Raw genomic sequence first — 72089 nt, 5'->3', positions numbered from 1 at the left:
CTTGGAACTTTATTATACTTGTGCACAGGCTCACTATGCGCATTATTGAATGCACCCTATAAAATACTTACAGCACTTGGTTCCGGAGTAAGGTTCGATTTGGCCTGCCCGACTGTCTGGTGTGTTATACGATATGCCTTGCTCTGAGCTGCGGGGAGTTGATATGGTGGCGTGTACGGTGCAGGCCTGGTGGGCGCTCCTGCGGTGGTCGTGTGACGTGGTGCTGTTTGCGCCCTCGGTGAAGGTGAGAGATGTTGTGCACCCACATGCACTGGGAGGCAGGCACTTAGACTGGTGTCTATTGGAATTGCAACTGACGACTCTGGGCTCCTGGTACCCTGAGAATTTATTTATCTCTTCCGAGGTGGCGCTTCGTGCACCATGTGACGCCATACAGTATCAGCTCACTTACCTCCAGATCAGAGAATCTCTGCGATCCAGGTACCCCACTTTCCCTGCGGCGCCTCCAGTGAGTCGTGTTTTGGAGTTATTGTATAGGTCCTCATCTCCCTGCGGTCTTATTACCAGCTTATATGTATGTATGCAGGCGACAGCACCCGCGGTATCCTCCAGGGTACAAGGCCAGTGGGAACTAGATGTGGGAGAGACCCTGTCAGATGACGTATGGAGGTACTGCTGTGAGCATATGCAGGAGCTCTCTCCCAATTACAGATTACGTCTACTGCATTTTACATTTCTGCACCGCTTGTATTACACGCCGTGCAGTCTCCAGAGGATGGGTATTCGATCTGATGATCACTGCAATAGGTGTGCGGCGCTGGGAGCGGATTTCCTGCACCTGGCATGGGGCTGTGGGGTGCTGGTGGGATTCTGGGCTGACGTGCTGAATGTGCTGGAGGATATGGTCATACTCAAATTACCAAGATCTCCTACGTTTGCTCTTTTGGGCTTAGTGGGGTTGCTCCTGGTGCTGGTGAAGCGCAGAGTGGCAATATGCTGGGGCAGAAAGCTGGTCCTTTGCTGCCAGGATTGGCTGCAGGATGCTGTGTACTGCCAGGAGTAATTAGCGGCTTATTAGGAGCTGATGCCGCCAAACTCTTGACCAAAGGATGTGTGGTCCCCTCTGCGGGCCTTCCTTGAACGTGGGCAGCAAAATGATGTGCAGATAACTAGTGCTTAGCGTTGCTCGCCTTGGTGGCCCCCCTCCCCTCGTCCTCTCCACCCCTTGCCGTCCCCCTTTATAGCCATTAGAAAATGCTTGGCTGGATCAGCTTGGCTGTGACAGATACGAGGACTTCTCTCTATTTTCCTACTTTTCTTTCTCTCTTTTCTGCCTCTTCTTTCTTTGTTTTCCGATGCTGATGGGGCATGTATACTCGGGCTAGTTGCCTCTCGTTCGCCCACACTCTGTTTGCATTGGCAAGGTATTGTTGGTATTACCTGTTATCGGGCATGATGTGTCTGCTCATCAGATTCTAATGTTGACATGATCTTATACCTTAGCTTTTGGTTTTTGGCCATCTTGCAGGCCACATTAGTGTTGTTTCTCGTTTTGTGTCATACTACTTTGAAAAAGCAATAAAAAAATATAACAATATAAACATTTTGGTTTTTTAAACGTTCAGGGGCAATATGCAAATTGGGGCATGTGGCAAAAACAGGGAAGAACGAGGGTGCCCATGGGTTTCTGGATTGAAAAGTTACCTGAAGCTTGGGAGCGATACACTCCCTTTGAGAAACAATTACTTGCATGTTACTGGGCTCAAGTGGACTCTGAGCAAATGACCCTAGGTCATAATGTGGTTTTCAGACCTGAGATTCCAATAATGCAGTAATACGTTGAAAATGGTACATACAGGACATGGCTCAGGCAGGACCACTTGGCGGAGACGCTCTACATGAACAGATGCCGCAAGCCCCGGGGCAGGATGAGGAAAGGGTGCAGGAGGTACCAGAGATAAAAGACTCACCCGTGAGATGGGATGAGCCATTTGAATCTTTGTCCCCTGAGGATAGGAAGCATGTAAGGTTCACAGATGGCTCAGCCAAATATGTGGGAGCAAAAAGACATTGGAAAGCAGTGTCATATAATCCAGTCACGAAAATGTTGTTAACCAATACAGGAGAGGGGGAAAGTAGTCAATATGCTGAGTTGTATGTTGTGTACCAGGTGTCGAAGCAGGAGCTACATGGTACTTGTCACATTTATACTGATTCCTGGCTTCCCACATGGCATGCACATCAATGACAAATACATTTAAAGGAGGTGTGGGCCAAAGAGTTGTGGCAAGAAATTTGGGAAATGCTAGAACAAAGTACGGTTACTGTGCATCATGTAGTTGATCACTATCCCACTGATTCACTAGAACGCTAGTTCAATTCCCTTGCAGATGACAAAGCCAAAATCTCAGAGGCAGAGGTGGCAACACACAATTCTGACGTGGTGGGAATGGCTAAATGGGTGCACCGCAAAATGTGGACACCTGGGAGAGAAATCCACTTACAGGTGGGCAGAGATAAGAGGGATGCACATTCCCCTAGATTCGGTAAAAACTGTGATTTTACGATGTCCTATTTGTCAGCACACACAATAGTCCTGCAAACTGTCAAAGGTCAATTGGAGAGAGGGAAGTTACCAGGACAGATATGGCAAATTGAGTAGATTGGGACATTACCGATTAGTCACGGGTGTCAATATGCTTGCACAGTTGTAGAAACCTATTCTGGCTACCTATTTGCTGTCCCCTGTAAACGTGCTACTCAGCACAATACCATCAAAACTTTGGACCTGTTCATGTTATAATATGAATTACCACTCCAGGTCCAGAGTGACAATGGGTCACACTTCAAAGGAAAATTTGTACAAGAGTACTGTGTACAACACAACATTGAGTGGCTTTATCACATTCCATTTTATCCACAAGCCTCAGGACTGATTGAGAGAAAGAACAGCTTGCTGAAAGCTCAATTACAAAAATTATCAGATGGAACCCTGAAAAACTGGAAAGAGCATTTAAATGAAGCCCTCCAGATTCTGAATAAAAGACCACTAACAAATGCTTAGAATGTTAACCCCCGGATTGCAGACACCCCCCCATGTGGCCACCAACACCATCATGTACTGGGAAATAAAATCTGAACACTTAGCTCCTTACAGAGCTACACCGGAAGGTCTGACCTACATGCTTTAAAAAAGTACACATTCAAACATAGAGACATGGCACTTTGTAAAACAGGTGTTGGAATACAGATTCCCCTGGAGCATTTCAGATTGATTGCTCCCAGATCTGGTTTAGCACTCAAGGGTATTCAAGTCTTGGGGGGAGTGATCGATGCGAACTACCAAGGAGAAATTAAAACCATTTTCCTGAATAGTGGAGACACTGACTTGATGATACAGTCTGGAGACAGAATTGCACAAATTGTCATTATCTAAGTGTATGGAGGAATAATAAAAAAGGGACTGCCCCAGCCCTTCCTACAGCGCATGGGGAGGGAGGTTTTGGTTCAACTGACAAAACTCCTGGTGCTAAGGTGTGGGTAGAATCCCCAAATCATCCTCCTGAACCAGCAGAAATTACTGCAAAAGGGAAAGATAACATCCTCCTCGTTATGAAACCTGGGAGGGAAACATGGGAACATGTCCCAGATGACAAATATTATTTGCAAGACTTATCATACTTGTCTCTTTTACAGATCATACCACAAGAAGCCTATGTTCTGACTTTGCTGTGTGGCCTCCTTTCTGGCGTATGCAGGTGGGGTCAGGAGGGACTCAAAACCCCCAACTCCAACTTGATTGATCAGCCACTTCGAGTGACACCTTTACTGCACTTAACTGAAAACATATGAACCCACTTGGCACAAGTTGTACTTAACAGGTCAGACTTCTGCATGTCATCCGTGCAGGACACAGTGGATGTTTTATCAACCTGTTTGATTGCAATACCGACACCTGCAAGTCTCTTGGATATTTTTAATGCCACCAAACAGGATGGAGATGTTCAACAGCATGACGTGATATCCCATTTTAGCCCTTATGAGTACTGTAGGTTTTGGCAAGGAACATCAGCTGAAAAATGAGATAATTTGACCCAAATAATCATGTACAATATCACCACAAGCAATGTCGATTATCAGATGTCTGGCAATCCTCGTAATGTTGGAAAATGCGTTCAGCTATGGCTACAGGGCACAATGGGGTTTTCTCAAAAGATCACATGGGAACATAGAACTTTGTGTTTTTTCCAAACAGATCAACATTGCAAACACGTAACCAACCACATGGCTTGTCATCACCTGGTGACTGCTGCCATTCACATCCAACATGTTAAACTACCAGTAGGTTGGCTCTTCTTGTGTTTAAATATCACCTTCCCACTAACATCACTGGTGGATCGTGTACTTTTACACGATTAGGACTCATGATGTTTCCATTTAACTGTACATACTCGTTATCCTAGGGACACAGTTCAATTAAATGAGGACTACAATTCGGACATTCAATTATTATCCAAATCAGAGCATATAAGCTTGAGTCTTTCTATTGTTTAGCTGTTTACAATACACGAATGATCAATAAGTTGGCATGCTTAATAGTTAAGAATATTAATCACACTCCTATTGCCTTATCTGAATTTTTACTAGATATAAGTGGTACTACAAAAGCTGCATGCAAAATAGGGCTGCTATAGATTACCTTCTATTAAAGCATGATCAAGAGTGCTCTGAATTTGAAGGCATGTGTTGCTTCAATTTGTCAGACCACTCTAAATCCATCCAATCCTATATTGACACTTTACATGTATGGGTGAAAGGAGTAAAACAAGATGTAGATAAAGAGTGGCTGGATTGGTAGTTCCAGTGGTTGCCTGATTTCGGACAATTGCGCAATGTTGTGGGTGGGATACTCAAGGTCATTTCTAGAGTTAAAATGTTGTGCTGCTGTGTACAAATCATACCCAATTTGCTTGCAATGTTTAGACCAAAAAGAGTTGATTTTAGACCTTTATGTTATGAAAGTCATTGGTCCAAGGGGGGAGTGTAATGATATCTGTATTTAACCACTGCTCCATCATGACCACTGACTCCACTTTGTGCTTAACTTAGCTTCAAACACTGTCACATTGGTGATGCAGATATTTTTCTGCGCACAACTTATGCAACATGGTTTTCGCTCATGTTTTCACTTTACATGCTCTTCCTCACCAAGGGCAGGTACATAACATGGGGGAGTGTACGAACCTTAAAAAGTGCTTTAATAAATGTATTACTCAGACTAAGAGCTCTGCATTGGTGGAATTCCTTTTATTCGTGTTTCCTCTCAGTGGAGTGTAAGTTCTCTGACCTCAGGAAGCTTGTGAAGGAGGCAGTCCTCTCAGTGAGAGGCAGAGGGTCTGGTAAGGCACTTGGAAGTGATCCTAAAGGCAGTGGCTCAGGCTCCCCCCAACCAAGGGAGGGGGAGGTTCAGAGTAGCCCAGACAGGTTTTCTTGTAGTGGGAGAGTGCAGGTTCTACATTGTCCTATGCCTAGCCCCAGAGCCTGGAGAGTACCCCGAGGGGGCCCCAGGGAGGGAACTGAGGCCCTCATGATAACATTGGCGGTAAATCCCACCTACCGCCACAGCGACAGCCTCCAAAGGACCATCGCCGTGGCTACCTACCGTCCACCATAATATGACCGTAGCCAGAATTCCGCCAGAAGGCTGGCGGAATTCCGGCTGCGGTCATGGTGACGGACAGCGGTAAGGTGGGGCTGCTGCCAGCAGCAGCACCACAGCAGTAGAACGCCGCAGACGGTATCATGACACATGATGCGGCCTGGCGGTGTTCCACAGGCGGACACTGCTGCTGGCAGCAGCGCTGCGTCCCGTCTCCTGCCGGAAGACCCCCTGCAAGCAGGTAAGTCGGGTTCTCCAACAGGGGAGGGTGTTGGGGGTGTGTGGGGGGTGTGTGACTGTTTATGGGTGCGTGCATGCGTGTTTGAGGCGTGTGTAATGCGTGTGTGCATGATTGGGTGTGAGTGTACGTGTATGTTGTGTCGTGTGAATGCATGTGTGCTTTTATGTACAGTATATTAGTGTGTGTTGCGGTGTGTGTGTATGAATGTATGCATGTTTGGGTGGATGTGGGTATGCGTGTGTGTATGTCTGCGTGTAGGTGTGTTTATGTCGGGGGTTGGGAGGGGAAGGGTGGGGGAAGACTCTGGGGAGGGGGAGGGGCAGGGGAGACCCCGATCAGTGACAGGGAAGGAATTCACTGGCACTGATAGTGCCTACCGCCATGGTTTTCGTGGCGGTAAGATTGCCTTGAAAACCATGGCGGTAGGCAGGGTCATAATCCCGAGGGTGGGATTGTGATGGCCGCCTGGCTGGAGACATGAGTCTCCAGTCAGGCGGCTGTTATCGTCCTGGCGGAAGGAGTGGTACATTGGTGGTTTGGTTTGAACCAAACGGCCAATGTCATGTTTTGGGGAAAGGTACCGCCAGCTTGTTGGCAGTACCTTTCGCAAAAATAACGCCATCCGCCAGGGTCGTAAAGAGGGCCTTAGTCTGTACCGGGAGACCATCCACTGAGGGGGACCCCCTACTGTCAGGAGAACGTGGGGGGGGGCAGGTGCAACAGAAACCAGGTCCAACCAGTCTGTTATCTAGCAGTACCACTCTGCAGTGGGGGGGTGCAGAAGCCCAGACTGAGGGGTTTTTAGGGATAGAGGGGACTCTCCCCTAACTCCTGTCCAGCCTACAGGTACAGACCCCAGGTTGGGGAACCAGGTCCAGGGAATCCCCCTTGACCTGGAGGTAGAGTCAGTTGTCACCGGCGTCCCTACCATTTTATTTTTTTTGAGTCATCATTTATAACAAAAGACAGGAGGAGCTGTAATGTGTGCCGACTCTGGTCAAATCCATAACACAAGAGTTGACACCAAAGGGACGGCCTCCATCATCTTGTGGAGAGGAGATATAAGGGGGACGGAGTAAGAACAGATCCACACCCCCACTCCTCTCTGTTGCGTCTTAATAATTAATGATTGGACTCTTACCATATTCAGATGCCAGGAGATTTAATTATAACATGTCTCCCTGGACTACAAACGGGAAAAGTTAGCTCTCTAGAAGGTCAGAAAAGGTTCCCACATTCCTTGACGCTTAACCAAGCCATCACTACAATCTAGATCAGAGATTCTCTTCACTGACAATAGCCAATCAGTATGAGTGGGGGGAAAGCTAGAAATCCACTTAATACATATTTCCCGCTGTGCTATCAACACCAAGTAAAAAAAAAGGTGCGCCAGAGGTTTCAAGTTGGTATTGGGTATTAACACAAGCTGAAGATGCCTCTCTTCCATTACCCGTAGAGGGGTGGATATCAGATTTCCCAGCACTTGACCTCTCTCATCTTTGGCAGGCATCTATGAATACACTTTGGTCTCTGCTCCCTTGAGGAGGAATCACTTGTTCACTTTATACAGGGCCTATTGGACTCCCAGAAGGCGAGCTAGAATAGGATTTCAAAGGAAGAGCAAGTCCCATAAGTGCGATCTAGGGAGTGCAGATGATATAGTTTTGGTGGCGGTGTTCAGGAATTCAAACCTTCTGGGAAAAAGTGGGCAAGATGATTTTATCCATCATAAATGGACAAGTAAAAATAAGCCTACCAATGATTGTATTTGGACTATATGAGGGTTTCGGGAGTCCCTACCATTTTGTCTTCTGGGAGTACCATTCCTGGTGGGAGTGTGCGGAACTCTAGAAGGAGGGGCAAGGGAAGGAAGGACCCTCCTGTGACCCCAATTCAGCCCAAGATCGCAGACTTTGGGCTTGGAGTCCAGTTACAGGGTAGCTCCCCTGAGCTGGTTTGAGAGCTGAGCAGGACGACTGACACCAGTGCCCTGACAGTTCTGTATTCTGGGGGTACCACTCCCAAAAGGAGGGTACGGAACCCTAGAAGGCAGGGCAGGGGAGGAAAGTCTTGCTCCTTGCCCCTGTCCAGTCTCTGAGTACAAATCCTAGACTGGAGAACCAGTGGCAGGGTAGAACTCCTGAACTGTTGGGGGAGTAGGATAGTAAAATAGGTATGTTTGACCACTGACTTTGTGTTGCACCACTTTGCATCTGAATTAGTTGTTCAGCATTCACCAGTTCCAGATTACATTTTGTATTCTGTTTAGCTGCTTATTGACTTTATCGTGGCGTTTGACATTGCAGTTGAGACCTTGTTAAATGCTGCTGCGTTTTTCCACATGGTAAACTGTACTTGTTTTTCGTATTCTTTCTCATTGAACAGTTAGTCAGTCAGCATGACAAGAATGTACATGTTTTTTCAGTGCAGGGAACGATTTGGCCTTGGGAGGATTGCCTTGAGATGTTGGCCAGTTCTCAAAGCTTTTCTTCCTACTCTGACCTACAGTAGCGAGCATGTTTGAATATTTCTCTTTCATGGGAGGGGTTTTCTCTAGAAAGCCATTTAGGTTCTTTAAGATATAAAAAGGTGGCCCTGCTCAGTAGCGGTGGAATTTAAAAGACCTTGGTCAGGATTAGATATCAAATGCCTCACATTTGTCCCGTGAGGGTGGATATCTCATTCTCGCAGTTGAATGGGGTCATTTTCTTGCTGGCATGAGAAAGTTGAAGAGCTTGGCAGGCCCTATGGTGGTGAATTTCTACTTTATTCTTTGCATTGCAATTATGCTATAATATAATCACATATATTTGCTGTGTACATTGCAGCTGAGAATCATTTTGGGTATATTTTCCTTTCATTGCTGTGACTATTTTTAAACGTGTGCTTTCGACCTACTAATCTCCTTTTAGGAACCTTGTGGTGAAATAATAATAAATGTCTTCTTTGGACTGAGAAGTGCATTCCAGAGATTTTTGTCAGCTTGGTCATTAGTGAAAGCAAATCATTTTGGCGTTGATCAGTCAGTCTAAAGAGAGGTTAGAGAGGTTCAGAGTGCACAATTTAAAAGTGTAAATATGTTTTTGTTCAGCAAATTAAAGGAAGCACCGCAAACCATGTTTTAAAATGCATGTGAAATTAGAATGCCTTATGGTGTTGTGACAAACATGATTTCTTGTTTATCAGGACTTTCTAAGTTTTGGGATCAGTACTTGGATAACACAAAAGTGTTTTCATGTGTAGAAAAAGTACTTTTTGAAAAGAATGATGTCCCTTTTGTTCTTGACAGGAGGGTTTGGATACTTTTGTCTGCTTACAGAAAAATGAATGAGAGATGTAAACAGTTAGAATATGAAAATAAGAAATTGAGTGACCAAGTCAGCCAGAACAAATTATTGCAAGTTAAAGCTGAAATCTGCCAAGCTGTAACAAGAGAATCTGACTTTTCACATTCCAGTAATGAGGAGGTTCAACAAGTTGGGGACCAGTGTGAGCTGCATGAACAGAGCGTAGTTTGTGTGCAGAGTAGCCCACAGTTTTTGGCAGGAGTTCAGTGCCTAATTTGTGCTTTGTTGTTTCCAGTGCTGAGCACCAGCACTTAATTTTGAGGGCTGGAGCTTATTCTTCTGCCTCAAGCATTTGCTGAGAGCAAAAGACACATATGGGAAAGACGGAGGAAGAGAAAAACGAAAAAGCGTCACAAAGGGAGAAAGTAGAAGGCTGCTAGAGTGAGCTGAAGGGGCAGGGAGTGGCTTTATATGGATTAAAAAGGCCCGAGATGGCTTCAGGATTACACTGCCTCGGTATTCCGTGCTCGTACATTTAATTGCAGCAGCAGCGTGTTTAAGAGGATGGCTTTCGGCACCGGCACGTTTTTATTCACAAATTAAGCACTGCAGGAGTTGAAATACATTCTTTAAAAGATTACACTGATCAAGAAGTTGACGATGTTACTGGTATATTGAGGCCACTTTTGCAGGGTACGATGTGTACAATTAATTCAGACAAGACACAGGCACTGTCACAAAATGTGCAGTTTCTGGGAATTCAGTGGAATCCAGAACATAGAGAGATGTTGTTACAGGTAAAACAAAAGATTTTGGAGTTTCTTACTCTTTGCACTAAGCAAGAGACACCAAGTTTCATGAGATTGTTTGATTTTTGGAAACAGTATAGCCCTCATCTGAGTAAAATCTTAACCCTTTGGTATAAAGTAACTAGGAAAAAACATGAGTTTGAATGGAGTAAGGAGCAGCTGTGTGCTTTTGATTTGGCAAATAAAAAAATTCAACTGACTTTAGATTTGTGTACCATACAAGAGGGCAGAAACAGGGGAGGATGAGGGTGCCCCTAGGATTTTGGATTAGAAAACTACCTGACTTTGGGGGGCGCTATACTCCTTTTGAAAAACAGTTTTTGGTCTGTTTTTTGGCTCTAGTGGATACTGAGCAAATAACACTAGGTTATAATGCAATTCTGAGACCTGAAATATCAATCATGCATTGGGTGATGAGTTCACCTAAATCTCACGGTATAGGACATGCACATGAAGCTAGTATCATATGCTGGACATGGTACATACAAGACAGGTCTCGAGTAGGACCGACAGGCACTGCAGCCCTACATGAACAGATGTCACAAGCCCTTGTACAGGATGAGGAGAGGGTGCAGGAAATACCACTGGTAAAAGAGTCACCAGTGAAATGGAGTGTGCCATTTGAATCCTTGTCTCCTGAGGATAGGAAGCATGTTTGGTTCACTAATGATTCATTCAAATATGTGGATACTAAAAGACATTGGAAAGCAGTGTCATACAATCCAGTTACTGAAAAGTTGTTGTCTACCACAGGAGAAGGAAAAAGTTGCCAATTTGCAGAGTTGTACACTGTGTATCAGACTCTAAAACAAGAGCTGCTTGGGACGTGTCATTTTTACACTGATTCTTGGTCCAGTCCCAATGGATTAGCCATTTGGCTTTCCACATGGCATGCACATAACTGGTTCATTCATTCAAAGGAGTTGTGGCAGGAAATTTGGGAAATGTTAGAACAGAGTAAAGTTATAGATGCTCATTGTCCCATTGGCTCACTAGAACGCTGGTTAAATTCCCTTGCAGACGTCAAAGACAAAAGTTCAGAGGCACAAGTGTCAACGCAGAATTCCGACTTGGTGGGGATGGCTATGTGGGCGCAACAGAAATGTGGACACCTGGGAGAAAAAGTCACTTACAGGTGGGCAGAGAGTAGAGGGCTGCACATTCCCCTAGATTTGATCAAAATTGTGATTTTGCAATGCCCTATTTGTCAACACACACAACAGAGATCTGTCCCGCAAACAGTTAAAGATAAATTGGGGAGAGGAAAGTTACCAGGACAGATAGACATCAAAGCTATTCTGTTAAATAGTGGAGAAGCTGATTTATTCATACAGATTGGAGACAGAATTGTCCAACTTATCGTAAGTGCAGTGTATGGAAGATTGGTAAGGAAGTTGACTGCCCCAGCCCTTCTGACAGTGCAAGGAAAGGGAAACTGTGATTCAGCAGATAAAAACCTCAGTGCTAAGGTGTGGGTTGAATCCCCAAATGGCCATTCAAAACCTACAGAAATTATAGCAAAGGGCCCCAATAACGTCCTGCTGATTATAAAACAAGTAAAGGAAAAAGGAGAGCACATGTCAGATGACAAATGTTATTTGCAAGAAAAGTCATACTTGTTTCTTTTACAGATCTTACTGCGACTTGCCACTGACCATGAGTGTGCTGTGTGGTCTCCCTTTGGGCGTTTGTGTGTGGGGTCGGGGGAGGGAACGCACCCCCAACCTGAACCTGATTGATAACCTTTGTGCAACACCCCTGCTGCTTTTAAAGTACAAAACCTATGGATCCATTTTGCGCAAATTGTGCTTCACAGATCAAAGTTCTGCACGGGGTCAATGCAAAGTACCATGGATGTTCTGTCAACCTGTTTGATTATATCTTTCCACTGGAACTAACCCATGGCTTGTTATCCTCTGATGACTGCTGCCAGTCTCATTAAGCATGTTTTAATTGCCAGTTGGCTGATTATTCTCATATGGGAACACTTATATTCCAGCAAACCTTTCAGGTGGACGATGTACCTTTATATGATTAGGATTCATGATGTTTCCATCTAACTCTATACATATTCGCTATCCCAGGGATGCTATGCAAATAGATGAAAATTGTGATTCAGATATTCAACTATTATCTCAATCAGAATATATAAGCTTCAGTCATTTCATTGTAGATGTGACTGGTTTAACTGTTTATAAGATCAAAAAGTTAATCCACTTCCATTGCTTTTATCATTGCATTATGTTGCTGTATACAATGCAAACCTGATTTGCTTATAATGTTTTCTTTTTTTTTTAAATAAGAGAAAAGTACACAGTCATTGATCAAAGGGTGGAAATGTAGTAAAATAGGTATGTTTGGCCATTGACTTTGTGTTGCACCACTTTGCATCTGGATTAGTTATTCAGTGGTCACCAATTGCAGATTACATTTTGTATTCAGTTTAGCTGCCTGTTGACTTTATCGTGGCGTTAGACATGGCAGTTGAGAACTTGTTAAATGCAGCTGTCTTTTTCCACATGGTAAACTGTACTTGTTTTTCGTATTCTTTCTCACTGAACAGTTAGCCAGCATGATAAGAATGTACATGTTTTTTCAGTGCAGGGAACGGTTTGGCCTTGGGAGGAGTGCCTTGAGATGTTGGCCAGTTCTCAACGCTTTTCTTCCAACTCTGACCTACAGTAGCCAGCATGTTTGAATATTTCTCTTTCATGGGAGGGGTTTTCTATAGAAAGCCCTTTCAGTTCTTTAAGATATAAAAAGGTGGCCCTGTTCAGTAGCGGTGGAATTTCCAAGACCTCGGTCAGGATTAGACATCAAATGCCTGACATTTGTCCCGTGAGGGTGGATATCTCTTTCTCGCAGTTGAATGGGGCCGTCATCTTGCTGGCATGAGAAAGATGAAGAGCTTGGCAGGCCCTATGGTGATGAATTTTTACTTTATTCTTTGCTTTGCAATTATGCTATAATATAATCACATATATTTGCTGCGTACATTGCAGTTGAGAATCATTTTGGGTATATTTTCCTTTCATTGCTGTGACTATTTTTAAACATGTGCTTTCGACCTACTAATTAATCTCCTTTTAGGAACCTCGATGTGAAATAATAATAAATGTCTTCTTTGAACTGAGAAGTGCATTCCAGAAATTTTTGTCAGCTCGGACATTAGTAAAAGCAAAACAAGTGGAGAGAGGATGCTATGCACCTGGGGCTACGGCCCCCCCCGTTCAGAGAGATTTCAGAGACCAGAGACCCCTGGATGGTCAGGGTCCAGACTTTGGCCACAGACAACTTGGGAGCCCCCATAGGTTACCTTAGACTGTCTGGGAAGCATAGACAGAGGGATCTAACTGGTTTCAGATTGGCGTAGAACTGGAACGTACCCCTGCAGTTGCCGGCCAGTGTCCATGTTCTATCGCCCAAAGCAGGGAAGCCTATCAAGGTATTAATTAGTCTCCCCTGGCCTTGGGCTGGTGGGGGGGTGTTAGACCTGGCCTTTTCTGCAGTGTCATCGCCATACTTTTTGGCTTCCTCCTCCTACTTTTCTGACCTCCTTTTGTTGGCTGTAGGACTCTGGGCACTTTGTCACTGCTGATTAGTGCTAAAGTGTGTGTGCTCTCCATTTTAAACTTGGTATGATTGGCTTACACCTGATTGGCACATTTAGTTTACCTATATGACCCTTGTACAGTGGTATCCCTTATACCCAGGGCCTGTCAATTAAATTCTACTAGTGGGACTACAGCGCAGCTTCTGCTACCCACAGAAGTAGCCTTTCAAACCTGTCTCAGGCCTGCCACTGCAGGGCCTGCATTAGCAGTTTACTGCCACAGGGACCTGGCATCTAAATCTACTTGCCAGGCCTGGAATGCCCTTTCATTTGTATCTAAGTGGTATTGTCTGATTTCTGATTGGTGGCGTAGGCATGTTTGGTATGGTCAGAATGGTAGTGAGAAATGCTGCTTACTGGAATTTAGATTAGCATTGTGGAAATGCCACTTTTATAAAGTGGGCATTTCTCTGTCATTATGACTCTGGTGTTTTGCAGCTTGACTCCAATCCACTTCTGGGGCAGAGTGACAGCTGGGCTTTGTGCATACTTCTCAGACAGCCTATACACAGGGAGGGTGGAGGTATAACAAGAGTACATCTACATACTGAATGGTCTTCCTTGGCTGGGGGAGGTAGAGGCGGGGCACACATGCATCTATAAAGGCAGTGCCCTGGCCTCACACAAAGGACTAATTTACCCCCTACTGATGTCTTGAGCCAGTGCTGAAGGAAAAAGGGGATATTCCTGGAACCGGTTAGTGCTGGTTGGAACACCCTCTCCCGCTTTTGTGGAAGCTGCACAAATTGAGTATAAGTACACGGGGTTGTCCCCCATATTAGGAGCACAGAGACACTAATGGACTGATGAACTGGACACTGGATGCTGCGGGAAAGACTCACCAGGAAATGCCTTGGGACTGCTCTGCTGTTGTGCTGACCTGTGACCTGGTAGGTCACAGAGAGACTGTCACTGCCTTTGAACCCTTGTGATGGTCTGCTTGCTGGGACCCTGTGGCCTTGTGCCCCCACTGCTGTCTCCAGGAGCTGGGTGGTGTCCCCTCCCTTTAACCTTGCATTTCCCCTTCCTCAAGTGTAGGAAGGGCACTTTATCATTTATTTTTCCAGCACGAGGTAAGCGCTGTGTGTACTAGCCAGGAGCATGGAGAGCGCTCCACCTGTTTGTTATAGCGCATGAAAAGCACTTTGTTCAAGTAATCTATTTTTACACGTGCAAAGAGAGCGCCCTACTTTGCTTCTGTCATTTTGACTGCAGTGCATGAAGAGTGCATTCTCTCCCCTGAGCACCAGCGTGTGGGGGGCACAGAGGTGCTGTGTCCTTGAGCGCTGTCCCCTTTGTGGCCCATTATGAACAGCATGTGGCGAGTGCTGAGGACAAGGTCCGGAGAAGTGAGGAGAGCCGTGGCGGCTGATTGCTGGCATCCCAGTAGCGCAGATGAAGAGCCCACCAGGTAGTGCCACCAGGTAGTGCCAAGCGGGCATCCCTTTCTGCAGTCACGCCCTCGGATGCTTCTCCACTGCTGCAGCCCCAGGAGAGTGGATCTAGCATCCGTTGATGAGAAGCAGAGCAGCGGGAAGCAGCTGCCCCGATGGCCCCGAGGTGAGGACGGCTCAGGGCTTCCTGAAGGAGCCCATGATAGCGGGAAAGACCAAGTGAGGTCTCCCCGCGGAAGTCTGTTTTTTTGGGCATTTGCTGGGGGGGGGAATTCTTTGGTCTTGGTGAGGGGAGACGGAGCCACCCCTCCCCCCCGAGCCATGGCACTGAGTTCCTGGGGGTGGCGGCCCCAGCCAGGATGAATCTACAGGGCCCAAGAAGGGTTTCCCCCATCATCTCCTGTGCCTGCGGACCACGTAGGAGGAGCAGGGCTGTTTCACCAGGAAAAGCTACCACATTGTTTGTAGAAAGGGCGTAGGAACTCCTAGGCGGACGTGGTGTACTGAGATCCACTTTCTAGTTCACCCAAGGAGCGCAGGTGCACGATAGTCGACATGCGGTGAGCATTGTTGGTGATTACCCTTCAGCCTGTCGTTCACCCTTGTGTTCCTTCTCACCCTCAGTGTTTCTTCTGTAATTTATCATGACCTGATACATATTACATGCTGCACTACCAAGATTGGGGTGATGTGCATAATTGTAGGATATGCCCAATATACAGTGGGAGGGTGGGTAATGTTTTATAGGATCTATGCCCTATGGTATCATTTTCTAGATATCTGCATTCAAGGTGATGTTTTGGCATTAATGATAAGGTGTTTATTATGACGTGCATTTTTAGTGGTAATGATGATCTGACTACTGCTTGTGTTGCAGAATAGTAGTAACCTATGTGTATACCTGACTGCTGCTTACTTTCACAGAGTACTCGTAACCTGTGTAATGTTCTGACAACTGCTCGTGTAGCAGGGTATTACTGATACATGTTGCGTTTAGTCTAATGATGTTTTATTCAATACAGTGTATTTTTATATAACTTGCAGCGGTTCCTTTGTGGTGTATTTATCATTGTGTCACATGTGTTGTGTGTGTTGTGCAAACACTTTACACACTGCCTTTAGGTTAAACCTGTCTGCTCGTGCCAAGCTACCAAGGGGGTGAGCAGGGGTTATCTTGGGTGTGTAACTCCCTTGCCCTGACTAGAATGGTGGGTTCTGCCTGACTGAGGTGCATACTCTAGCGAACCGGAAACCCCATTTCTACCAGCATGGTACCACTCTGCAGTGATTTTTGGAGCCTTGACAGAAGTATGAAGCACTGTGTAAATACAACATTAGTATGTAAGGAGCGCCTGAGAAGGTAATTATGTTACTGATTAAATAAACAACACCAGATTAGGAGTAATTACCATGTGCACTTATCTACTTGATTCCTACATAACTTGAAACCGTGGCCATAGTCTCTGAATCTGTCTTTATGCTTCTATCATGATGATAGTCATACAAGTATATTGCTTGCAATATATTAGTTTCAGTTTTGGGTCACCAAGCCCATAATTAAGATTATGACTAGTTAGTGATGATACACAAAGACCACCAGATTCGCCTGATATGTCAAATGCCTGCCTTCAATAACCTTGAAGACCATGCTTTAGAGGGCCCTTAAAATCTGGTGGACAGTCGACAATCCTCACAGTGGTGGCAAGCCCATGGCCTTCACCGGTCAGGCAAAGGACTCTTCACCCTACTTAGAGATCCCCACCTGCAGGACTGTATTTCTGTGCTGTGACAGCGCAGCTATGGCAGCACTGCCTTCAGAACACTGCAGGTTTGAGGAGAGGATACTATTTTTTAAGCAGCCACTCAGCAAACTTCTTTGTATTGAGAAAATAAACTCTCAATGCAGGAGCCCTTAAGTTCACATCTGTGTTTGCTCCTGCAGCCTTGAAGATGCCAGCGTGCAGTGCTATAGAAACCACCATAAATGACCTGATAAACAGCAAAATATGGTTCTTTAGAGAGGACAGAAAAGATGTGTGTATGTATGTTATGTATGTAGCATTTCTGTTGCATGATTCAAACCAAAAGGCAGCGGAGCCCACTGTACAGGGTAAAAAATATAAAGTCATCGAGTGATAGGAGCAGTAGCTGGTTTGTGCATGGTTAATGCATTGCAATGTACTGTTGAGCTTTAGGTAGGCATTGAACATCCAGATCTGAAGGATGTGCAAGAAATGTTTGAGGAACTGGATGTCTACAGCAGAGGAACCTTTCAAATAAAGTTGTGTTTCATCAGCATATTAGTGAATCTTGATGCTGTTATTTGTGAGAACACGAAGGCCCAGATGTATCAAAGGGAATGGGAAAGTGTGTTCATACATATGGCCACAAGCGACTCAATGTAGAGGTTGAAGATGATGGGTAAACCAAGGGGGTTCTGCAGTGATAGGGGTCCTTTGTGAACCGGACTTAGCTTAGGAACACCTGGGCGAGATCAAGAGAAGAGAAACGAGGATGCAACCACTCCACCTCTGCTTAAAAACAATAAACAATTTTGCATTTAGTAAAACACAAATTTCGATGTACACACCCAAACACACACACATTAGACTATGAATGCACTACATAAACAATGTGTTACAGTCGTTGTGTATTGCAAGTAAGCTCTCTTTTATTTCACATTCTATTTCCCAGGCCTTAAACTCCACAGGGACTTTTTTCCAGGCATTCTTTAATCTCACCAATTTGGTCTCTATCAAAATGACTGTCCCCCCTCCCAAGTTTGTTTGAGTCAAATTGATGGGTTTTTTTTTCTTTGAGAAGATTTAGACCATTCCTGAATATATTGCAGAGATCCCTGTATCATCATGTCTTATGCAGCATAATTACAAACATTTGACTTATTTTAAAACTCCTCTCACAGCCTTCCCTATGATCATGGAGTAGGAGGAAGTTTACCGGGTGTCATACAGTATTGGCCCTAGTGGATGGATGAAAAGGGTTGTCAAACCTTTTTTAAAGAAATCAAATGTGGATTCCTGGGCAGAATCTAACTACAGACTCGTCCTTCTGTTAGCAATAGACAAATTGGTGAGGTCTGACTCAAGGCCTTGTTAAACATCTCGAAGAACACCAGTTGTTAAATGCTACCTGGATGAGTTTAAGGGCTGGTTTAGGCACTGAGACCATCCCGTGACTGTAGTGAATGATGTCAACCAAGATTATAATGGATGCATTTCCACCTACTTCTTCCGGTTGTTGCAGTTGTTTCGTCCTGTTACCCCTAGAAGAATCTCTTAAAGGAAAACCTTGTTATTCTGTGCCACAAAAAGCTTGTGTTGTTTATGGTGTTTGTTGTGACTGTGTGTCTAGATTAAACTATGCCAGTGATTGCTACTTTGTCCTTACTGGATCAGTTATTTACAAACTTCAAGGTCTTCAGACTATTCCACCATGACTTGTCATGAAACAAGAGAAAACTCAGCTTTGATCGTCTGGTTGGTGTCATAACAGAGCAGCGACACGTTTCCAAAAAACAGTAAGAGAAAAAAGCTGCAATCTGCCTGAGAAATAGCAGTGAGGCACTTCTGATAACCTTTGCCATCAACACTCACTGTGGAAAATTAAGTACATTCAGCTTAGCACACGGGGGCCGAGACACTGCTCTCTAGGAGACAGGCCCAAAGTTTTTGAGTCGAGGCAACGCGCGCAGCCAATTCTATGTCAGGACCGGAGGCTCAGATTATGCTTCTCTTTCCATGCTTTATTTTTAACAGCAGCCAATGAAAATCATGGAAAACAAAAAACTACATATCCCAACACTTGATATGTCACGTGATGATCATAGAGGAGGAAGCCTATAAAGTGTTGCTTCACACCCAGCCACTCCTCTTTCTTTGCTGCTTCGCAGCCAGTTAAGTGGTTTTCCCTTTTTTCTCTCATGAGTTGTATGTAATGATTTGTGTCTGGGAGTGGTGTTTCCCTCCCTAAAAGCGTCCATTTGGATCGCTTTTATACTTGTGGAATTGGGAGCAGGGGAGCGAGGACTCGCGCGTTCCCGCGCAGTCCTCTCTTTATTGCCGGTACTGTTAATTTAATTTATTATATATATCTTGCACGCTCTCTGCGTGCACGCGTCTTCCTGGAGTCCGCGCAGTCCCCTAAGTGAGCGTTCTTCTCTCCGGAGTGTGTGTCCAGAAGGCTTTGTTCTCCGCCTGAAGCAGAGCCGCGAGAGTGTTTACTCTGCCCCAGGGTGCCGGATATCTTTACTCGCGTCCCGAGCGTTTAGTGAGCCGGGCCGAGTTTGATGTTTACTCTGCCCCAGGGGGCCCTTTTAACAAGCGCTCGCGCCAGAGCGTTTTGGAAGACGGCAAGTAAGCCTATTAGGGCAATTTCAAGCTCGTTTGAGCGCTTTTCATCGGATTGAAGGGGTTTTTTCCCTTGTTACATGCTCATGACTGTAGCGTTGTTATTTTAAACAATAAAACTTCACCGGCTCAGCTCCCCACCTACACCCCAGTGCCTGTACACTGGGGTTGCAATAAATTATTATTCAGGCTGGGCCTGCTCTAAGGGTGTGTTTTTTCTCATTTCAGGGCAGCTCCCTCCACGTCCTAAACTAAATTGTTTTTTCTGCCCTGCTTTATTACAACTATTGACATTGCTCCTTTGGAGCTCATCTACTGTATTACGGTATGGCTGGCTATGAAGCCCAAGCCAAAGATTTATATTATCTGGATGAACCGGCTGGTTCCTTTGATCAAGACTTGGTATATGCGCTTGACACAGGAGTGCGTCATACTGTTAATCAAGCTTTAGCTCAGGCCATTCAGCCCATTAAACACCATCTCTTGGGTTTTGTGGAGCAGCAAGGTTGGATAGCTCCTTCGGGCTCCCAACCCATTGGGGAACTGCCCCTTCCGGCGAACACCCAAGCTTCTAATCAGAGTACTAATCCGCATTCTGCTGACTTTGAATCCCTTATCAGGAATATGGCAAGGGAACATGATTATAATTCAGAATCACAAAAGAAAGCTGTAAGTGACCCAGCTTCTTCTTCTTCTGAGCAGTCCTCCGAGCAGGGAGATGATCCCCCTCGCAAGCGCAAGAAGAAGGTTCATCATCAGGAAGCACCTACCCCTAAGGTTCTGACATTCGAGCCCGAAGACATTGTGCACCACAGGTCCTCGCTTTGGTTACCACCTCCTGAGGTGGCAGATTATGTGGAATCCCACATTAGACACAGTTTTGATAAGGAGGTCCGTTCTAGGCTGAGGTCTGAATGTCCCAGACCAGATTTCACCTCTAAGGTGACTGAAACTCCTGAATTAGAACCTACTCTGGTCACTTTTCTCAAGAAATCTGCAAAGGACCCAAAGAAGGGTATAGATCGTGCCTGGCGTGGATGTCAGGATAAGCTGTTGGACGTCTCCGGTCCATTAACAAAGATTTTGGAGTTGGCTTTTCAGGCCAAGGAGTCAGGTGAGCCTATAAACCCTGACATTCTAGTGGGTTGGGCTCAGAGAGCACTTTGCTTCCTGGGCAATGCAAATTGTGCCATATTGTCTGAACGTCGCAGATCAGTATTGATAAAGCTAGACCCCAAATTGGCAGACCTCGCTACCTCTGAATCAGGCTCCATGGCCCAGGGTTTGTTGTTTGGATCCCCCTTTATGAAAGAGCTTTCTAAATTTGTTTCAACTTACGCCAGTTTGGACAAGGCACAAGGTTCCATCAGAAGAGTGCTGCGTCCACTTTTTAGAGGGGCCGGACGCTACAGAGGGCGTGCCTTCGGACACTTCAACCAACAAGGCCCTCAACGAGGTTACTACCAGCAAGGAAGAAGAGGTTTTCAGGAGTACGATTCCTCCTCTTCTACCTTCTACCCATCGAGGTCAAGATCTGGTCGAGGCAGATTCCGCAGGGGGAGATCCAAAGGTTATCAATCTTTCTCCCAGGAGTCGGGAGGCACAGGTGAGCTTGGTTGTAAGTTCAGATGTAATGTTGGGGGACAGAACTCAGAGTTTTCTGGGATCTTTGCGTCTGATATCTTCGGATGCTTGGGTCTTAGAGACCGTTCCGGGGTTCAAACTAGAATTTTACGAGTCCCTGTTTCAGGTGTGTCCACCCAGGCCAGCATATTTTCCCATCAAGAACACAATCTAATTTCTGCAGAAATTGCGGCTCTGGTAAAGAAAGGTACCGTCGTCAAGGTACCTCATCATCCTTCCGGTTTTGTCAGCCCAGTGTTTCTAGTGGACAAGAAAGGGGGCGGGTCTCGCCTGGTTCTAAACTTAAAAGACTTCAACGGTTTCTTACTGTATCGTCATTTCAAGATGGAGGGCATCCATTTGTTGAGAGCTGTTCTCCAAGAGGGAGACTGGATGGTTCGTTTAGATTTAAAGGACGCTTACTTGACCATTCCTATTTTTCCTCCTCATCTGAGATTTCTCCAGTTCCAATGGGAGACTGAGTATTATGAGTACAAAGTTCTCCCTTTTGGTCTATCTTCTGTCCCCTGGTGTTTCACGAAGGTAATGCGTCCAGTCGTGGAATTTCTTCGTTCCCAAGGGGTTCGGTTAATAATTTATCTAGACGATATCCTGATCATGGCCCAGAATCAGGATCTGCTGCTTTCACATCTGGAATGCACAGTGTCACTGCTTCAGAGTCTGGGTTTCATAATCAATGCCCAGAAGTCCATTCTGATTCCCTCTCAGCAGATGGATTTTCTGGGGTTCCGGATAGACTCAGTTCTATCTCAATTGGTGCTTACCCCCGGGAAGATTCATTCGATCAAGAGAGAGTTGAGATCTCTATTATCCAAACAGACTGTATCCTTGAGGGCAATTGCCCGCATGGTGGGCCTGCTTTCGTCCTCGATTCAAGAGATTTTTCCGGGTCCTTTACATTACCGAGCCCTGCAACGTTTAAAGATCTCCCATCTTCAGAGAGGTCTCAGCTTTGCAGATCAGGTTCTCCTATCAGAGGAATCTCGTGCAGAGATGAATTGGTGGTTGGAACATATGGAAGCCTGGAACGGCAGAGCTATTTTCAGTTCTTAACCGGATGTAGTGATAGAGTCTGACGCCAGTCGTTGGGGATGGGGAGCCCGTTGCGGATCAGTGTCCACGGGGGCCAGATGGTCCAACACGGAGTTGAATCTCCACATCAATGGTTTGGAACTCCTAGCCGGCTCATTTGCGATCAAGAGCCTCTCTCCTCTCAGGGCGAACTGTTGTGTTCTTCTTCGCATGGACAATATCTCGGCGGTGAGATATGTCAACAAGTTGGGGGGAACTTGTTCCCGCATCTTAGCAGAGATAGCCAAGGAGTGTTGGCAATTTTGCCTTCAGCGCAGGATTTCAGTCATCGCGGAGTACCTTCCAGGAGCCAGCAACTTGGTGGTGGACTGGAACTTGCGTCACCTGAGAGATTACAGCGATTGGAGGTTACACCTCAGAGTTTTCCGGGCACTTGCTTCTCGGTGGGGTCCCTTTTCAATAGACCTGTTTGCGTCTCGCCTCAATTGACAGGTCAAACGTTTTTTCAGTTGGAGACCAGATCTGGAAGCATCGAAGACGGATGCTTTTCTCCAGGAATGGTCCCAAGAACAGGGCTATGCCTTTCCCCCCTTCTAAATGATACCCAGGGTATTGGCTCAGATCAGACGTCAGCAAGCGGAGTTGGTTCTGGTGACACCTCTTTGGAGATCTCAGGCATGGTTTCCGTTGGCAATGGAGTTGAGTTGCGATCATCCAATCCTACTTCCCTTGCAGGAGAATCTTCTCCAGGACCCTTTGGGTCTTTTACATCCATTGAACCTGTTGGGTCAACTATCTCTGGTGGCTTGGCATCTTTCAGGGAAAGATGGAGCATCCCAGGACTTTCGCAAGAGTCTTCCGAGTTCATTGAGGGTTCCTGGTCCTCCAGTACTCACAAGAGATACGCTTCGGCTTGGAAGCGATGGTCTTGTTGGTGTTGTTCTAGGGGTGCGAATCCTTCTTCAGCAGATTGCTGTCTGGTCTTAAATTTTCTATCTTCTCTAGCGGCATCAGGTCTAGCTTATCGCTCCATTAATAACTATCGGTCTGCTATTTCAGCAGGACATTTAGCAGTGGAGGGCAAACCCAATGGGGAGTCTCCCATTGTTTGTAAATTGATGAGAGGTATCAGATTGGCTAACCCTCCTCGTCTTCGTTATTCTTCCCTTTGGGATGTGAACATTGTTCTTCGTTTTTTGGAATCATGGCCTTCCAATAGATTTTTGCCTAGGAAACAACTTTCAGCTAAACTCACAATGTTGTTATGTTTAATTTCATGTAAGAGGGTTTCAGATGTTAGAGTTCTGGATTTGGCTGGGAGAGTTTTTTCTCCTGAGGGGGTTACTTTTTCTATTTCACGTACAACTAAGTGCAATTTGAAGTCCGTTTCTTATCCCTGTTTTGTGGACAACCCCAAACTATGTGTTGTGCAGTGTCTTAGAGCTTACGAGGTGAGTACAGAAGAGTTTTGTTCTAAGATGGGGGGTCAATTGCTCATTTTGTTGGTTAAGCCTTATCATCCTGTTTCATAGGCCTCCCTGGCTAGATGGATGCGATGGTTAATGAATGAAGCAGGCATTGATGTTTTGAGATTTGGGACTCACTCTTTCAGAGGGGCTATGGCTTCAAAGTCTTTTGCTTTGGGTTCTCGTTTAGAGGACATTCTAAGGGCAGCAGACTGGTCTTCTTCTTCGACTTTGAAAACTTACTATTGTAAAGCTATTGTGGATATTGCATCAGTGGTTGTGAATCAGCTTTGAACAAGCATAATCTGAGCCTCCGGTCCTGACATAGAATAAAAAAAATTCTAGCATTCGCGGTAAGAATTTTTCAATTCTATTAAGGACACGGACGCGAGGATTATCCCGCCGCACTGTTGTATATGTTATATTGTGGTACATAATATTGCTATGAAGTTCATGTACCAGTTTACTGTATTTCAGTGCTAACCCACCCTATTTAGTAGTAGATATAAGTATCATTTTATGATATTCAGTTTTTATGGCCTGAATTTTCTTTTTTCCTAGGAAATGACGAGAAGTAAATTCGGTCCGTTCTGGTACCGTTCAAGTTTCCATTCAAGTTGGTTTCCAGTTCTTCCCTTTTTCAGGATTTCGTTTACAAGTTTCTTGCTAAGACTTTGACTTATCTGATGCGAGTTTTGGACAAAGAAAGAGGAGTGGCTGGGTGTGAAGCAACACTTTATAGGCTTCCTCCTCTATGATGATCACATGACATATAAAGTGTTGGGATATGTAGTTTTTTGTTTTCCATGATTTTCATTGGCTGCTGTTAAAAATAAAGCATGGAAAGAGAAGCATAATCCTCGCCTCCTTGTCCTTAATAGAACTGAAATATTCTTAACGCGAATGCTAGAATTTTTTTTATTGTGCATGAAGGAGTCACTAATGAGGAGACAAAAACGTGGCACGCAAATTCTTTCCTTAGTGGAAGCCCTAAAAAAACTGATCTGCTTCTCCGCCAGCTCTCAGAAACCTTAATATCCTTCTGTCGACCCTTACATTCTATTTCCAGCTCCTAGAAATACTGGGCCTCATTCTGTCGGCTATAATCACCCAAGAGCCTTCCTGCTGATCTATCCTTGGTACCCACGGCTCCCAGACACCAGGAAATGAAGTGCTGTTCAGTTACAAGAACCCGCGCTCCTTTCCGAGCACTGGCCTGGGCGTGAGTCCGTGACCGACACTGGCTGCGCAGCCTTATCCCAGACGTACACTGGAGCGTGACTTGACGTGCGTGTCACGTGACGGAAGCGCCGTCGCTATGAGGTCCTGCCTCGGCTGGGAGCCGGTCCCTTCCCTTTTCTGACAGCTGAAGCCATGCAGTTCGAAGCCGTCCCGGGCGGCGGATCCCGGAACCGTGAGTACTGGCTAAGTGGGCGAGGCGGTGCTTGTACCTCTGGCCGTCACAGAAGAGACGAGAGATGTCTGCTTTTCAGTGGAGGACTGGGAGGGGTTTGGTGATCTGTAAAGATTATATAGCTTTTGTGTAGTCCTGGACACAATGGATGCTGCCACGTCCTCATTGGCCAGTGGGTATCATGTGTGTTGGTAATTTAGCGTAACTGTACGGGCAGTGTATGATAGCTCGCACGGTCAGTGCTTTGTCTGCGGGCACTAGATATCGCTTTAGTATTTGCACTGCAGAACACCGTGACTGATCTCGTTATACACAGCACAATAACTACCGTGCAGTGATTATTTGCAGTGTTTGTTTTGAGATCACATTAGAAGTTCCAGTTAGTATAGTAATGGGAGGCCCGCTACAATTATGCGACAACGTAAGACAATTTTTGGAGCAGGATTCATAAACTTCTGCAGCAAGAAAAGTCAAATTATGTGACATAATTATTGACAATGTTATTTTGTCATTTCAACGCCTGTTACTAGAGGTAGAGTACAGGTGAAATTGCACCTCATTATTGCCAGTTCATCACCAGACTACATCATTCAGGAACTGAACGGCCATTTGTTTTGTAAAGGATCTGCCATTGTAGAGAACGTCGTTGTAGCATTTCTTTTGTAACTTTTGATCCGTTTGAGCTATAATTTTGGTTTTACGAAATCTGCAAATAACTCAGCAGACAGTGCATTATATCGCAAATGAGGGCACTTCATTATTATGTAAAAAAAAACGCAGTAGCCACAGAATTGCACAATTCCGGCGGCCCATGATAGTGTATTGTATTTTTGCGTTTATATGGCATCCTTTTTTTTACCTTGTTGCAGGGCGGCAAAACAGCCATCATGAGGGAGTCTGTTGTTTGGAGTATGTTATGTTTGTTGTGATCCTATGTTGGAAGTGTTGATGCCAAATGTGAGTGACAAGAGAGGTGCACTTTTCTAGTGAAGTTGCACACAGCAGTTTGGTGGAAAGGGGTGTGCGGTAGTTAGGCGCACAAACTATATTTTTTAATAATTACCCGACAGTTGTAATTTACTGTGCATGTTTGTGGTCTTTTGCGGTTTCCATTAAGCTTTAATATCTCAAGCTGACTTTGGGAAAGGATGCCCCTTGCTTGGTATACGGACATGCACTGCAATCCTAGGTGCCTGACGGCATGTGTATTCGGTATCTTGACTTTTATTTTTGGCCTTGGTGTCATGCTAATCTAGCGTGTGCAGATTCCTTGGTATGTCAAAGAAAATGTGAGGTCGAGATTCTGACCTGTAAGGATGCACCAAACATACACACTGTGTGGACAGAGGGCTGTTGTCCCTGGCTTCAGTTTAGCACATAAGGTGGTGATACCACTAAGTTTTGTGAACTTGGGTACTTGACCAGACCTTTTATTCTGTTCAATGAGAGTGTGGCATATTGGTCCCTCTTGTGCAAAGATCCAATGATTTGTGAACACTCAGAACCTTGTGCTAACATCCTGTGTGTATGCCTAGTATGTGGCATGTGTAGCTGTTGGACTATGTGTGTATGAGTCTCAATCAATCACGCATGTAGAGAGCACATCTTATCACCCTATCATCAAGATGATAGATGGGAGGGGGGGTGCAGGTCATTAGAGGAGCCAGGTCTTGAGATCCTTCTGGAACTGACCCAGCCAGGGAAACTGCCTGAGGTGGAGTAGCATCCTGTTCCAGGGCTGCGCGGCTAGGTAGGAGAAGGATCTTCCTTGAGCCGTGTTCATCTGGATCCTGGGGATGGTGGCGAGGGCCAGTTAAGCAGAGCGGAGTTGTCTTGCGGGTGTGTAGAAGGAGAGGCGGCGGTTGAGGTAGGCAGGTCTGATGTTGTGAAGGACCTTTGTACGTGTGTGTCAGGAGTTCAAAAGTGATGCGATTGTTCTTTGCTGTTGCGGGCGTTGGCTTTAATGCGTTCCTGAATGGCCGATTTTTCTAGCTGATGTGATGAGCCGGTGGTGTGATGTGGCGGTGTCTTTGAAGACCTGTTGTACTCTTGCTGCTTCTCCTCTTTTTCTCGAGTTGTCTGCTTGCGCTCTTGGATTCTTGGAGTCGGGGGGGAAAACTAGCCGGGTTTCCTGTGGTGTTGATTGCCGGTGGGTTTCCTTAGTGGGTGTTAAGGTGCTGGGGCAGTTGACGATCCATTGGTGGAGGTTGTGGGCCGAGGTGTTGGCGTCCATGGTGTCTGGTGGAGGGGATTCACAGAGAGCGGTGGTGGGCTGGGCTTCGTTGACCTTGGTCCAGTTCCTGCAAGGGGGGGGGGTGGTGCCGTTCGACTGTCTTGGTGAAGGTGAAATGGATGCAGTGGTGGTCAGTCAGTAGAGTTCAGAGGTGTGTGAGAAGGAGATGTAGTTTCCGGAGGAGAAGACCGGGTCGAGGGTGTGTCTTGCTGAGTGCATGTGGAGATTGACCAGTTGCTCAGCTGGAAGCGGAAAGTTGTAAAACATGGTGTTGTGAGGGGGTGGGGCTCCAAGGGCAGCAGGGGATGAGCTGGGATCGCAGAGAGGTAGAAAAATGCTGCAAAAGGGCTACAATGGGCATGTACAATGCAATGGGTCTCACATTTGCTCGAGATAGAGCTATTAGCATAGTCAATTCCTAACTGGACTTTTCTTGCCACATAAATTTGAAAATGAAAAGTAAAACAGTTAACATAAGCGACTCAATTCAAAGCGCCAAGGCCACCATTAGTGTGAGCGCGAAGGAGAGAGACAAAATGAAAAAGAAGTTTGTTCGCAGTCAAACGTATCGGCAAACATGCAGTTATCCATGTAACAGGGTCAATGGCCAAGGCGGTAACAAAATCGCCCCAAGGAAGGACAAACGTAAAGCATTTACCAATGGTGATAAAGTATTTTTGAAAGGCAAGCCCATGTACGAGTGATAGTGATGGGTGCGTGGTGGGTGTGGTTGAAAGCCCACAGATGGATTACATGTCAGAGCGCTTGCACGCTCAATCTAAAAAGGCAAAAAGAGTAAAAGGCAGGAGGCAGCAGAAAGACAGAATGCCACCAACGGCCACCAGATATGAGGTGCAGGCTGGGTACCTGCAGGTGGAACAGGGCTTTGAACGCACCGAGCCAGGCAGGCTCAGAGGACAAAGTGCAACAGCAGCAACAGGTGGTGCTGCGCGGGGGGAGCAATGCTAACGCTGACCAGAGTACTGACCCTGAGCACTGAAACCAGTGGTATCCGTTTTGGTTGCTTCTTGTTTAGCATGACAAAAGATTGATGGTGAGGGCAGCTTCCTCAGATTATGGAAGTATATTGCTTGTGTTTGTGTGACAGGAGGAAGGAGATCCAGGCAATTAAGTGAGGAACATGCAACCAAAGCAAGCTTTAGAAATGTAATTAAGACTTTGTTAGCAGGGGTCTGCAGATTAGTTCTTTCTGAGCACTGCCATTTTGTAGATGGTAGCAGTGAAGGGAAGGACTGCGGTTTCGTTAGTAAGGAAGTTTGTTGGTTAGGTCTACTTTTAAAAAAAATAATGTATCCCTGATTGCTACTTCATAGATGCTGATCAGAGCCAGATGCAGAAACTTCACACTTCATTGTGCCAATGTAGGGGTGTCCCTGTTTGAGGACTGGACCGTGCTACCAACTATATAGAGCCTCATTTGCACAAAGGCTGTGTCTGGAGAGCAGCCTGATGAAAACGCTTAAAAGAAAAAACGCCCCAAATTGGTTCTGAAGTTTGAGACGGTTGATTCTACATCCCCAGACTAAACAAGCAATGACAAAGCCAATAGGTCTCGCCTTTGGAACCTATTGGCTTTGGCAATTGCTTTTGGCGGGACTATACAGCATCAGATGCACACTTGGTAGCATCTTTGAAATAAAAACGACAAAGACAATAGCTCATGCATAGGCAAGACCTATTGGCTTTGCCAAAGCTTGCTGTAAATAGTGAGCCTGGTCCTATAGTATTGACCTAGAAGGGTGAAAGTACTTGCTGAACCTGCGATATTTAAAGCTATGTCTTCTAGGCTGCATGCAGTTTAAGCAATAGATGCATTAACCCACTGAGTTATCCCACAGCTGCACTCCCTTTAGAAAATAAATAAATATGTGCCTCTTATCTGATTATTCTGGGCTTAGCTGTGTTCTCCAGTGAACCAAGTGTGACTCATAAAAAACATGTGACCCATCCCTGCTGCCAGCGGTTGTTTATTACTCACAAGTAAACACAACCCTCAAACAACAGAGGGACAAAATCATCTGACTGGGAGACACAAAGATAATTTTCAGGACACTTGATGGTAAAGGTGCACTTACTAAGTTAGAAGGTGCCCCCAGTACAGTTTGACAACCATCAACCATTAAAGGGGCCCCCCTGTGAAAAGAAAAGGCGCTCCAGATCACACTTCCACGCATGGGAAACGGTGTGGGACATGGCCTGCAGAAACCTTTATAGAGGGGTGGCTTAAACGGAAATAAACTTAATTCCTAGCATAATTAAACGGGTAAGTGCCAACGCTTTTCAGATAAAAGTTGCCATAGGAGTTACATTTTGGAGTGGACTAGGCTTGACCAGTCTACATCCGGCCTACTTTTAAAGAATCCTTATAGGCACATCCTAATACCTACATTCAACAGTGGTATGGCTGAGGGTGGAGAAGTGGTAGTTGTAAAGAAACTGGGCGAAAAAAATAGCAACGCCAAACCCTATCGCTCAGACTTTAGAAAATGAATGGTGGTTGTGCTCAATATAAACGACTGCTTTCTCCTCCTCCTACTACCCTCTCTATTATTTCCAAAGCACCGAACGGTATATGGTTCAAGCAAAGATGTGGTACAGAAAGGCCAACAAACCAACTTTTAATATTAGCCTTTAACACTTTACCACGTCCTTCTGGCCATTAAAACTTACCAAGCATGCTGCAAGTCCCTGTTCACTGGACACACACTTAAACACATGCCAGAATAAGACACTCAGGTATGCTGCTTATGTCTATATGGCCATACTCCTTGGAATTCTTTAATATTGCAAATACATGGGTCTGGTCTATGAACGCTCTTGAATGTGATCACAGTTGTATTCTTGAAAACCTAATAAAAATATTAGATACAAATTATTGTGAGGCAGGGACGAAAGGCCAATACAGTGGTATGTTATTTTGTGTGGCAGGGCAGGGAACACAACCTTTCTAAAGGAATGCAATGTAATCAGTATTACGGGAGAGCAGGACGACCGATGCACACCAGATCATAAGTAGAAACAGAAAGCGAGAATGTAATATAAAGAAATGATGTACAGAATTTAGACATTAGATGGCTGGGATCACATACCAGGGCTAAAACTTGGTTGCTATAAGAATTTGTGGGGAACCCAAAATTTTTGTAATTGATATATTCAGATAAAGTAGGTTTTTTATGAAATATTGCATTGTACATAATAAAAGCCTTTACTTGCAAAATGCAAACATTTTGGCATATCCATGGACTTTAGCAGCAAATGTTTGACTTCTGTGAAATGTCTGGGAACTGTATGGTCAAAGCGACAAAGCATAACCTTGCAGACTCAAAGGCACCCATCAGCATGGAGAACAGTGAACTGGCGGAGCACTTCACACTTTTGTACACACATGAAGTTATAGCTTGCACATAAAAGGATCGCTAAATAATGGAGACAAAAGTTAATTGTGTGTTTCCATAGCAAGAGTTTACATTGGCAAACGAATAGGGAAAGCAAAAGTCATTCAGAGAAACAGGTTATTAAAAGACTACGCGATTAGGAGGTAATGGATAATACTGTTCCTCTTAATAGATGTAAAGGCATAAAGGAATGTGGTTGATAGCGGGTTAAAATATTCACACAACAAACCAATCCTAAGAATAGGAAAGACTAGACACTCAAGTAACAAGTGGAAGGAGGAGTGGAAAAAAACACTGTAAAAATAAGAAAAGAAATGTCAGCATGTGAAGCAAAAGGAGAACATACGAAGTTTATTACCATTCATATTTGCATCCAAACCAAATTGATTGACAAAATCTTTTTGGGCCTCCCATGCTTTAGGCATGATTATAATTTGTGTAAGGGACAGGCCGGGTTGCAGCTCGAGAGGGAAGGTGGATGAGGAGGATCAAAGAGAAGGCAGATGTTTGGGTCATTCGCACCATTCCATAATTCCAGTGGCCTTGCAGTGTCTGCCCTTTCATGCAAGTCAAGGTGTCTCTTCCCTGCCAGTCTCTCATGTATTGGTGTAAGAGTCTGGTCTCACTGTCGTGCCAGAAGACAGGTGCTTTCTAAAGGACAACACCTGGGGATGGGCTCCTAGTGACACACTCATCTTCCACTGGTCGTGGTTTGACGTTGTTTGTGTGAGAGCTGGTCCCACACTCTCCACAAGTGACTGATGGGACCTGACCTAGGGGTGGAGATGGCAGACGTGTGTTTGGGGTTGAAGCCACCTGTAACTGGCATGTGTCAACACAGGCGGGAAGCCCCTGTCACTGTTGCTTAGAGAAAACAGGGGCTGATGAGGTGGTCTCCCACAGCCCGTACTGAATCAGGAATGCTAAAAGTCCACCAGGATGACATGGGGGAGCCTGGCCCGCCCTGGCTATCCTTAGTGCCCGCAGTGATGTATATGGTCATGGCTAAGGCATTCTTGGGACACAATACCTCTGACATGGGGGGCAGGAGGAAATGACCAGCTCAGCAGCTTTCTTAACAAGTATTTATTAAAAACGGAGCAAAACAATTTAAGGAAACAATACATAAAACTGTAACGGACAGAATATATAGAAGAGTAATTCTGTCTAATATTATATTTAAAAGAAAATGCACACAAAACAGTGCGTACAACAATAACATACAGAATAGTAATTCTGTCAAATATTTTAGTTTAAAAAAAATATGCACAAAGCAATCTTATATTAAACAGAAGAAAATACAGGTTATCTCACTTTCACAGTAAACTCTTGCACTCATAAAAGCAGCCTCTGACATTTGATCTCAGTCGACAGGATGAAAGCTTGTAACTACTCAAAACACAATTGCATGCGTGAAGAGCTGCTCAGGTTTTTAAAAAAATAGTTCCTGAGCAGTAAGTAAAATAGAAGGAAGCAAAATAATACATATAACCGGGCCAGTCGCCATGGGCAGGACAACACACCAAAAGGAAGGACAAATGTGAACAATTCACCACAGACATGAAAGGAATGTCAAAAAGCACAAAAAAAACTAATCAAAAGTGGTGGGTGTGCTGAATGCCCACAGAGAAGAAACAGCATGTCTCATAGAGACAGCGCATGCGCTGCCTAGGCAAGACCTAAAAATGTATATAAAATGGGAACCCATACCACCCCCTTTATTCTAGTTCCTTGTTATTCATGATCCAAAGAAGGCCATGCAGAGTAATTGTATGGCTGCTATGTGAGTAAGGCTGGTGTTTGCATGATAGCCATATTCTAAGAGGTGAGGGTACATCACCAGAAGTCTGCACTTTCTGTTGGAGGACTGAACAGTGCATAGGCTTTTGTGTCTACAAATGATCCAGACCTGTCCTAGGGGCAGGTGAGCCAGGCTCCTACTTTAGAGTAAAAAGGAAACAAAGAAAAACTTAGGCATGGATATGGAGATCACTGGGATTTCTATTGCAGACTATTGAAATAACTTTCAGTACTTTAATACCGATTGAGTCATTGTTGAATTTTCCATAATATCCATATTTCAATTGCCAGTCTGATAGCGAGCCCTTCTTCAGAAAAAAACTGTTCCTTCTGCCACCCTTACTGCGTCGACCAGGTGTATTTACATCTCTCAAAGAAATATTTGCTCTTGCATCAGGTGCCTCCATCATTGAAAATAGTGTCTGGTGGCCTGCTGGCCCCTACAACCACATTTCAGGCAGACCCAGTCAACTCTTCTGAGAAAGGTGACTACTGTAGATAAAACATTAATTGACTCCGAAAGAGCACCACTTTATTCGATCTTGTTGCTAAGGTAGCTCTGAGTTGATCTGTTGTATCTGCAAGTAGCAGGTTTAAATCGGGACAAAGTCTACTTAGCCCCTCATTGTTTTGCGGTCAGTAGAATGAATACCAATTTCCATTGGGTATTAATATTAAATACAAAGCTGTTCCATGTGAAGTCCTTTGGCGAAACACGATGGTAATAATATTACTTTAATCACTATTTGCCTTGCTGTATAGAGGTCTTTACTTAGAATGACAACTCCCCTTGTGCAACCCAGTAGGATGAGAACTGGCCATATGCCCTTTTCTGGTGTCCTTGTCGTAGGCTGACCTCTAGGAGGGATGCTTTGCTATGACCTGACCCAGTCACTCCAAATATTTCTGCTCTACCAAGGTCTGTCTGTTGTGCTGATCATTTGAGGAGGAAGTAAATGCTGGCTAACTCGCACTGTTCAAGTTTTACGTCTATCAATACCCTGACTCTCTTCACCACAGCAACTCGAGGCACAAGAGAGGTAGGGGTGTCTTCCCAGATTCAAAAGCATTCACCCTGCTGAGACATGTAAAATACAACTTTTCTGCTGGTGTGAGTTGCATATGTTTTGTTTGTTGTAAGTGACCAATTAAGCCAAGTAGATTCGGGTCCAAGAGTTAGAGGAACAATTACATGGCCACCAGGCAAAGGCATAACTCCATATAAGATGGTAATTTGCTTCGTCCTTGATGGGGAAAGCCTATTGCCCTTTTCTATCACCAATGGGCCAAATCAGTATAAGAGTGAGAAAGTAACAATTATCCCACTGAAATATGACTACAAATCCTGCTGCATATACTGTCATTTCAGAGGTCTGAAGGACATAACAAATGTTCAAAACTCCCCAAACTTGCACTGAAGTGATGTTGTTATCTCTATGAAAATGTATTTCACATTATTTGACTTATATTTGATCTGCCTACTCATGTACTATTCTAAGCTATAGAGAACTCGGTCAACCTGTGCCAGGGTCTTAAAGCAGTAAATCAAGAAACAAAAATAAATAAAATAAAATCCTAGCCTATGAGCGGAGGACAGCTAGGCAAAAGTTCTTCAAGGAGAAATACCTTTGAATACTGTCACAGGCCTTCTATGAACTTCTGCTAATGGTCCATATCTTGTGACTTCTCAGAAACGTTGTCCATTCTTTCCCAAAAACATTCAGACTGCTTTTCCAGTAAGCAGTCAGAATGTTCAGGCTAGGCAGCATCATTGATAGATGTGTGAAACACTCTGCAGGGCAAGTATGTTCATACAAAAACAGACTAACCTTCTGATAAGTTTCAAAAGGGGTGTAATTCACAGCTAGGAAAGGCCTCGTCCCATTCAAAAGCACGCAAGGAAGCAGCACACAAAATTCATAAAAGCACACGCATGATTTGCTGCTGTGGAGAAATTGATTTCTGCCCTCCCCCTCCGGGCGCTCTGTCACACACTGAGGTAAATTAATGTTTCTTGAATTGTGTAGTATTCTGTGTGTTCGCATTCCCTGTATGTGTGAGCTGGTGTCTGGAAAGCTGACAATGAATGATACCATAGAATGCTGGGGTGGGGTGCAGCGTGGAAGCTAAGATGTATAGACAGAGGGAGAATGTACCCCTGACAAGACCTCCCTGCTGTTGCTGTAAACAAAGGACCTAACATTAAATAAAGAACTTAACCTCCCTCCTGAACCGCTTCAGGCTGTTGTGGGAAGGCTTTACCTTCAACAGCCTACAACAACAACATTTTGGCAACAAGTTGTTAAGGATCTGTGTGATATGCTAGTACATTTCAGTGGCGGGCGAGAGAGCTGTTTCTGAAGAGGAGGGCTGTTGCAGGATGGAAGACGGCCCTGTGATAATGGAGTAATAGTCTGGGACAGAGGAGAAGGACTATATCTATGGGCATTGGAAACCGAAATGAAACTGTGTTGTTTTAGGGTATACTGTGCCCTGATGTCCTGAGAAGCCGAAATAATGCCTGCCTGGCACGTGTCCATTTGCATTGTTAAAATATGACAGTCGCTTAATCGTCAGGGTTATCTCGAATTCATGTTTGTATTATTATATGTATTTCATTAAGAAATATGGGTTGTTTCCCACAAACTATCAGGTTTAGGCATCTGTGCAACAGTTTGGTTGGTGATTCCTGTATACTGATGCACCATACACTTTATTGTTAATACATGTTGAGTTAGTAATTGTCTGGGTAAGTTGACCTCTATTGTTTGGTAATAGCAGTTTGTTATGGTTGTGTTGTGCTAAATGGGTAATGCTACAAGACAGGTTGGGAAGATTAAATTATTCATCTGTAGGTTGCTTTGTGTGTAATGTGTAAGCATTTACTTTCCAGTCCATCTGGAGTCTGTGGAAAAGAACCATATATATTTTGTTGTGTAGATACTGCTGTTGCACATGTTTAAATGTTGGGGATGTGGGAAAGAGTTGTACCACCTTGTGAGAGATTCAAGTGTAGTACATGTGTGTGGTGGTGCACTCTGGCGAGAGAGCAGTATTCTATCACTAGAGGTTGCACTTGGACTTCCCATGGCATGCGAAGTTGGGGATGTGTAGTACCCTGTCATGAAGAGATACATGGGAGAGTATTCTTGATGTTCTAAGTTAGGAAAGAGTAGTACCCTGTCCTGAGAAGTTGTATGGAGAGTACCTCATGGTTGCAATGTGGAAGAAGATAAATACTGTCTCTCAAGAGGTTGCAATTGGAAGCACCTTGTGGAGTGAAAATGTAGTGAAGCATAGTATCCTGTGATGTTATGACTGAGGGCCAAAAGTTTCGTCTGTCATCATTCTGTATGAATGGAATAATTGACAGGTGTTTTGTACAGGAGTTTTTTTTACAGGAGTACATTTGTGATTCTTCTGTGGTTCATTTTATTCAATTTGTGTTTGGTGGGTGAAGCTGATCAGTGTTGTGTTTGAATGGTAATGTTTAATTTCAGTGTAATGTAAGGTGGATTTGTATAGCACTGCTTGTAACCTACAAGGATATCTAAGCGCTGAGTAGGTGAGAGTAGGCATGTGGTGAGGCTGGGCCTGCGTACAGTCTTCATAGTCCCGCAAGAAGACTAATGGAAAAGCCAGGCTTTCAGCTTCATGTGGAATTCAAGAAGTGAGGAGAAGGCCCAGATCTGTTGGGGAGGTTGATCCAGGTTTTGATGGCTTGGTAGGAGAATGATCGTTCTTCTGTTCTACTTATGTGGATGCATTGTGTGCGAGGGAGAATGATGGTAAACTAAGTTGTCTGGTGTGTTGATGGTAGTGAAGCCGGTGTTTGAGGTATGCGGGTCCAGTGTTGTGTAGTGACTTGAATGAATGTATGAGAAGTTTGAACCATTTAGCGGTTTTGGATGGGGAGCAAGTGGTGTTATCTGAGGGGAGGTGTGCTGTGTGATTGGCACTGTGAAGAAGATGGTTTGGGTTGCTGGTGTAGAGTGTGTTTCTGTAGTCCATTCGGCTTCTGATTAGGGCCTGTGTGATGGTACCTCTAGTGTCCAGTGGGAGCCACTTAAAGATTTGATGTGGTGTGTGGAAGATGTGGAAGCATGCCAAGGTGATGGTGTTGACCTGGGACTTCATGGTGAGGTTGATGTCCGGATGAGGCTTGGATTCCTAGCGTGGTTGGTTGGAGGTGGGTGTGGGTCTGAGTGCGGCGCGCCCCCTAGTGAAGTCCCAAGGTGAGTTCTTATTCCCGAAGATCAGCTCTTCAGTTTTGTCAGTGTTGAGCTTGAGGCAGTTCTTTTTCATCCAATTGGCCACGGTGGTCATACATTGTTTGAATTTCTTGGTGGTGGTGTCGTCTGAGAGGGGAAATAATGAGGGGAGTGTTGTCAGCATAGGAGATATTGATTCTGTGACATCTGATGATGTTAGTCAGAGGAATCATGTACATGTTGAAAAGTGTGGGGCAGAGTGATAATCACTGTGGGACTCCACAGATGAGGTCTTTGGGTTCTGATGTGACGGCGTAAGCCTGACTCATTGTGTTCTTCCGGGAGGAAGGAAACTATTTGAGTGCTGGTCCTTGTATTCCTGCTGTGTGTAGTCTAGCAATGATTGTGGTGGGAGAAGGTGTCAAAAGAAGCAGAGAGGTCAAGAAGGATGAGGGCCTTGGTCTGTCCATGGTCAAGGGTGGTGCTTATGTTGTCTGTGGCAGCGATGAGGGCTGTTTCAGTGCTGCGGTTGTTTTAGAGTCATGATTGGTCCATAAGTTTGTGGCCTTTTTGGTGGTCAGAGAGTTGTCTGTTGATGGTGGTCTTCTCCTCAGTGGCTTTGGTTGGGAAAGGGAGCAGCAAGGTGTGTTGGTAGTTGCTGAGTACTTCAGGGTCGCTCAGAATTTTTTGAGAAGGGCGGTGACTTTGGCATGTTTTCAGCTATCTGTAGCGTGTTGTATGTGAGCACTTTTTCACCTGCTGACCTGGTCTGGTGTTATTACTAGACTACTCTAGTGTTTAATTATTGTGCTGTGCCAATAATGTTTCTGTATGTGTCTACTGAAGGCTGTCATCATTGTGTTTGGCAGCTAACCCATATTCTTCCAGTGCAGTTTCCAGAGGGTGTTATACTGGGTGTAGATTAAGGGGGTCATTCTGACCCTGGTGGTCTTTGACCGCCAGGGTCGCAAATGACGGAAGCACCGCCAACAGGCTGGCGGTGCTTCCAAGGCCATTAAGACCGCAGAGGTAAAGCCGCGGTCAGAAAACCGGGGCCGGCGGTTTCCCGTCGGTTTTCCCCCGGCTGGGCGAATCCGCCAGGGCAGCGCTGCAAGCAGCGCTGCCATGGGGATTCTGAGCCCCTTACCGCCAGCCTGTTTCTGGCGGTTGTCACCGCCAGGAAGAGGCTGGCGGTAACGGGTGTCTTGGGGGCCCCAGTGGGCCCCTGGGACCCCTGCACTGCCCATGCCACTGGCATGGGCAGTGCAGGGGCCTCCTAACAGGGCCCCGGGCAGCTTTTCAAAAGCGCGACGGGTGCAACTGCACCCGTCGCACGCCCGCAACACCGCCGGCTCCATTCGGAGCCGGCTTCTGTGTTGCAGGTCACCTTCCCGCTGGGCCGGCGGGCGCTAACATGGTTAGCACCCGCCGGCCCAGCGGGAAGGTTGGAATGCCGGCAGTGGTCTTTTGGCCGCGTGGCGGCCGATTGGCGGCTCCAGCCTGGCGGGCGGCTACCGCCACCCGCCAAGGTTTGAATGACCACCTAAGTGTTTTCTTAGGCCTGAAATTGGTCATGTTGGTTTGGCCAGCTAGGGTGACTAGTTGTGGGGCTGATCTTTTGTGTGTGAGCATGTGGTGGACTGTGTTGGCCTTTTGGCATTGTGGGTGTTTGTGAAAGATGGAGGAACCGTGAGTGTTGTGTCCGAGTTACCTGCATAGTTTAGTATTATCAGGTGACTGTCTGGTCACATTCTGTATCAGTGTAGTTGTGAACGTAGGTTTTGAGTTGGAATCTGCTCAAGGGAGTTATGAGTTAAGATGGTGCATCACTAAACATGCAGTCTTTGTTTTATTTGAGCCTTGAATGGGATTACTGGGGAAAACCTTTGTCGAAGGAAGCGGGTGGGTTCGGTGCTCTGGCTGGCACATGACTAAGTCTTTGTGACTACATGTCCGGCATGCATACATGTTGCATGGTGTCATTGTGAACATACAGACAAGTGGTGGTAGGGCCTCATGTCCAAGTAACAAGACGTTTTGGCCCGTTGTGCTACTGTAGTCACAACCTAGGTGTGGTTATTCTATCTTTGTTTGACAGGAGGTGTGAGAAGACTCTTGTCTTGAACCGCTGCATATTATCTGTGGCTGTTAATTGTTGTATTTGTGTATCTACATGGCTACTGGATAGTATAACAGATTGTTGTTTGGTTAATGTGTAAGCTAGAGGTATTGAAGACTGAGTAATTGTGAATAATTGCCCACGTATTGTACGTGCAATGGAATGGCTGTTCTTTTTAGGTAGAGCACGCAAGCGCTTTGACCTGTTGTCAGTATTGTGGGCTTTTAACCACATCCACCTCACGGTCGTCGCTTTCATTTGTTCTGGGCTTGCCTTTCAAAAATCACTTTATCATTAGTAAATGCTTTTTTTACTGCAGTGAATAATGACCCTGATATATGTATTATTGAATGATTGCTGATATACAGTAGCGTGGGCAAACTACTTTTTACTTTTATCTACGCTCCGTGGCTGCCATGGCGCTCACAGCACTTCGAGCGTGAACTCGATCGGTGGTATCGGATCACTGCTCACATTGTTTACACTCTTACCTAATAAGAGTCATTTCATTTTTGCTTTTGGCTTTTATTCTCATGATCTGTAGGTTACTGGATTAGCTTCTCGGATAATGAATGATAAATATTTATGTATTTGTTTTTCGTTAGGGCTAGTGCTTCCAGGCACTTCGGAAAGCATTTTTCTCCTTTGTCTGTGCTTCGTGGCTGCCATGGTGCTCACAATGCTCAGAGCGTGAACTCGGTCGGCGGTACTGGAGTGCTGCTCACATAATGTACCCTAATAAGAGTCATTTCATTTTTGTTTTTGGCTTTTATTCACGTGATCTGTAGGTTACCGGATTACCTTCTCGGATAATGCATGGTGAATATTTATGTATTTGCTTTTTGTTAGCGCTAGCACTTCCAGGCACATCGGAAAACATTTTCTTTCCAGGTCCTGAGGTGTGTTGAAAGCACTGACGCCGTCACGTCTGGGCAAGCTGTAGGCAGGAGTCGCTGTGTCCAGTGTAGAAAATGAGGTCTCTATGGAGTCGGAAGCAGGGGGTAGGGAGCATGAACAAAACAATGGGTCACCAGGATACATTCTGAGACCTCGAGTGACTTCATAGTTGAGATCTGAGGCGGAAATACAAAGCTGTTCTCTCCCCAGAAAGAACATTAATCGCCAGAGTTATTTTAACATTTTTACATCATGTGCACTTTATCTGCCTAGTGCACATTCTTTGCAGCAGGCACAATAACCCTGCGTGATACTTTATCATGCGTCCAAGCTTGCACTAGATAAAAGTACGTTCTCTCTCCAGAATAAACATGAAGAGTTATTTTGACATTTTTACATTAAATACACTCTAAACAGAAACAAGTCACAAACGGAAAGCAAAACCGCTGTAACAGTGAGCTGAAGTGACCAGGAGTGGCTGGACATGGAATATATAGGGTGGATATAGCTTTAAAATTATGTTGCCTCACTATTTAGTACTTTAACATTAATATGAAGCAGTCGTGTTACTGCATAGCACTTGAAAGTTATTTTCCGCTTTGAAGAGTTTTTTTTTTTTTTTTTTTTCTTCTTCTTCTTCTTCTTGTTTGGTGGGGGCGGGGGGGCTCCTGGAATAATGAGTTATTTTTTTGAGTGCAGTATTACAACTTTACTCAACTCCTTAATAAATAATAAAATGTGTGCCCTGTGGCCGCTTCCAAATCCTGTGCAGGCATCTAACCGCAGCTCATGAGCTGTAGGTGCAGTCCGGTATGAAAACAGTAAGATAAGGTGCTGAAATCCTGGCTTTGCCATGTTTTCACTATAGCACACTACTATTCAAGAGGGCATTCCAACTGTAATATCCTAAATTTGGAGGTTAGCCCCTGGAGCGGCATTCGTAGAGTTGTCCAGCTCCCTAGTGCAAAATGTGATCAGCTCATTTAGTTTGTTCCTGCTTTGCATTCTGGGACTTGTAGTTTTATTTTATATAATGTGATACAAGCTGGAAACCAGCCCTAGGAGTAGTATTCCTAGAGTTGTCCAGCTTCCTATTTAAAGGCATGATTCGCTCATGTAGTTTGTTTCTGCTTTGCATTCTGGGACTTGTAGTTTTCCTGACTAGATGAACTTCACATGTTTGTTTGTTAAACCTGAGCTGTGTGTGTGTGTGTGTGTGTGTGTGTTTATAAAACCAACCTTGAGGAGAGCTTACAGTTGATTATACTGTACAGTGGTCAATATTTTATAACTAATATTTCAGTTCAAAAGTAACTGAGAATCATTAACAACATGTGGGATGGTTCTCCTCAAGCGTGTGAAAAATCATGGGCGTTTTGTTCGACTTTCCAGACTGCTGCAAAGGGACAGTGATACAGAAAGCACTCATTTTTAGAGTAAGATTACTTATTTATTGCCCCGTGGGCAATGTCCCTGCTACCAACTGCCAAATAAATATGTTTTGCACCTGGGAGTGGTTTGTGTTTTAAGGGCCTTGATTAAAAAAATATATATATATATATTCCAGTAGGCCTACTATCCCTTTAAATATATGCACGGCCCCTGAAATTATGTGGCAGAAAGGATCAAAATATGCAGCAAGGTTGACGCATTAAAGCATTTACAGTGCCAATCGCTACAACTCAAGTAAATGCAAGACCTATTGCATTGCAAATGCTTGTTGTTAATAGGAAAGGGGTGTGTGTAGTATCCTATGAATCCCTACTCACTTTCAGAATTATAGCTTCTACTAGTGTTGATCAGAAGTCTTTTGTTTAAAGAATTGTATGGATTTTTCTAAATACATCAGTACAAAAATAATAAATAAGAAAGATGCAGATGGTAGAAATTAAACCAGGGAATGTAGTGTATATATAATTACATATAGCTAATTGTGAATAACGGGATTGTGTTTCTCTGAGGGGTTCTGAATGACCTCAAATAGACAAGAGCAAAGCTCTTATTGTCTGTGATGTTACTCAGAACCCAGAGATGTAAAACGGTCCCGTTATTCACATTTTAGCCATCATTTTTTTTTTTTTTTTTTAACTAGCCTGTCTTACCCCCGCCCACCCACCCCTCATTTCATCTGCCCCTGACTCCTCCATACACGGGAGAAGGCAGGTGAGACTGGCAACCATCATTCCAATGCTGGTGTCTGGTCTCTGGAGCCCTGGCAAAGTAGTGGAACAAAAGGGAAGCGAGTGCCTCTGCTGTGTGACTTCACAACAGTGATTAATACCATGGGTGCCCTGGACGTAACCGTTACGTCTTCTGCAGCACTGCTCGGATGCCGAGGACGTAACAGTTACGTCCAGCACCCAGCCCACGGGGGGAGCTTGGGACACTTGGGCAAGGTTCGCTTCCCAGGTGGGCATTTTTTTTATTTATTTATTTATTTTTTACTGGAGGGGAGCGGCCCCTTAGGCAAGGGTCACTCGCCTGGGGGCTAAATTTACTTCAGGTCATTTTGGCCTATTTTTACTAGGTCAATCTGAAACCACTAAACACCAGGGACTTTTTTTTTTTTTTTTTTTTTTTTTGCTACAATTTCACACAAGGGTAGCGACCCTGGAGTGCAAATTTATTTTAGCCCATTTCTGCCCACCTTGGAGGCAGATCGGCCTATTTTTCTTAGGCCGATCTGCCCCCATTTGAATTAGGCCGATCTGCCCCCAAGGGGAGGGGAGAGGAAGGGGTAGAAACCACTAGGAACCAGGGAACTTTTTTTTTTTTTCTTTTCACAGATGAGGAACGACCTTTTAGGCAGGTGTCGCTCCCCTAGGGGGCAAATTTATTTAATGCCGATTGGCCTGTTTGTATTAGGCCAATCTGCCCCTGGGGTGGGGGGGGTCAGAAACCACTTAGGCACCAGGGATGGGGGCGGGGGGTTGTTTGTGGGGGCAACCCCTTGGGCAAGGGTCGCTCCCCATTAGGGCACAATACTGTTAGCCATTTCTGCCCCCCCCTCCCCCTTTGGGGGCAGATCGGCCTATTTTTGTAAGGCCCAGAAAGCCCAACGGACACCAGGGAAGAATTGTTTTTTTAAAAAAAGAGGGTGGGGGTATGGCCATACCCCCACCCCAAATAAATGGGGACAAAGTTATTCTGTCCACTGGTGGCCAGATGGGGCTATTACCCCCGATCCACTCTCCGGGGACACAGAAAGCCTACTAGATGCCAGGAAATAAAATAAAAAAATAGTGGGGTGGTGGCGAGGGCTGCACTTATTGGACTTTGGGACGCCGCAGTGTAGGAAAATCTACAAGACCTAGACACATCTGAAAACTAAACATCTGGGTGAGTCCAGGGTGGTGTAGTCACATGCTATCCTGCACTAATTTCTTACCTGAATGACCGCAACCCTCCTACTTTGCTAGAAATACAAATTTTTCCCACATGTTTGTGATGGAACCTTCCGGAATCTGCAGGAATCCACAAAATTCCTACCACCCAGCATTGTCGCATTTATACCGATTAAAAATTCTGCCCCACTTGTCAACCTAAAAATGTTTATTTTCAAACTGCCTTTTTGGACCCGCTTTGGTTCCCCCTCAGTTTCGACACATTTTTGGCTCTTCCCGGTCACAGGCACAGGCACTTGGACCACCTACACAAGTGAGGTATCATTTTTATCAGGAGACTGAGGGGAACTCTGAGGTAGGAAATGTGTGCCAATGCAGTGATCCCACGCAGAAATGTGGGGGGAAATGTTTTTTTTTTTTTTTTAATTTTAAAACTAAATTTGAGGTTTCCTGAGGATTCTGGGTAAGAAAAAACTGGGGGATCCACGCAAGTCACACCTTCCTGGACTCCCTCGGGTGTGTTGTTTTCAGAAATGTATGGGTTTGGTAGGTGTCCCTAGATGGCTGCTGAGGTCAGGACCAAAAACGCAGCCAGCCCCCTTGCCCCCCTCCCCCCCCCAACAAAAAATAGGTAGTTTTGTATTTGATAATTTTGATGTGTCCACGTAGTGTTTTGGGGCATTTCATGTTGCGGGCACTAGGCCTACCCACACAAGTGAGGTACCATTTTTATCAGGAGAGCTGGGGAACGCTGGGTAGAAGGAAGTTAGTGGCTCCCCTCAGATTCCAGATTTTTGCAGCACCGAATTGTGGGAGAGGTGTATTTTTTTTTGGGCCACATTTTGAGTTTTGCAAAGGATTCTTGGTAACAGAACCAGGCGAGAGCCCCACATGTCACCCCATTCTGAATTCCCCTAGGTGTCAAGTTTTCAAAAATGTATAGGCTTGCTAGGTTTTCCTAGGTGCCAGCTGAGCTAGAGGCCAAAATCCACAGCTAGGCACTTTGCAAAAAACAGGTCAGTTTTCTTTGGGAAAATGTGATGTGTCCGTGTTGTGTTTTGGGTAATTTCCTGTCGCGGGCACTAGGCCTACCCACATAAGTGAGGTACCATTTTTATCGGGAGACTTGGGAACAGCTTGAGCCTGTAACTATGGTTCAGGGCCATTAACAACTAGTAGAGCCTCCGGAAACAGGTTATAATGCTATATTCATGAGGCCTATCAATCTAAGGTCGCCTATAAAGCATCAAAGGATTCTCCCAGTATAAACATGATCACAGTCAGCCAATTGGATGCTCTTATTTATATTTCCTTGTTTGATTACACTTTGAATAACTTCAAAGACTACTCGAGCCATGTGAGCCTTCCGCCTGCACTATATGCATAAACATCTTTATTGATAGTAAATATATAATGTGAATTCTCACAACTGATTCCCTACCAAGCTGATATTTGAGGTCCACTCCAGTAAGTGTCATTTTCAACTTTTTAGTACTATTGGCATGGACACAGCTTGTGCCAACAAAATAGAAATAACTGATCAAATAGCTTCAAAGAAACCATTTTTCTTGCACACTTAAAGATGTAACAAAATCTCCCCCTTTCCACTTGAGTATCCTGATTTTTTTTTTTTTTCTATACAGAATCCTCTACAGCCTAGCTAACCTCAACATACCTTGGATCCACAATCCAACTAGAGTTATTATTAAGCGGCAGCAATTTAAATCCCCTTTTGTTCTAAATAAAATCCAGTTTGTTTCCTGGAAAGTGTCCCAAGATTAGACTTTATCTCCTGCTGTTCTTTTCTGCCAATTGCCATTACCTCCTTTAGACAGTGCGTGGTATGCTTGTCCCTGCTCCTCTAGTAAGACCGTTTATCTATGTTTGTTGGAGGTTTGACACCAGGTGAAGAGTGCCCTTCATGGGATGCTGGTTTTCCAGCACTTCGTTGATGCTAGCAGGAGGCAGGTTCAAAGGTGGCTGTTGAAGTTCATGGTAGCTGTGCACCAATTATTTTCATTTGTAAGGGCCACATGCACTTATCCATCTGAATCTTCTTCGTTTTAAACCAAATTTTAGCTGTATTTTGGCTAATTTCTTGGTCTCCTCCAGGGGAACCCACAACCTCTGGGTACCTCTAGAATTCCTAAGATGTTGGGGGAGGGTGGGAAAGGATGCAAATTTGGCGTGGGTAGCTTATGACGACAAAAGGTTATGTGGTCCTAAGCGCGAACTGCCCCAAATAGCCAGAAAAAGAGGCTCGGCATCTGAGGGGGAAAAGGCCTGGCAGCGAAGGGGTTAAACACTGGTGTGATCTTCTGTTGCAGAACTGCTCATGTTTCAAGTGAGTAAATGTCCCTTTAAATAATGACTGTGACCTGCAGTGTATTCCCTGCAGTGTATTACCTTAACAGTGATCCAACGTAGACTAGAGTAAACCTTCATATTTAAAACTATGAAGTTACAGCAAGGCCCAACATTGAAAGTTCTGGGCATCCACTCCTCTCAGAAGCTGCCAAATTATTCACAATCATCCAGAGCTTTTCCAACACATTGGGAGTTAATTTGCATAGTTGCTGCGGTTAAATGCGTCAAAGACCTAGTTATATTTTTGATATTTCCCAATTGAGGGTGGCCCTTTCATATTGATTGGTTGTAGTTTGAGAGTGATTGCTCAAGTGGTAGGCCACGCTGGTGGCCTCAGCCTTGAAGGTATTGCCTTGATTTCTGCTCACTCTCTCGGTTTCATTGTATATTTCGATCAAAATTCACTGGATTTTCGGTGGGAGAGGATACTGTATAGCAACCTGATGCTTCATTTACTTCTACTGTTTGTTTATCGTAGACTGGATAGAAGAGTTGTGAGTGGCAGTAAGTGTTACAGTGATTGCTTGGAAGTTAAGGTATCTCTGTTTCTGTTAGAGAATACCCTTGATAAGCACCCCTTTTCCCCTTTCTTCCTATCCAAACCCCAAAGCCAGTTTGGTCTGCATGTATGGACCATGGATTAAAAGAGTGTGGCAATCTTTTCAACATACTAAGTCAGTGGCGACAGAAAACTTAATGGCAGAGCGTCTTTGTAATATTGAACCTGTTGGTTCCTAAGGTCGCTTCATCTGCTTGCAAGAGCAGATAGCCACTTTTTTTATTTTTTTTTTATTTATTTTTTTATAGAGGCTCAGCCATGTCAACAGGGCTTTGCTGTAGAGACACTTAGGTGGTCATTATGAGTATGGCAATCTTTTATTAAGACCGCTGCGGTGGTGGCTGCCAAAAGACCGCAATGGCGGCAAAAACAAGAGCGCCGTATTACATGGCACAAAAGTAAAACCGTCAAAAACCGCCACAAATCTGACACCGCCAGGCTGAACGGCGGCGGGAGGGAGGTGGTCCCACCACCCACACCGCCATGCTGACAATATTCTGCCCTCCATATTACGTTACACAGATCAGCACGGCGGTCTCTGCACAGCGGTGAACTCTTGGTGGTTTGCACCGCCGTGCAACTACCCATTGGGTACTATTGCTGCCTATTGGGGACCGGGGCCCATGACGAATGATGCTGGCAGTGATAGTCTTGTGTGCGGCAGCCTTCACCACCTTCATCTGCCCCCTACCTCACATGTCTCCTGACGACCTCCACAATGTGGTCTGCTGTGGACTTCCTGACAGGTTTGTGGGACGACTGTAATATGGGTAGAGTGTTAGTGAGATGTGCATGCTTGGGGTGTGTGCATTTGTGTGTAGGCGTGTGTAGGCGTGTGTGTGTGTGTGTGTGTGTGTGTAGGGGTGGGGTTGCATGTGACAGGAATGCATTTTTCATATCCTGGGGTGCGTTACCGCCAGGGTTTTAGTGGCGTGGCGACTGCCGTGCAAACCCTGGTGGTGTGCAGCCTCATAATCTGGTTGGCGGCGTCATGCTTCCCGCCGGCCTGGAGAAGGCAGCCACAGCGGTCTGCCAGCACTGGCAGGACTGGTGGCGTTGTGGCTGTTTTTCGTAGGCCACGCTCATAATACGATGGTCTTCACCGCTGGGACAGCAGCGGTGAGACCGCTCCTCCACCGCAGCAGTCCTCGCACTGCCTAACTCGTAACGACCACCTTAAACTGTAAAGAGTGAATGTTTAACTGCCACAGCCTTCCTGCAACAGGTCGGGTCCAATGCAGCAATGTTACAACCGAATGAGCAGCCAAGTCCTGAAATACATAGCTACATTTTGCGATAAGTTGCAAGATTAAGGTGCAGTACTGGTGACTTACGCAGAATCTCCTGCCAGTGCTTTATATTCCTTTTTTGATCTTCGAAGGGTTGCACAGCTCTTTCCTACTGTTTACAGGCTGATAATCAGTCTTGCAGCCTATAGTTAGACGAGCGATCCAGAAGGAACCATGTACATGAGAAGAGTGTAGTCTAGTCATTATCAATCTACCTCAGCACCTTCTGGCTCGAGTAGTGATGGTTTAGTTTCTTTGCCATCATGTGCCCTTAGCAAAATGGGTAAATGTATGACTGTGGACGGTATGTACTGCAAACAGTGCAGAGCCAATGGTGAATAAGTAAGTCGCCTGCTGCTGAGAACATATTAACAATAAGCACTACCTTGACGGTTTCATTTCTACAACGAAATGCCTAATGCTATTCCAAGTCTTAACTAAACTTTAACTGTTTCTTCTGTGATTATGTACTCTGTAATCTTTCCAGGGCATTTTAAACCCACAGGTCTGAAGTTCTTGGGCTTAGACTTTGCACCCTTCATACATTGGACTTAATATCACTTTAATATCTTAAACGGAGGCTGTTTCAAACAAAAATTAGGCCCACATATGGGATGCTTGTCATTCTAGGTTGAGGTCTACCCGATGGCGTAGCTGGCTGATTGCAAAGGCATATTGGAAATATGCTGAAAGCTTACATAGGAGTGCATTTTGCCCATTGCTTACCATTGACTTTGTGATTTGTCACCCACATTTGCTTGTTTTTTTTTTTATTAACTGGCTTTCTATTTCAGCATGTCCAGTTTTTGTTTGCCCCAACCTCCCCCCCCATGGAGCATAGCCTTCGTACCATCTCTCTAATTGGCTCCTTCTATGCCTCCACCAGTGTCTGCTTATTGTGAACTATTTTTGTCTTTGTCGTGAAGCGCTCCATGAGAGTGCATGTATTTTCCAGCTGTCTCCCTTGTTTCATTCTCTTCCAACCTCCACCGCTCCAAGTTATGTCCTCTCCTAGCATGTTGTTGCCCATGCTCCACCTGGTTGTCTGTTGCCTGACCCCGCCTTTGTGTTTTCATTCTCTGCCCACTTTCCACCCTTATGATTCTATCCTGTGCACCACCTTCATCTCTCTCACCAGTGTGCTGTGCCGCACACCTAAAGTTTCTACCTCCCCATTCACTCTCCTGCTGTTGCATTTTCAGTGCTCCCCTTCCTCCATTGCTGATGTTGCTTTTTCACCCACTCACCCATCCTCCCTCAGTTCCTTCCATTACAGTTTTCCCACCCGCCTTTCCTCCATTGCCATTGTTGCTAAGTCTGCCCACCCTCCTTCCGTTGCTCTTGTTGCTTTATCCCCACCCAACTTGCCTCTGTTGCTTTTTCCCTGCCTAACTTGCTGCTGTTGCTTTTTTCCTGCCCAGACTGCCTCCATTCCTGCTGTTGCTTTTTCCCCGTCGAAACTCCCTCCACTGCCACCCTCACTTTCTCCCCCATCCACCCTTCATCCATTGTCAGCATTGCTTTCTAAAAAAGTGAGACCTATTGGCATTGTCAGTGGATGTTCTTTTTAATGCTTTCTACATTTACTTGATATTTACTATTCTCTGTGTTTTATAATCATCTTTCAATTTATGTGGGTGTTTGTCTCTTGCAGCCAAGATCTGTACTCCGCATCCCATCCTCTGCTACCTAGGCTTTCGATAACAGAATGCGGTGGGGATCCGGGAGGATCATTATGTATGGGTAGTTCCTGCCCTTCCACCCCTTATCTCACCCTTAGCTCCCTAACGCCCTTAGCCTCCTTCCCAAGACCCAGGGTTGGAGCAAGAGGTGAGATATACTGAAAGTAGAAGTAAACCCTCAGGATCTGCTTCTACTTTCTGTCCCTGGCAGCTGTCTGCAACCTCTGAGCCAGGGTCTGCAGTATCAAAGCCAGAGGTGGGAAAGGGGAAGCAAGGGGAAGCGTAAGGCACTTCAAGCAACCCATAATGCATGTCCAAGTATGTGCACCTGACCCACCTCCACGCCCACAGTTGTTTCACTATATCATAGCATTATACATTTTGTATTCCCTCCGTTTTCTATAGCTGAGCTACAAGCAGTCGAACCGAGGATGTGTCGAACCGAGGATGTGTCGGTACAATGTGTGGATTGTCAGAGTGCGATTATGTTTCCAGTCTGAGATGGTCCTGCTTGGGAACACAGATCAGTGTGAGAGTATTTTGAGTTCTATGGAAGGGCTTAAACAGAAATCCTCCGAATTGCTTTACATTCTGTTTTGATATTGCTTGACCCCCCCCCCCTCCCCCCACCCCCCCCCCCCCCCATAGACTGTTGCTTTCTGCAGCCTGTCCCAAGCTCAGTGTTGGGCAACTTTTGATGTTGTGCTTCACACGCATAGTTGTAGAAGGTGCGATGCCTTGGAATCAACTGCCGGTTTTGCTTTGTGCTATCAAGTTTTAATGGTTTTAGGGAGAATTAAAAAATAAAATACCGTTTTGGTCAAGAATAATCAGGAATTGCAGTAATGTTTTTTCGTTTAGATTTTCTAATAACTGTACAAATCTACTTGCTTAAGGGACTTTGTGCTCTCTTCGAGAATCTTCTGGACGGCCAAATTGACGCAGCAAACTATCAGGTTCACTAAAATGTTGTTTTCTCATCATTCTTTAATTCTGTAAAGCTGTCCCTCCGTCAGTTTTCTCTAAACCCACTTTTCTTATTTTTATTTTCATTTCCTTTACAGCTGCAAAACGCAGAGTCCGGAGCATGGCGCCGCCCACGGCGGATCCACATCAGCTGTTCGATGACACAAGTTCCAGTTTTGTAAGTCAGGGTGGCACGCCTGGGCCCAGCCACTCCGGGCAGTCCATCTTCTCAGATCCCATGTCCAACCTTGCCTTGGCATATGGCAGCAGCCTCGCCGTCCAGGGCAAGGAAATGATGGACCAAAACGTAAGTTTAACTTCCTATCCTTTAGTACATTTTGTAATTCACTATTTCTGTTTGGCTTTTGCATGAAAGGCTCTTTCTTTGAGGGTGCTTACTTGTGGCTGTTTGTCCTTAATGAAAAGTTCGGAGAGCTGTGTCTCTTCCTTGCTATATCTGTGGGTAACATTAGAGACAGAATTGCAGTGCAGTGCCTTGTGCAAAGATGTTTGAGTTTAGCTGTTGGGAAAGTGGGTAATGCCACTTGATTTAAACTCCCACCCAAGAAAATGTTACCTTTTGGAGCATCAGATCAAGCCATGGGTCTCAAAGGATGTGATGAGTGTGCCAAAAACAAAATGAGAATTAACCCCATATTCATGTTCGGTGGTGTTTGATAATCAGTCAGTGTGTTATCAAATTTCAGTCCAAATGATGAGATGAAGTTCTCATACTAGTGTCCTAGAGTACTGCCTGGTTGTATCTCGAGCGTCGATGATTTGAGACTTTCTAAGCTACACCCTTGTCACATGCCCAGTTTTCGTCCCTGCCAAGATTGGTGTATGTTTGCACTAAAACTGGATCTCCGTGCCAAGCCTAGTGTGTAAGCAACATTTTTATAAACTACTTCCCTGCTTTGTGCGAAGTGGTTTCTTCATAATTTATTCTAAAATGTCGGGCACATGTCTGGGCGTGTCCCCTCCTTATGCAGTTTTTTGCAGGTCACATAGTGTGTTTACATTCAGTTAGGCTTTCAACTCTAGCTGGAAAATTGCATTTCCATTTTTATGAGTCACCAACTCCTCCTGGAACTGGATGTCCACTTTGTAGACTTGTTTACCAAAATAATGCGAGTGGCGGCTTGTGGCCACATCTGTAGATCTGAAAATGTTCCCTTATTTCTCTGCTTGGCTTCTCCCTCTCATTCGTGCTCCAGATCGATCGGTTTATCCCAGTGAGCAAGCTGAAATACTACTTTGCTGTGGATACTGTCTACGTGGGAAAGAAGCTGGGGCTGCTTGTGTTTCCCTACATGCATCAGGTAAAGTTCCACTATGTGTTGGTCATGCAAAACCACTAGGAATAAGAATACTGAAATCTGACGGACTTACTGTCCCATTGTGACCTTCTCTGGTCTACCCGATTAATGGTGTGGAGATGTACAATGTAATAGACTTGCAGATGCCTGGGACTGTGCCTATATGGTCTTAGTGCATGAACAATGGGAACTGCACCCTACTGCAAGCATGAAATCCGAAGGCCACAATGACTTGTAAAGTGGCTCACCTATGTTTAGTGCTTTAGAATTCTGGTTGATGTTCCTTATCTTTCCTCCTTCGTTTCAACTATTCTGCCTGAGTATTATCATAAAGCAAACTGCAGCGTGACTTTCCCTCGTCATAGTAAGGCTCTGTACTCTAGCCAGCGTCGCTAGAATTATTCGGTTGTGCCAGACCAAATTTCACCATCGGATGACTGTTATGTGGCAAATGAAAATTTGATTATGCGACATTAAGTGGCCCATTCTTTGGCAGTATTACATCATTAGTATATAATTTTCACCCGTTAATACTGTCTGGGCAAAGGCTTCAACTTAGTAATACCAGTTCAAGACTTCAGTAATTGAAACGTCATCCTTTACCCTTTGCAAGAGGTATACTACTGCATGGCATCCCTTGTGGTACTTTCTTTCAGTAATGTTTTTTTTTAAATCTGCGTATCCTGCTGCAAAGAGTAGATATTGTGGTCAATCCATAATTGTGCAGAAAACTCTGCAGGTGAAAAACTGCCAACTCCTGCTGGTCCCAGCTAAAGCCAGATGTGTCTCTAGCACACAGAGCACTGTTTGGCTGTTTTGCAAGGCATTACTTGCGAAAGTCACAGTGTAAAGTCCACTATTTAAGAGTGAACTTTAGCAGAGGAACACATTTGTAATGTTTATGGATCGTTAAATTACTGAAGACTTCATAAAACCACACTACACTGTCTCCAAGACTGATATATCCTTCCCATGGTGAGGGCTTCTGCACTGGGAAAAGGCAAATCTTTCATCAGGTCTGCGCTCTCCTTGATCTTGGCAGGTTCTAACTAAAAACAATTTTCTTTCCTAAATGATATTCTTATTTCTCAGTCATGTACCAAGAGAAACTTGGCCCAGTGATTCCTTGTGACAGAAAAGTGTTCCCTACGTGTGATGACTAGCTGCTTTTGTGTCTGCATGTGCCACAATCTCTGCACATGGGAAGTACTCGTATCTGGATTGTCTCTGATATGGCTCCTTTTTGTTTTCATGTGATTATAATTTGTGGTTAGTCTTTGTCTTCTGCTGAAAGGTAGAGTCTCTGGTTGTTATATGTGCCTCGGGCTTTGTTGTTGAAATACCTTTATCTTCTTTTGACAGGACTGGGAAGTGCAATACCAGCAGGACACGCCCGTGGCTCCACGGTTTGATGTAAACGCCCCCGACCTCTATATTCCAGGTACTTTTCCCTCAGACATGCCAGTGTTATGCTCACACGAACAGACTCTAAAGTGTTCCTTGTTTTTTTATATTTAATTATTTTTATTATAAAACAACAAATAAAGAATAATCACATTCGGATCCATAAAACAAATTAACTTCTGTATTTTCTTAAGTGTGGGGAAGGGAACAAATCTGCTAAGGAGCCCAATAGAAGCAGGCTGGAAAGCATAACCGAGCCATGCGCCAAAATTTCCATGTGTTTTTTTTTTTTTTTTAATTATTATTATTATTATTTTCAAAAACCAAATTAAAAAGCAGCATTTTGTTTTTGGGAAATAAATAAAGCAAAACTCCCTCACCATTGGAGATTTCTCCCATGGTGTGGGGTCCTTTTTACAGTTTTCACTGCCCCTCACCACCAGGTTTTACCTGGCAGTGATGGACAGTCAACACTTGCCATGGGTTTGCCCACTCTAAATAGGGCTTGTTAACAAATGGCAAATCCTCTGATGGCCCTTACTCCGTCAGGCTGTCTAAGGTGTATATCTGTACCGGGGACCGAGTAGTCTCTGCCATCAACATACTGAAGGTCCACCTAACTCTAAATGAGATGGGCAGCACTTCTTTTTGCCGGAATGGGTTCTTTGTTGCCTTCGCCATCCGGTAGCCTGATAGTCAACACCTGAAGTTCCTGAACCAAAAAAGCACATGGCCTCAATCAACGAACTTCAGTGTAAATATAGAATCCAATACAATATGATGCCATGAATGGTGCATGCAATATTACACGCCCAACCAAAAAAAACCTTATTATTTACCTAGTGGCACTTTCTGCAGAAGGATCATTCTTTCACATGCAACTCAACAACTACTTAAGCATATGTTTCCCAATGCAATTTGTTTGCTTCCTCTTTTTTGTAAAATAATTTTTGCATTCTAAACTCCCTTTCTATCTTCACTTACTTCTTTGAATCTTCCTTCTGCAGATTATCTTTTGTCTAGTGTCAGAGGTCCCAGAACTAGGCTTAGAATTGTGTTTTTTTTTGTTTGTTTTTTTTGGCCCATCTTGTTTAAGATTTCTTCCTGTCCTGCCTACAGTAGCCATAGAATAGTTTGAAAGTATTTTTAATCGCTTTAGGCAGTTGTATGGTTAAGTTATTCATGTGACTCCATAGGCTCAACACCCTCCACCACACAGATGCAGTGACCTTAAGGTCACAAGTTAAAAGTAGGCACAAAGCAACCTTCCATCCTTCTGAGGTAGATATATTAAATACCAAAAGTTGGGTAATAGTAACATCCTATTTACTGTGTTTAAGGATGCCAGATGTGGGGTATCTAGAACCATGTACAAAACATAATATTAATGTTAATGTCATTGGTATACCTTTTGGCACCAACCGGTGTAGCATTTCTCCCTTTAGGCAGAACTTTTAAGAAACAGGTTTATTTGTGTAATTTCTTTATGGCCATCGGCCATCTGGCATAATGGAGGCGCTCTCTGCCACTCTACTCCATTGCACTATACTCACATTGCTCAGATCAGGGTTCTGCAACCTTTTTGTGAAACATTCCCGGACCTACTAATAATATCAAAGCTGTAATAGTGACCACATCAGACACAATGCGCCTGTATGCAAGGTTACCAGCAGGGATCACCTCAGTGCATCAGCATGGTTGCAAGCAGTAATGTAAAAAATGTTTTGTCAATGTTGAATGCCTCTGCGGGGGGGTTACACATAACAACCATTGCTGCAGTGCCCCAGACACAATAATATTTCTAATAATATCTCCTTCTAGAGATGCTTGATTAATACTTCAAATATCAGCTTTAATTATGTTTTGAAAAAGGCAACCATTTTTCCTCAAATATTCAGCTTATGAGTTCTAAAAATACACACACTTTTCTCACAAATACACACGTTTCAATGTTTGTTTACATATATTAATCTAACCAGGCTAAAACGTCTAATTTAATAGGCTGAGCAGCTACAAGTAGCGGGGGAGCGACCAGTAGCAGCTCACAAGCCGCTCTGAGAAGCCTGGCTTAGACACAGATTATTGCCAACAGCACAACAAAGCTGTGCCATATTGTAAGATTCTACTTTAACTACCTTTTTGGCAACTAGGCTTCTCGTTTTGCGGACAACCACTCCTTAAACACACATTTTTTACTGTCTTGCTGAGCTAGGCGTATCAAAAGTATTTCTGGGCTGAACCCTTGTTTTGACCATTTAAATACCTGTCTATTAGCACAATTATTTGATTGTTTTCTACTGTATTATCAATTTATGTGCCATGCATCACACAATTAAACTTTGACATACTGCACTAACCTATACAACAATGCTGAATGCTCCATTGTTCCTTTGCAGCATGTCAATAATTTAAATGGCTTACATTAATGAAGAATGGGCATGTTGTGTCTCTACCACTGGCAAGTCTTGTTTTGTGATGTGATCTTTCTTTTTTTGTTTCATTTCAGTGATGGCTTTTATTACGTATGTTCTTGTGGCTGGTCTTGCACTGGGGACACAGAACAGGTGAGATTCATGAGAGTTTCCAAAGTGGGCTGGCAGTGTCTCATTGAGAGGGAAAGCAAATGTATTCATGTATACAGTGTCTCCTGAAGTCGCTTATGGCACAAATGTGATGCTTTATTAATAAAAAAGTGGTTGCAATAATATAATGATGGATGAATATAGTATGGCCCGGTCAATTTCTGTTTCTAAATATTACTGATTGTTTGAATGTTTTATGTAAGTTCGACAGAATCGACCATTGTCTTTACTAGTTTCCGGCACATAAATAAGTGAACTAGACTGTGTAACGTCTGGATGTCTTCAGCTGCAAACAGGAGCACCTTCCCAAGTCTGAAACATAAAATTTTAGGCTAATGGGTAGCACCAGTAAAGACCTATCCATTCCTTACCACCATAATAATAATAATAATATTATGTATCTTTTGAAAGTTAGTGTTTGCTTTAGAGTTTCTACAGGCTAGTTTGTCTCTTAGTTGGCTTATCATCCTCTCCAGGCTGCAGTAGCTGGTTTATGGAACTGCTGAAAAGGCTACTTGGGCATCTCCCTGCACGTGCTTGTTGGTGATACTTAGGAGAATATTTGCTTTCTATAGCTGCCTTGAGTGCATCACCAACAATGATTGAGCATTTTCTCAGATTCAATCAAATGAAGTCTGACTTCTTTTCGCTGTCTCTCGGAGACAAAAGTACCTGAACAAGCAGAATAAAATACTTTGCACCCAATTCTGGATTGGGGTCCCATTGCTCGCTCTGCCTTCATCAACAAATGTGCCTGTGCACACCCTTTACTCAGGCTTGGGAGTCATTCACCACATCACTGCTATTGTATCATCTGCAGTCTACCAAATGTATGTCCTAGGTTGCTGTTGGTATCAAGGGAGGATTTAAGTACAGAGGTAGAAAAATTAGGCTGGTGAAAGGTGGACTCCAGAAACACCTTAGTTGCTTTGTTTCCTAAGCATATCCTTACACTCCTAAAAACTATTATCCAATCTGCAGGCAGACTAATCTGTAGGGCTAGAGTGATCAAGCACCCTTCGTTTGAGAGCACTTTTCTGCCGACGGAAACCAGTCATTAAGTTAAAACCACCTGCTTGCTGTGGCTCCTAACAATTCTCTGTAGCTTTTGACAGGTTATCTAAATATTTGATGATAGATTGTTAAACTGAAGAAGTTGTGTTTTAAAGAGGTAGTATATTTCTGTGTATTTTATTTTGAAAGTTATCTACAAAATATTTTAATGCACTTGTCAATGTTGGAGGCTCCAAGACCTTAGGGTTACGTTTGCACCAGTTGTGTGATTTGCTGGAATTGCACTTTTTCTTTGTTCGTGACTTTGTCAGTATGTTGCAGTCCATCCCAAGCATATAAGGTCCACAGATTCATTGTATTAAAAAAGGGGTCAATTGTGTTTTCATGGATCAATTTGAATAAACAACCACGCTTTTTATTCTGTACATTAGGAATTTCTTCATGGCATTTAGATCATATTTCCATTGAAGATGTTACATGAAGCACTTCTAATAAAGCTTTCTGAACGCCATTGATTACTCAACATGTGACACCTATTTGCAATAAAAAAAAAAACAGACAGCAATGTGATGAAAGGAATGGTTGAATTAATCTCAGCCACGGGCGATCATTTTGGCTGCATTCCAGTTTGTTTTTCATCCATTATGCCACTCTAGAGAGAGATCATCAAAAATATACAAATTAATCTTGGTCCCTTTCCAACAGAAAACAGCCCAGTCCAGATTGCTAAGCCATGTTTTCCCCAAGCACCCACCACCCGGATGGGAATGCAAATTACGTCAGACCTGTTTAGCTTACTTAGTAGAGCTGAGCTTGAGTCCTGTGGCACAGTGAGCACATGACTTGTATCTGGGGAATTTTTGGTGCCCACAGCACATCTTCTAGCAAAAGCTACAAGAAACCATGAAGCACATATTTTTCAGATGGTTTTTCCAGCTCATCAAATTGGGCTTGGTGTTCCAGCAACTAGAAAGTTTGAATGCACCTGTAGTAATTGTCCAGAGCGATATTCCAACCCCAGGACACTGCCCTGTTCAAATTGTAACAAAGGCATAAATGTGTTCCTGATGGTGTATGGTTTGTCAACTGCATTTTTAAAACCTATTCCAAGAGGCTATTTCTAGAGTTGGTGAATCTGCTTTATTTGTTGTTCTCATTGTGTTGGTGAGAGATGGGCCTGTTCGAAATTATTTTTAAAAAGCCACTGCCTCTACATGAAATGAGTCTCGGTGTAGGGGTACTTTTGATACATTGATGCTTCTTCTGTTTAGGTGGTGGGGGATTGGCATGAAGCTTGTATTTGGTGCCATAGTCCTATAATGTATTGAAACCAAGTGCTGTTGGTCATGCCATGACTTACTGCAGCATGTAAATGTGCAGTTCAGTGGTTCTTCATTCATGGTTATGGAAAGCACTGCGGTATTAACTGAGGAATTGAGTTGTTTTCTTGAAAACGTGCGTATGTTCATTAGCTGTACTTCCATCTTGCTTACCTTGAGATAACTACAGAAGGACTAACCCTACCACTGTCCTGTGCCCTTGTAATTCCAATATTCTTTTTCTCTTGAGTGTTTAGGTTTTCACCGGAGATTCTCGGGGTGCAGGCCAGTTCAGCTTTTGCCTGGCTCATCGTGGAGGTGTTGGCTATTTTACTTGCACTGTATTTGGTGACTGTGAACACAGACCTGACCATGGTGGACCTTTTTGCGTTCTCTGGGTACAAGTATGTTGGGTAAGTGGAACTTCTTTCACAGTATTATTAGTAAGTTTGTATGTGCCCTTGTAGAATCCAGTACATCTTTGCAGGATTCCTTAGTACACAAGTCCTTTTATCCCAAATTGTTTTCCGACGCGGTCTAGCTGACAACTGATGGTTGCACACTGCCTAGATTTAGAAGTAGACATTCACCCTCATTATGACTTTGGCGGTCAAAACAGTTGACTACCGAAGTCCCGCCGGCCAGGAGACCGCCATAATATGACTCCTGGCAGCTCTCTGCCATAAATTGGGCGGAGAGCTGCCAGCAGCCATACTGGTGGTCTGTGGTCTAGTGGAGGTTGCTCCGCTGGCATGACATCACAACACCGCCTGCCATATTACAACTTTGTAATCGGCGTGGCGGTGTTGTGGTGACAGGGCGGTGCTGGCGGAGCAGGCCACATGGACCCCATTCCTCCTGGACAACCACCGCGAGCAGGTAAGGTGATCGTCCCACAGGGGAGGGGGCTGGGGGGGGGCTGTTGAGTGTTGTGTGTGTGAATGGGGGTGTGAGTGTGTGTGTCAGTGGAGGGGAGGGTATTTGTGTGTGCGCATGTATCTGTGTGAATGCGTGTCGGTGGGGGGGTGTCATGGACACGTGTGAATGTGTGCGCATGGATGTGTGAGTGTGTGGATGGGGGGGTATGCATGAGGTACGGGGGCAGGGAAGGGTGGTGTCTACCAGATTTAAGGGGTGGGCCGTGACTTTCGGGGGTGGAGGAGTCTCATACTGGCGATATTAATGTTAATTCTGTTGCCAGTATCCTTTCCATCAGGGATTTCCTGGCTGGGTGGAAAGGGGACTTATAACACCGTCAGCAGTCTCACTGCCCTGGCAGTACAGGCGGTGAACTGGCTGCTTTGGAGCCCATTCACCGCCGTGATCATAATTTGCCGTTCCTGCACCGCCACACTGTCAGCGGTGTTGCCGGCGTGGCGGAGCAGGACTGGCAAGCTCATAATGACCACCATTGTGTCCCGGGATTATTACTTTATTGTATGGTGGAGTTTGGATTTTAGAGTGATCTTCTTTTTTTTTTTTTTTTTTTTTTTTTTTTTAAGTATACTCAAAACTGAGATTTGTTTAGATTAAAAAGGCTGACCACCAGTATTCAGAGAGGATGAAATTGGCAAGCGATAATGAGCCCACAACTAGGCAGTGGCATTCTGTGGTCATAGTACACCACTACTCCCCTTAGGAGAGTAGCCCACAGGTGACTGCTACAGGCACCGAAAATGGAAGAAAAACATCTAATAGAAAAATCTAATACTAAAATATATTGCATCGACGGACTGGTATTTCACAGCATCTAGTGCTTAATTATAATGTGTAATAACCTCTTTCTTGGCAGGATGATTGTAGGGGTTTTATCAGGGTTGCTCTTTGGACGGACAGGATACTACCTCATGCTGAGTTGGTGCTGCATCGCCAATGTTGTTTTTATGGTAAGATATGCTCAACTCCAGTGTCTGAGCTCTTAAGTGTTTTATTTCCATAGTATGAAGTGATGTATTAACAGTCTTCAAGTGTGGTTTGGGCAGGGTTAGGAAGATTAAAAGAGAAACTGAGGAAAATAGTTGTTAATGTTTTGATAATAGTCTCCACATGGGTGTTTTTTTTTTTTTCGTTTTTTTTTTTCATGCAACCACAATTTTAATTTACTGCTTTGCAAGTGCAATGTTCACTATCATTTATAAAATATGTATACACACTGAAAAAAAACATAGCTAATGTGCAGGCATGGTTATAAAACAAGACCTCCACCCCTGAAATTTGGCAGTTATGGTTGGGTAACTGGAACCCAACACTCCTCCATCCCCCCCCACCCCCCTTTATGATTTGAAGGAATTTAAAATTAAAATTGATGACATAATCTCTGAAAGTGTTTGACATTAGTCTGTGAGGCTTAAAGAAATAACAAAACAAAAATAAGGGAGGAGGGGCTTATAGTTGTTTGCAGCAGTGGTTAATTGGGGAGGGATGGTGTAGGACATGGCCTGGTGCCAGAGCCTGTAGCCAATCCGTGCTTGGCATTGCCAGGCCTTCTGCTCAGCCTGCTATAAGATGCCAACCCCGCAGGTCAAGTTGAAGCAGGGCCTGTCACACTGTGGCATATTTGCTTCTGTGGTCGCAAGTGGCAAACCACTGCAGTCCATAGCTTTTGACAGTGCTCAGAGTGGGTTGGCTGCAGGACCTACACCCAACCCACTTCCAGGTCCTAACCCACTGCAATCACACAACCCTAAATGCTAACAGCAGAAGCCCATGCATATTAGTGGTTGTCCAACTGCAGCGGTAGTACACCATACTAATTCTAAAAAATGAAGATTTACAAATCCCCAGCATAGGATTTGCGAATCCCATGATAAAAAAAAAAAAAAAAAAAAAAAAAAAAAGTAATTTTTACTCCTTGGGAGAGCTGTGTTGGGGCAGGCTCACCCGGCGTCCTTATTACAATTTTGGGAAAACTAAAAAGTCAAAAAGGGCATGAGTCATGGCAATCAGAACGCAGCAGATGTGGGAACCTGCAGCAGGTTTTGTGAATCCTAAATCCACAGCTGAATTTCAATGGATGACAGCTGAATAAGCTTCCCTTTCCCATACTGAATCCTCCATGAACTAATGGTCCAGACATGTCTAAAATTTAATGTCTTCATGCCAAGACCAAGTACACTTTTTAAATGCTAATGTCTCAAATTGCAGAACGGATTTACACCAAACTAAGCTAAACACTTAGTTGAGCAATGTTTTTCTGTAACACCAAGTTTCCGTAATTCTGTTCAGCCATTGTTTTTGTATTGAGGAGCAAAGAATCCTGTGGGAATTAAAATAGGGACTGTCACTTCTGCAACCCTACATTTTTGGCCTCCACTTAATGGAGCCTCATGAAACTTGCTATAAAGAGCCCAAACCAATTGTACTTTTTTTATTGGAAAACGTTTTTGGGACGGTGACAGTTATTGGCAAAAGTAAACTACTAATAATCAGGCGGGTGCTATCAACACACTTTTTTTTTTTTTTTTTTTGGTGTAAATATGTGTTTATATATATATATGTGTGTGTGTATGTATGTGTGTGTGTGTATGTATATATATATATATAGTTATCCTTGAACCTAAAAGAATGTGTTCCAGTCCTACTACTATATCTAGATGGATAATGAGTTCTGCGGCTCATACAATTGCTCATTTAATGGGTTCCTAACCTTGTTTTTTATCAATGATGATGCATTGTCCAACAAGGATCCATCCTCTCACATAGATCACCCAGTAATACGAACCAAGAGAAACAATGTGTGCAAGCAACTCTCTAGACAAGGAGATCTAGTAAATCTCCTGCCTAAACTGGGCTTCAGCCCTGTTGTTTGATCAGGAACGTACTGACCACAGAAAATGATTGCCGAAAGTGTTGCTCAATACTCACAATTCGGGCTCTCTTTGAGAACCAAATCTATCACTTGTGCAACTGTAGTGGACATGTTGGAATCTGAATGAACCCAACGTATTGTTATGATTGGCTTATAATGCAGATCAATAAATATAGAGATGTTTTTATCTACTTGGTGAGTTTTAGTAATGAAGGCTGTGCAGTCTGTTTCTTGTCCACCATCATTTTATGCCTTAGTGTTGATAGTGTTATGAAACAAATTGGTATACAAGTTGGAAATCAAAGACTTGCATGGTGGAATAATGTGTTATGATCAAAAGAAGCTTAAATATAAGTCGCACAAAGACCTTTCAGCTCTCCTGTGCTTTTTGCTAAAGTCATTTCATTAAGACAAATGGTTCAGCATAACAAAGTTCATGTCCTTTTGGTGACTCATTTCTGAAAAGCGGAGTAAGGGTCCTAGCCGAGAGCTTGTTCATTCACATCTGGACATAATACTAGATGTATAACCTCAGCAGTTGAATGATCTTTAATTTTATTAAGGGAAATGGAAAGTTGCTCTGGTCATCAGAATGATTATGTAACTCTAGTACATTAATATCCCCTACAGGCAGAGTAACAAACAATTATTGTGTGACTAAGCACATAATATCTACTTAAGTCTGCAGGAGTGTCTGATGTAGAACTGTCTGCCTCTTTTCTTATGTGCCATGTCAACAAGAAGGTTTGGAAAGAGCTGCTACAAGCATATGAAATGGTACAATGGGTGGCTTGAAGGAGCACTAGATTCTTCACTTGAGTGAGGATGTTTCTCATCTGAGAATGAATTAAATTGTAGCTCCAGGTTGGATGTCTTAGGTCTAAAAACCAGGTTTGGCACAGTGTAGGTCAGAAAGACTCCATCTACTGTGAAGTTTAGACGAAGAGAAGTTGATCGATTAATTGGCTTTTTCCATTGAGGCTATGTTAGTCATCTGATTACTTGCAATGATTATCTCTACAAATAAAGCCATGCTAATGCAACTGGAGAGGGAGAGGGAGAGGGGGAGAGAGAGAGAGAGAGGAAAAAAAAAACACATGGTGAAGAAGTGTCGGTGAATCCCAGCATTTAATGTCTGATCCCTTTATCAATTTCAAACAAGCAAACCTTTCCATCTTTTCACAGTAGCATATCCATTGAGATAAAGTACACGGGGCTTTTAAACCATTTTTCCAACTGTTTTGCAATCATATCTCGTCCTTTTTTTTTCTTTTTGTGCGCACTTTTTGGGTGGTCATTTGGGTACCATTCTTTTTGGCTTTTGCTTATATTTTAAAAAATAAGTCTGTTTGAATACACCAATTGAAAAGGCATACCATTTTCATATATTTAATTGCTTGACCTGGAGGCTTTCTCCCAGGTTCTCTTCCTAAACGGGAATTTGGTTGCCTTCGATGGAATACTCGTGTTTCAGTTTCAACTCTTGTGCTTTTATATGTTGTGTTCCTGCTTCTCTCAAATATTTACATAAAAAAAATTCTGGTTCTCGTACCTAGTCCATTGTGAATGTTCCCAACAGACCTGCTTTGTACTGCATCACGTGATCTTCTTTAGACTCACACATTGGCTAGAGTGAACTCGCAACGTGTTGTCCTCCACCAGTAGAAGATGAGCTTCATTTTTCAGCCTCTTGTGATAAAGGGCTTGATTTAGAGTTTGGTGGGCGGGTTACTCCGTCACAAACATGACCGGATATCCTGTCCGCCATATTACGATTTCCGTAGGATATTATACGGCAGGTAGGACATCTGAAACGGTTGTGACCGAGTAACCCCATCTGCCAAACTCTAAATCGGGCCTAGAGTCCTATTTTGGTTGCTTATTTTGAGTAGATTTGTTTTAAAGCAGTTAGCTTGGCAGCCTGGGCCACAAACAATGGTGTAATGCAAACTGCTTATTGTAGGAATCTGGCCAAATATATGACCACCTACTGCTTTGATATAGACACCAGCAGAGCACAAAAGTTGTGCTACGGTTTAATGTGTGTTCTAGTTCTTCCCTTCACTTTCTAAAAAGTGAAACTTGAATATGTTGTATAGTTCATTGAGGTTCGCTGTTAAACGCAGAGGAATAGTTCTCTCAAGAAATTTGTGTCGTTATTATATTTGATTTTGCTTTCCTGCTGTCCTTTTACAGATAAGGACATTACGTCTGAAGATACTGTCCGAAGGTGCAGCAGAGGGCGTGGTAGTGCGTGGGACCAGGAACCAACTCAGGATGTATCTCACAATGGCTATTGCTGCTGCACAACCCATATTCATGTTTTGGCTAACCTTTCACCTAGTGAGGTGATAGTGACCTTTGCGGAGGTCACATGTGCTGGGTTTAACCACTTCTTACGCCAGGAACTTGGAATGACCAGAAAGAAGCAGCAGTTCGGTTACACTACGGCCGCAGAGCCTGGAGGCTGTACTTTGCTTTTATTGTTTGGTTTCCCCATTTGTGGGTATTTCGTCGGACTTAAGAACATTCCCATTTAGCTAATTTGGGAAGCTCACTTTTCCATACTATGAACATCGGAAGGATTTTCATCTTTTTGGGAAAGGAATGTACCTCAACTGCCTACAGATTTTTTTTTTTTTTTCGTTTTGTTCTGGCAGCAGTCACTCCGTTAAACGTTTTTTTTTAAATAAAGAAATAAAACAAACATTTGAATACATGCCTACTGACAGTATTACTTTGTTTTTAAAAACCTGTTCCCAGTTATGGCCCTATGCATTTCACTTGCTTTCAGCAATTCATCATTCCAGAGACTTGTGTTAGTCAAACTAGCAACAGAACAATATACTTAAACCACAGGATACCCATAACAGTCATAGATTGGTAAAAGCAGATTGCACTTTGCATACAGCCTTCCTGCTCTCCTCAAATTTGCTGGATTCCGTTTTTGCAAATCGAGATATCGTCCACTTTGCTCTAGAACCTACAGAAAGTCCCCTCCTACATTTTCTTTTTCGGTCTGACGTTTGTAATGGTGGAGTGTCATCTTGGTTTAGAGGCGATTGGTAGGTTATATATATATATATATATATATATATATATATATATATATATATATATATATATATAATTATTTTTTTTTTCCTTCCCCATCTTCATGGACCAGTCCCTTCCCTTTCTCCACGTGTGAACATCTGCACATTTCATATCTCTTTGTACCTTGGCGCCGATAGAATAAAACATTCATTTGTATTTCTGGAGGTCAGTCTATCATTTTGATGTCTAGTAAGACTATGGGTCAGAGGTATCCGGATGCGTAGTGTGGCTGATTGTTTCTCCATGTATTGTCATCCAAAATGTGCGGGCCTGTTAATTTTAGAGATATTGTATATAAATGTACCTCTAAGAAGTGAATTATTATTTGGGGTGGATGGTCGTCCACCACAAGTAATAAAAGCACTAACCAGTTGGGTGCAGCCAAATAAAGGTTTCACTAATTTAAACCTGAGCCTGACCTATGGTAGCTATAGCAGAGAGCAGACAGGCTTGACTTCGAGAATATTTGTAAAACATTTATTGTTTGAATATTTTTTTAAATTATTATTAACTTGCAGTACACATATCGTCTACAACGTACATGTTGGTGAGGGACAGTAGGATATTTTTTAAACTTAAGTGCATATCGACCCTCTTGCCTTCCCCCCCCCCCCCCCCCCCCAACCTATCCCAAAATTCCACCCTCAAACTTTTAATTGAAGTGCAGGGAAATAAGGTAACTACTATTCGTACGTACTGGATAGTAAATCTACGAGGTCTATGGTGTTGCAGAGTGTAGCCTGCAACTCATCTATGTGATGTCTGTTGGTAGTAGACATAAGACTTAAATATTTGTGACACATCAGTTCCCTATGTTCTCTGTAGAGAATTGAGAGCAGTTTGCACCATTCGGCTTCATATGCCTTGTGTTTGTGTTCTAGGGAGAATGCAACCTTTTCCATGGCTAATATTTCCCATAGCCTTCCCAGCCAATCTCCCAGGAAAGATGTTCTCTGTTTTTTTCCCCCCAGGGGGCCAAGATTCCCCTTATCACCGTGACTATTGTTATTGTGATCTTTCCCCTTTTAGTGATTTCTTGGATCTTCCCCATTAATATTGTGAAATCTAAGAGGCCACCCGTGGGTCCCTAGGGATTTGGACTCCCAAGACCTTGTCGACTTTAGCTAAAGTTTCCACCCAATATCTATGTAGCTGGAGCATAACCATATTGGGTATAGCATTGTGCCTGTTGCTCCACACCCCCTCCAGCATAGTTCGGACTGCACAGTTTCACTATTTTATCTGGAGATCTATACCAATGTGTGCGGATTTTATATTTTGTCTCTCTGGATAATACATTATGGCCTGAGGCACGAGCTCTGTCATAAAGCTTTTCCCATTTCCTGAAGGATATGGTCAACCCCCCCTCCCCCCTCCGGTCCGCCTCCCATCATCTCTCGAGTGGGGTTTTCAGGGTCGAAATAGGTCCCAGCAAGTGTTTGTAGATATTAACTGTTTTTCAGGGGAACCTTCTTTGAACCATTTGTTAAATGGCGTAAGCAGCCTTGCTGCTGCTTGATTATTATGCAAACCTGCATGTATGCAAATCTGTCTGATTCATATAGGTTATACTAGCTTTTAACATGTTCAAAGGATCTTACCTGGCCATGGTGAAATAAAGGACCTATCATGACACACCTATTTGACCTCCTGGTTTGGACGGAATGTCAGTGGCTGCCATAAAATCCAAATTGGAGCAAATAGACTTGTAGATTGGGCAAGAAGATAATCCCTGGGCTGTACCCACCATGCCCCATATTCTTAGTGTGACCAGGTAGGAGTCAAATGTTCGTCGCATCCGAGGAACCGCCCAAAGTGGGGTTGCAGTGATTAAGTAACAATAATATACTTTTGTTGAGCAGTTTCCCAATCCACTAGCTATCACAGATGGGTAGGTTGATAATTAAACAGGATGTGTGGGATCGCCAAGCTTCCTTTTAGGAGTGTGGCATTACAGGGTCTTGTTTGGTATTGTTGGAGACTTCTCATTCCAAATGAATTGATTACTTATGGTATCTGCTGTAGTATTGAGCCTGGCACAGCCAGAGAAATGGTCTGAAATGGGTGTAAGAATCTAGGGAGAAAGTTCATCTTTAGTGCCGAAACCCTGCCCAGCCATGAGAAATATTTCAAATGCTAAGACTTTAGGTCTCGTTTTATCTCTGACAATAAGCGCCCATAACTCATATTCACAATAAGAGGGGTGGTATGGCCCAGGTGCATACCCAGATATATCACAGCCCTGGCTTCCCAGTCCAGGAGGATTAATTTATTCAAGAATTCTGATTTCAGTAGTAGGTGCAATAGCAGGGATTCTGATTTAGAAATGTTTATTTGGGAGACCAAGACCTTTTTATAGTTATCTATTTCAAGTAAGGAAGCAACTGTGAGGGATATCATGATATCATCAGCAAACATTGAGGTTGTATGTGCCTGCACCCATTTCACTTTGTCCTTTGTTCGTGAGATGGCTTTACCTAGAGGCTCTAAAAATGGTTCGAAGAGGAGTGGCAGTAGTGACACCCCTGTCAAGTGCTTAGTCTATCATTAAGGGTGCAAATTTAAGCTCATTTACTCAGATAGATGCTTGTGGGGAGTGGCTGCTTGCTACGGTCCAGGAGCAGTATGTCTGTCTGAAACCGACCCTCTTTAGTGCCTATCCTGTAAAGTCCCTTGTCTACTCTGTCAAACACTTTCTCAGCATCACATGAGAGTGGGCAGGGGCTTATTACTTTTTTTTTGGGGGGGGGGTGGTAGCAAGTTCAATTATAGTGATGTGTTCTCTCTCTTTTTTTTGTTTGGTGTTGACCCCACATTGGTGGCCTGGGATGACTCCCAACTGATCCGGATCTGTACTGTCTGGCAGGAGCTGGTTGAGGCACAATGCTTGTAATTTCTTAATATCCAAGTTCAAGAGTGATATTGGCCTGCATGGTGAGCAAAATGTCTGGTCCTGCCCTGTTTAGGCAATACTTCCATTGGTGCATCCCTCATCTAGTGTGTGTTTTGCCTGTGTCCCCAGAGCTTTTAAACATCTGGTCAAAACAGGAGTCATTTTGACAAATTGTCTTGTAAAAGATAGCTGGGTACCCATTCTGTCCTGATGTAATGCCCAACTTAAGTTTAGTAATAGCTAATACAACTTTCTCCATTGAATTGGGCACCTCAAACGTATCCAGCATGCCTCTTGATGCTATTGGCTGAAGGTTGGAGTCCACATAGACCTTTATCTATTGGACCCACACCTCCTTCCTGGTGTACAAGGTTTGAAAGAAATTACTAAACGCGTTGACTGCAGCCCGGCCCTCATTTATTAGGTCCCCGTTCTGAATTCTGTATTAACGTCTCTCTTCCACTATTACTTTGGGCTCTAAGCTGAGAGGCCAAGAGTTTGCCTGTTTTGTTGCTCATTGAGAAGTATTTTTGTTTTGTACATAAGGGTGTGTGTGTTCCGCTCTATCTAGATCAAACGCTTTGAGTTGGGCATGTACTGCCAGTAATTTAAATCACACTTTGTGAGGTTGTGCATTTTAGGTTTGTTTTCAAGATCGCTAGCATGAGATTCCAAGGATGCCCTTTTGTCCCTTGTAACTTTTTTCATGTGTGCTGCTTCCGAAATCAGTATTCCCCTGATCCCTGGTTTAAGAACATCCCATAGAGATTGGAGTCTCAGGACAATCATTAGGTCGAGCTTAGGCAGCACACAAGTGCTCTCTCTCAACATGTTGTAATCTCTGTGGGCTTTAACCACGCCCATCTCACACCCATCACTTTCATTTGTTCCTTGGCCTGCCTTTCAAAATTCCCTTGGTTTCGTAGGTAAATGCTTCACGTTTGTTCCGCCTTGAGGCTGGTTTGTTACTGCCTTGCAGATTGACCCTGTTACATGGCTGACTGCACAATTGATCATATAGTTTAGTGTGGCACGCTATTTTTTTTTTTCTGTGCCTCACCGCTTCGCGCTGCGTGGCCATATGTTGGTTCTTCCTTGTTTTGGGCACTCTGCTGTTTCTTTGTGGTGTCTGAGCACTTTACATGTGGCTGTGAAATTTCATATAGCACAAATTCGATCAGAAGAATGCTTTATATGACTACGTGAAGTTGCATATAGAGCAATCTCGTACTTATTTTTTTATTAAACAGCATATTACTTTTGTCTTCCATCCCTCATAACCCGAATGCAGAGCGTAAAACTTTTCTCAAAATGGGCGCCTCGTTTCATTTTTCTGCAAGGCGCCTGAAAGTCATTGGGGATGTGTTGAATTCAAGATCGCAGAGTGCAATACCTTATGTGGCCAAAAGAGGTCCCAAGGGACACCTAGGAACAGCCTGTGGAACTGCACCCTTTTCCTGCTTCGTGAACATTAGAATAGTAAATGTTGCAGGCTTTTTTCAGCCAGCATATTAGAAGTGTAAGGCATTAACGTAACCATGTTGTTTCTGCTTGCATTTCACATGCTTTACTTAATTTTACATTCTCTATAGGTGTTTGCTTTTTCAAGCATGTTGTTACTTATTTTGTTTTTTCAGCCAGCATATTACTCTTATCTCCCCACACTCATAACCTAAATGCATAGCATCAAACTTAACTCAAAATGGGCGATGCGCTTCTTTTTTCAGCACGGTGCCTGAAAGTCATCAGGGAGCTGTGGAATTCAAGATTGCAGGGTGCAATACCTTATGTGTCCAAAAGAGGTCCCAAAGGACACCTAGTGACAGCATGTGGTAGTGCGCCATTTCCCAGCTTCGTGCACATTACAACAGTAAATGCGCTATGCAAACATCACTCCACTGCATACAAAAAACAATTTTCAACACCAATAGTTAAAACGTTCACAAATGCGATACCTGTTACATTGCAAATGCTTGGTTTTTGGCTATGTAGTTTGAGAATTCCTTCAGAGCCCATCCTTTAATGGGTAGGATTATGTAGAAGAGATCCATTCAGCTGCCAGGCACAGTTTTAATTTGGAAGCTGAGGACTCTAGCTTCTGAATGTTGGCAGTGCATGATCATAGAGGGCTGTGGGACCAATGGAGATATCCATGGCTAAAGCTAGCTGTCCAACATATATGATGAAGTGGTCTAGGTATGCATAGGTGTCATGAGTGTAGGAATATGTGTAGTCCTTTTCATCGTTAGGTTTTACCCTCTAGGCATCACCAAGCCTGATCTACCTCAGCTACTCCTTGAAACCTCCACCAACTGTTCCACCCCTATTATGCATTTGGTGCGAGCACTCTCCCTGCTTATCCATTACTATGTTGCGGTCACCACCCCTTCTGCAACTTGAAGTATTGTTGGAATAGCATACTTTAGAAAGCATTCCTGTTCTCAGCTGGGGGCATATATAGAAACTAAGATATTTAGGCTACCTCTACTCTGCAGAAGTATTGCTAACAATTTCCCAGGTTTGTCAGATATTGTCTTTCTAATCATGCTTCTGAATGATTTACTAGAGAAGGTGGAAACTCGAGCTGACTTGGATGGGTGCGATAACAGTTGTATCGGGAAAAACCTGAATTCCATAGTAGCCAAATATTAATAGATGTTTCCTGGAGAAGGCATCCTTGAATACCCTTCAATAAATGATTGATGACTCTCCTTTGCGCAGGAGCATTAAGGTCTTTCACTAATTAATCACACCATGGTAGCGGAAAGGTGATTCCAAATGCCACAGAAATCAGATTCATGGCCATTGCCTTTTTTTTATTTTTTTTTTTTTTATTACCCTAGTGACTGCTTATGCCACCTGCCCCTTTCTTCTGGTGGTGAAGCTGAAGGCCTCACTACCACAGATTTACCAACAAGACAAAATGACATCATGCCTCACTCCTTTGAACCATCACCCAACTCCCTTAGCCCAAAAAACAGTCGAATTGAGACTGCCATGGTCTTCATTGGTATTCATTGACCATGAAAGTTACCTGTCCCCCAAAAGTATGTCCCCTGGGAGGCCTCCACCCTTGGAGCAGTCAGAGTTGCCTCTTACCACATGGAGCCCAAGTGTCCTCTTGTTCCTCAGGCATGACACCTCTACCACTGCGATGCTCTGATGCCATCACCGTTAGCTTCCACACTTCTTCTAAGGCTGCTCTTCTAGCTTTGTTTAATCGCCTTGCCTGTGAGGGTGAGTCCTGACACCCAGGTAAGGCCTTCCAGTACCTGGCTCTCTCGTCTCCTCAACTTGGGTTTCTTCCTATAAACCAAGAAACTGGTGGTCTCATTCCACTGATTTGAAAAAAATGTGCCTCTAATTGTTCAAAGAAAGGAAAAGGCGGAAAGGGTGCCCCCGCTGGTAGTAAATGTCTTGTCTGTGCAAATGCTCTTTTACTTACAAATGTCTCTCCTTTTTTTTTTTAGTGTTACGGCCTGCAGATCCTAGTAGAGGTTTAGTATGGGCCATCATACTCCATGAAGTCCAGGGATCTAACCTGTGCCATGATACCATTCTCCTAAAAAACAAATGGACCATTGTAAGGATGTACTATATGTTTTTTAATTCCACAGGGTGAAACGCCCCTCCAAGGATTCAACCCAGTTGTTCAGGTTCTCCATGCTAAACAGACCTCCAAACGTTTCTGGCTACCACCAGGAAAGCAGTATAATGTTCATGAAATTGATGTACATCCCAGATTGAGGCCTCAGAAGTCCTGCCAACCATAGAGTTGCCTCAATAGGTCCTGTCTGAAAGCTGAAAGTCTCCTGCAAGACTTTGGCAAGAGTTGTTCTTAAAATGTAGACCTACTGGCCTATTTTGGACCCCCTTCTAGGCAACAGAGTTGCACAATCATTCCATTTTCCAAGCATTCAGCCGCCGGGCAGTAACCAGCATTGTTTTCATATATGTAGCAATCTTTGCTTTTCTTTCCTGGTATTCATACCGAGGCATGTTCCTGATGAGACTAAAGCCTTTGCCTCCAATAATATCCCCTGTGGGTTTGAGGTGAGTGGTGATTATGGCGAAAATGAGGTGAAAGGCGAGGACCTCAGACACTTAACGTCAGCTCTATTCTCTGACTTGCCCTCCATGTAAAGTATTTAAAACACCCAAAACAGTTTCAAAGTTAAAATACAACCTAATAAAATTCACCATGAATTTATAACCGTAGAGGAAAATCAAAAAAACTAAATCACACCAAAACAACAAAAATCCAAAAAGGAGAACCAGAGGCCAATCAATCCATCAATGAAGGATTTATAAACCACAGCAAATCACCCATGAGAGTTTCAAGGTGCTGAAAAAGTAAGAAGACCGGAGCAAGAGTGTAGGAGATAGGAATTGTAAAAGATTTAAGAGGAAAGGTGCCAAGAAAAAGTGAAGCCATAAGAACTGTTTATGGATGACCGGGGTCTATGTTCAGTACCAGGACAACTTTGCTGAAACATGGATCAGATACGCCAAGAAGATTCGTCCCAGTCAAAGATTTTAAATTAGGACTTAGTCTATGAAATGGAAATCAAAATCCTTCAGTGGGGCAAGGTTGCAGGTTGCATCCAAGGAAGTCTTCTCAAAGATGGATAGTTGTTGGATGAGGTCTTGCTGAATCCTTTGGTTTTGGCAGGAAAGGCTTAGAGGGCAAAAGTTCAAATCTCAGTAGTCTCAGAAGTCCTCATCTGTCGGATACTTTTTGAAACCTTCTCCTTGTCAAGATTTCTTTGTTCATGGTTAATCTCTTACTTTGGAATGCCAAATCCTTCGCTGTATAGGGCAAGGCTGCACTAAAGTCAGATAGTCAGATTTTCTTGCCTAAAGAGTCCATGCCTTGGGCAGATT

The 72089-nt window shown here is 44.0% G+C and overlaps 1 protein-coding gene across 2 annotated transcripts; it reads left to right on the top strand.

The window, feature by feature from the left end:
- Positions 1-24730: 24730 nt before the first annotated feature.
- On the top strand, positions 24731-63931 carry YIF1B (Yip1 interacting factor homolog B, membrane trafficking protein). Of its 2 annotated transcripts, XM_069207199.1 has the most exons (9): positions 24759-24887; positions 49701-49760; positions 49869-50077; positions 50988-51092; positions 52452-52530; positions 55000-55057; positions 57666-57821; positions 59201-59294; positions 63413-63931. In XM_069207199.1, exons 3-9 carry the CDS (start codon positions 49892-49894, stop codon positions 63566-63568), a joined length of 834 nt encoding a protein of 277 aa, XP_069063300.1. In that variant the 5' UTR covers positions 24759-24887; positions 49701-49760; positions 49869-49891; the 3' UTR covers positions 63569-63931. The 2 variants fall into 2 exon arrangements, with proteins under 2 accessions (XP_069063299.1, XP_069063300.1); XM_069207198.1 differs by lacking the exon at positions 49701-49760 and having other exon boundaries at positions 24731-24887.
- The last annotated feature ends 8158 nt before the right edge of the window (positions 63932-72089 follow it).

This window comes from Pleurodeles waltl, chromosome 9 (assembly GCF_031143425.1).
Source record: "Pleurodeles waltl isolate 20211129_DDA chromosome 9, aPleWal1.hap1.20221129, whole genome shotgun sequence".
NCBI classification, from domain to species: Eukaryota; Metazoa; Chordata; class Amphibia; order Caudata; family Salamandridae; genus Pleurodeles; species Pleurodeles waltl.
This window is presented reverse-complemented; position numbering and strand designations above follow the sequence as displayed.

Bases quoted from the DNA above. Each gene is read 5' to 3' on its own strand.
- YIF1B (XM_069207198.1), top strand. From the start codon at position 24,848: ATGCAGTTCGAAGCCGTCCCGGGCGGCGGATCCCGGAACC. The intron at 51,093-52,451 runs GTAAAGTTCCAC...TTCTTTTGACAG, and splicing joins TGTTTCCCTACATGCATCAG to GACTGGGAAGTGCAATACCA. The intron at 59,295-63,412 runs GTAAGATATGCT...GTCCTTTTACAG, and splicing joins TCGCCAATGTTGTTTTTATG to ATAAGGACATTACGTCTGAA.